The 68,322-nt window shown below is 42.3% G+C and overlaps 1 long non-coding RNA gene across 1 annotated transcript; it reads left to right on the forward strand.

Moving 5' to 3' along the window:
* Positions 1-28,616: 28,616 nt before the first annotated feature.
* On the forward strand, positions 28,617-58,330 carry LOC142715219 (uncharacterized). The gene is made up of 2 exons (XR_012870826.1): positions 28,617-28,700; positions 58,146-58,330. It is a non-coding gene; the product is annotated as an uncharacterized LOC142715219 (long non-coding RNA).
* The last annotated feature ends 9,992 nt before the right edge of the window (positions 58,331-68,322 follow it).

The raw sequence follows: 68,322 nt of genomic DNA on the forward strand, positions 1-68,322 counted from the left end.
CGTCTGGACTAGTTCAGGTCCCGAAGCGTTACTATCTACTATTGACTTTCGTATAGATTGTGACCTGGTCAGCTGCCTCTCTGCTACGGCGGAGTGGCCTAGTGGGTCCACATACCCTGTGACCGTGACAACTAGTACAATACTGTCTCCTATATACAAGAATATAACTACTATAATACTGCCCCCTATGTACAAGAATATAACTACTATAATACTGCCCTTAAATACAAGAATATAACTACTATAATACTGCTCCCTATGTACAAGAATATAGCTACTATTATTCTGTCTCCTATATACAAGAATATACCTACTATAACACTGCCCCCTTTGTACAAAAATATAACTAGGATAATAATGCCCCTGTGTACAAAAATATCATTACTATAATACTGCCCCTATATACAAGAATATAACTATTATAATACTGCCCCCTATATACAAAAATATAACTACTATATTATTGCCCTATATACAAGAATATAACTATTATAATACTGACCCCTATATACAAGAATATAACTACCATAATACTGCCTCCAATATGCAAGAATATAACTACTATACTACTGCCCCTATATACAATAATATAACTACTATAATACAGCCTCCTATATACAAGAATATAAATACTATAATACTGCCGCTATGTACAAGAATATGACTACTCTAATATTAACCCTATATGCAAGAACATAACCACTATAACACTGCCCCTATATACAAGAATATAGCTACTATAATACTGCTCCTATATACAAGAATATATCTACTCTAATACTGTCCCCTATATACAAGAATATAACTAAAATAATACTGCTCCCTATATACAAGAATATAACTACTATAATACTGCCCCTATATACAAGAATATAACTTCTATAATACTGCTGCCTATGTACAAGAAAATAAGTACTATCATACTGCCCCCTATATACAAGAATATATCTACTATAATACTGCCTCCTATATACAAGAATATAACTACTATAATACTCCTCCTATATACAAGAATATAACTACTATAATACTGCTCCTATATACAAGAATATAACTACTATAATACTGTTCCTATATACAAGAATATAACTACTATAATACTGCCCCCTATATACAAGAATATAACTATAATACTGCCCCCTATATACAAGAATATAACTACTATAATATTGCCCCTATATACAAGAATATAACTACTATAATACTGCTCCTATATACAAGAATATAACTACTATAATACTGCTGCCTATATACAAGAATATAGCTACTATAATACTGCCGCTATATACAGGAATAACGAAAATGTAGTCACCAAAATGTTTGTTTCCTGGAGTCCGTAGGTAGCACAACACAAATGGGTTTTAGTCCCCTAGGTACAATCAAGCAGAGACAAGTTAATTAGCAATAAGCATTAAATAATGAAACAATTAAGGACTTCCCCTATAAGATTGTATTGGTGACCGGGCCCCAGCGTGTTTTGATGAATCAAAAGATATAAGTTCTGCCAGGGGGGGAAGCTTGTGCTGCCTACAGACTCCAGGAAATAAAAATTTTGGTGAGTACATTTTAGTTTTCCTGATCGTCCTTAGCAGCACAACGGAAATGGGACTTGCCAAGCAATAGCTATATGGGAGGGATAGCAGACGCCATTTCAAGCACTCTTTTGCCAAATAGAGAACCCTCTGATGCCATTGAGTCGAGCCTATAGTGCTTGATAAAGGTTGATGTGGATGTCCAGGTTGCAGATCTGCAGATTTGAGCCAGGGGAATATGTCCAACTTCTGCCCATGAGGTAGCTATAGAGCGTGTGGAATGTGCCCTGATCTGTAGAGGAGATTGAAGGTCACTGAGATTATAGCATTTTTCAATGGTTGACCTAATCCACCTGGCTAGGGTAGCTTTACTTGCTCTTTGACCCTTATTAGGACCGGCATGCTGGAGGAACAAATTTTCTACTTTTCTAAAAGCCTTTGTTCTTTGAATACAGGTGAGACCGGCACATCTCACATCCAGTGTATGCCAATTCTCCTGATCTTCACCTTGGGGATGAGGGAAAAGGATTGGCAACAATATATATTTATTGATATTTTTGAAAGAAGGAACTTTAGGCAAGAACCCAGGCATGGTACGTAGTAGAAGACAATCTCCAAGATCTCTCAAATAGGGTTCTTTGAAGGAGAGGGCCTGATGCTCACTTATGCACCTGGCCGATGTGTTGCCACCAGAAAGAAAGCCTTGAAGGAGAGAAATCTGATGGACGACTCTTGCATGGGTTCAAACAGAGGCTTTGTTAGAGCCAACACAACCACTGAAAGATCCCAGGAAGGAGAGGGTACTTGAGAGACTCGGTTTCTTAAAGCCTTGAAGAAGGTATTCACCAACTATTGGTTAGAAAAACGGTTTTGCAGTTGGGCATCGATCGCTGTAAACTGCACTTTAAGGCTGGGTTCACACGACCTATTTTCAGACGTATACGAGGCGTTTTTTGCCTCGTTTTACGTCTGGAAATACGTCTCAAATACGTTGTCAAACATCTGTCCATTACTTTCTATGGGTATAACGCTGTATTGTTCCCACGACGCGTAATTTTCCGCGTCGTACGGCAATTACGACGCGTAAAATTACGCCTCGTAAAAAGAAGTGCAGGACACTTCTTTGGACGTTTTTGGAGCTGTTTTCTCATAGACTCCAAAGAAAACAGCTCCAAAAACGGACGTAAAAAACGCCGCGAAAACGGAGCGAAAAAGCCGCGAAAAATGCGAGTTGCTCAAAAAACGACTGAATATCGGGGGCTCTTTTCCCTTGAAAACAGCTCTGTATTTTCAGACGTTTTTGGTCACTACGTGTGCACATACCCTAAGGGTATTTAGTTTTACCCTTTATTGAAGCCCTCCTGAATAAATTGAAGGATTGTGTTCAAATAGGCTGGGTTTGCTGAATTTCTAGAGCACCAGGAGACGAAAAGGGTCCAAACCCTGTTATACACTTTGACAGTTGTGGGACGTCTGGCTGACAGTAAGGTGTTAATGACCTCGGAGGAGAGCCCCAATTCCGTCAGATTCTCTTTGTCAGTTTCCAGGCTGTGAGATGTAGACTGCGAGGGTTCGGGTGATACACCCCTTTCTGGGACAGGAGGTCCGATGATACCGGTAGTTCCAGGAACCTGCCTTTCGAGAGAGACCACGCCAGGGAGAACCAGGCCCTGCAGGGCCAAAATGGCAGGATTGCAATGGCTTCCACTCCTTTATCTCGCACTTTTCTCAATACCCTGGGTATTAAGGGAAGGGGAGGAAAAACAGAAATTAATTTTCCCCTCCAGCTAACAGACAGGCCAGCCAACGCAACCGCATGGCGTGTGTGGTATTGAGAACAGAAGCTGAGGACCTTGTTGTTCTCTTCTGATGCCATCGCATCCAAGTCTGGCCTTCCCCATGTGGTAGTCCAACTGTTGAAGACTTGAGGGTTTAGACACCACTCACCCGGATGGTGGGTGTTGCAGCTGAGGAAATCCGCAGTGTGGTTCATCGAGCCTTTGATGTGAACCGCTGAAATTCCTAAAGAATGTTGTTCTGCCCACCTCATAAGTAGTCTGCATTTGGCCGACATTGAGACGCTCCTCGTTCCTCCTTGCTTGTTTATATAAAAAAAAGTTGCTAGGTTGTCCAACTGGACCAGGATCTGAAGATTCTTTAGATGAGTTTGGAAAAACATTAGCGACAGTTTTACTGCCCTGAGTTCCCTCATGTTGGAGGATAGTAACATTTCCTCCTGACTCTATCTGTTTTGAACCCATAGGTAATCTACATGGCCACCACAACCCCAGGAGGAGGCATCCATTGTAAGGACTTTCTGTGGTGGGGGAACGAGAGACTTGCCAGACCGGAGAGTGTCTGGGATTAACCACTAGCTGAGGTCTTGAAGAGTAAAGTAGGAAACTTTGAAGAGAGCATCCAGGTTTATGAAATTCTTGTCCCACGACCTGAGGATGTCGAGCTATAACGACCTCATATGGGCTTTGGCCCCGGGGACCGCATCTATAGATGAGGTTATTAGACCTAGGACTTTCATAGCCCCTTGAACGGATACCTTCGCATGGTGAATGAGGTGTTCTACTGAACCCCGTATTGCAGCAATCCTGTCTGGAGACAATTTGACCGTTATTGACCGAAAATTCACAATGAACCCTAAAAATTTCAGACTCTGTGAAGGCGAGAGCTGTGACTTCTTGAAGTTCACCAGGAACCCGTGAAAGTTAAGAAATTCCAGAGTTTTCAAAACGTCCGCGTAAAAAAACGTCCGCGGAAAAGAAGTGTATGTCACTTCTTGAGCCATTTTTGGAGCCGTTTTTCATTTACTCTATAGAAAAACAGCTCCAAAAACGGCAGTAAAAAACGCAGCGAAAAACGCGAGTTGCTAAAAACAGTCTGAAAATCAGGAGCTGTTTTCCCTTGATAACAGCTCCCTATTTTCAGACGTTTTTTGTTAACCGTGTGAAAATAGCCTAAAGCTTCATGTTTTTAGTGTCAGTCGTTGCTTCGTTTTACAGCTGGGATAATTTTTTACAGCAAAAATTCTACTTTCAGATCTGCGTGTATCTGCAATTACCGATATACTGGGGGGATGGCTACGCCCACAGTAAGACAAAGTTTAAATTGCTCCTATTTTCTGCAAGAATAACAGAAGAGGATATAAAAATGACATAAAAGGGTATAAGAGAAATACACAGCAATGTGCGCGGTGCTGGGGGAAATCATTCTATGTGTCCGCGAAGTTAAAGAGAAACTCCAGCAGACTCGTGAAATCATTCTCCGTTCCTCTTAACCTAGTTAACATTATAACAGCATCCTTCTTCTACCTCCATGCTTTAACCCCTTTCCGCTTTGGCCACATTTGACCTTCCAGACAGAGCCTTATTTTTCAAATCCGACATGTGTCACTTTATGTGGTAATAACTTTGGAATGCTTTTACCTATCCAAGCGAGAGATGGTTTTCTCGTGACACATTGTACTTTAAGTTAGTGGTAAAATTTGGTCGATACAAAATTAGCATTTTTCTAAATTTCAATGAATGTGCTTGTAAAACAGATAGTAATACCACACAAAATAGTTGCTAATTAACATCCCCCATATGTCTACTTTAGATTGGCATTGTAGAAATTCATAGTTAATCCATTTTTTTGCCTGTAAAATAGAAGCTTTTACCAGAGAAACGCAACTCAATATTTATTGCCTTGATTTCTGCAGTTTTAAGAAATATCCCACATGTGGCCCTAGTGTGATAATGGACTGAAATACAGGCCTCAGAAGCAAAGGAGCACCTAGTGGATTTTGGGGCCTTCTTTTTATTAGATTATATTTTAGGCATCATGTCAGGTTTGAAGAGGTCTTGTGGTGCCAAAACAAAGGAAACACCCCAAAAAAGACCCCATTTTGGAAACTACACCCACAAGGAAATAATCTAGGGGTATAGTTAGCATTTTGACCCCACAGGTGTTTTATAGATTTTATTAGAATTTGGACGTGAAAAAATGAAAAACTTTAATTTTTCCAATAAAATGTTGTTTTATCTAAAAAAAAAAAAAAAAAAGAATGTCCACAAGTAGTACAGAAAAAAAAGCCCACCAACATTTGTAAAGAAACTTCTCCAGAGTACGGAAATACCTCATGTGTGGTCATAAACTTCTGTTTGGGCACACGGCAGGGCTTAGAAGCAAGCGAGCGCCATTTGGCTTTTGGAGCGCAGATTTTGCTGCATTGATTTCTCTTCACCATGTTGCTTTTGCAAGGCCACTGTGGGACCAAAACAATAGAAACTACCCAACAGTGACTCTATTTGGGAAACTACACCCCTTGAGGAATTCATCTAGGGGTGTAGCGAGCATTTTGACCCCACAGGTGTTTCATAAATTTGATTAGAATTGGGCAGTAAAAATAAAAAATTTAATGTTTTTCCAATAAGACGTAGATTTAGCCCAACATGTTTACATTTCTCAACAAATAAAGGACAAAAAGCAAATGCAACATTTGTAAAGCAATTTCTCCCGAGTACGGTAATACCCTATATGTGGTCATAAACTGCTGTTTGGGCACACGGCCGGGCTCAAAAGGGAAGGAGCGCCATTTGGCTTTTGGAGTGCTGATTTTGCTGGATTGGTTTCTGGTCGCTATGTCGCATTTACAAAGTCTCTGTGGGACCAAAACAGTGGAAACACCCCAGAAGTGACCCCAATTTGGAAACTACACCCCTCAAGATATTCACATAGGTGTGTAGTGAGCATGTTAACCCCGCAGGTGTTTTCCAGAACTTAGTGTGCACTTGATGTTGCAGAGTAAAAATGGCAATTTTTACATAGATCAGCCAATATGTGGTGCCCAGCTTGTGCCACTATAAAAAGACAGCTCTCTAATTATTATGCTGTGTTTCCTGGTTTTAGACACACCCTACATGTGGCAAAACTCTTTTACCTGTACGATCGACATGGCTCGGGAGTGAAAGAGTACCATGTAAAATTGAGGCCTAATTTGGCGCAATAATAACAGTTACTTTTTGCAGGCCAGTAATCCCAACACACATGGTCACAAGGGGTGCAATACACTTCTCACACATGAGAGGCACAGTCTCTTTAAACATTACATACATAATGGCAGTAACTTCTTGCACAGGAATGAGAAGTGTGGCTCACCAACTTGGTTTCTTTGGACAGAGCTCGGGCTCCACCCTGATATAGTGGTACACCATCTTTAATTCCAGGCCCACTTTTTCCCTTTAACCTACAACAGTCCTAGCCACTATTGTAAGGAGGCACAGCAAATTCCACCTACCGTCTCAGCAACTCAATCGCGAGGAGGCCCCTAGCAACTTCCACCTATTGTATCAGCAATTCAATCACGAGGAGGCCCCTGGCAACTTCCACCTACCATATCAGCAACTCAATCACGAAGGGGCGCCTGACAACTTCCACCTACTGTATCAGCAATTCAATCACGGGGAGGCCTCTTGCAACTTCCACCTTTCATATCTGCAATTCAGTTTTGAGGAGGCCCCTGGCAACTTCCACCCACCGTCTCAGCAACTCAATCACGAGGAGGTCCCCGGAAACTTCCACCTACTGTATCAGCAATTAAATCACAGGGATGCCCCTAGCAACTTCCACCCACTGCTACTCAATGCTGTCTCTCACACAGAAATCACTTGAGGGGAGGCTCATGCAACTCCACCTGCTTAATCAATCGGCCCTCTCTGGCTCCAGGGCCCACTGACAGTGCAACAGCACTCCTGTTGCTCCACGGGCCACAGCCTTTAAGCGGGAACAGTCAACTTTTATTAACTAACTAAGCACCGTACCCAGCGTAAGACATGCAGCGTATCCATGCTGGTAGCGTCCTCACCGCTGTTTCTCCTGGCGCCTTATTCAAAGCCACTGTGAAACGCCAATGCCTTCAAACACAAGCTACATTGTGCAAAAATAAACCATTTACAATATACACATTAATATTACAGGTGCAATGATTACGTAATGACCCATCTTTAGGGTTCTTCAGTTGTAAAAAAAAAAAAATAAGCATATTTAAAGGAACAGTAACACATTTTTAGAGTAGCATATTCTAATCTAAAAAGTCCACTTGCCTGACCTATTTTGGAGAGGGGCTGCTCCACACTATGACGAAGGGAAGGTAAACCTCTTGCCACATCTTACACAAGCTTCTCCCATGGTGCCTAAGGAGTTAGTACCTCTGATGACCCCCTGTCTTGCTATGGGTCCTCAACCGTTGCCCAAATGTCAGGCCGGATAAATTTGTAGAAACTTTCTTTGGTGAGAACAGATCTGTCTTTTCTCTGGTATCAGAGTGATATCGCTTCTCTAAACCCTTTTATCACGACCCAGATGTCTCTCTTTTCTAGACTCATTAAAATTGCTGAGAGAATGTGAACGTTGCTTGTTTTCCTTCTTTTTGTAAAACCCATTAATCCTTGTGATTGGGGGGATCATTTAGTCATTATTAAGACGTTTCTTTCCACGGCTTTGTGAAACAGGGAAAACATCATTTTAGATTGAATGAGAAATTGCTTCCTGTTAATTCCAGCATCTTCCGTACAAGTTGACAGCTGCACAAAATTATCCTTTTGTATTAAAATTTTGCGTTGTGCACCTGTCAAGTAGAAATTAGTCACATTGAGATGTGTCATTTGTTTTTTCAATGCGGAGGAAATTTCTCACCAAATGGAAGGAGCTGCCTCAATTGTTATTCTATTTCTATTATCTTAACTCCGGGGTAAACTCCCTCAACTTATATGATATCAATTGTTACTAATTTACCTGTAAACGTACCGATTCCCGAGGTAACTTAAAGGAACAGGAGGCTCAAATGGAAGGGTAATTAGAAGCCAGTCCAATTGACTTTTTGGTGTATATCTATGTATAGGTTTGTAGATGTGTATAAGTGTGTGTCAGGGACGGAAAGAGAAATCTGGCCCCATAGCGAGTGCAAAATGTGCCCCCTCCTGGTGGTGTTTCATGTCACCATGCCCGCCACATATCATGACAGGTGCTTGTTGATCCTCTTACCCATTTCTTGCAGAACAAAAGGGATCTTTGGCCCTTAGGATGACTTCTTGACGTCATACTACCCATGGAAAGGAGAAATGGGGCAATCTGATTTGGGCCCTTTTCCTTCATGGGCCATATAGTAGCTGCCCTGGCTGCCATGGTATGTACATGTGTGATTATACCCATGTTTATATCTACATTTATGTAATATGTTCATCCTCAACCCATTTTGTAAAAACCTAGAGATTTTTTATTTTAATTTAAGGGTTGTTTCACAAAGACAACCCCTTCTCGAAAATAGCCCCCCCCCCCTTGATCAGCTGATTGCTACTAGCCCCTCTTCTGGAATTCCTGACAGTCAGCTGATATTGATGAGGAAAAGGGTCATCTGGCCACACATTTCACCCGCTGCAGGGGAAATGTAGTGTTAAATTAAGCCTTATAAAATAAAGTGTGTCACTATGATCTTATGTAGCAGCTCTCCGCTCTGGCTAATACAGAGGGTTTGCTCCTTTTCAGCTGCTTCCGTCTGCACTTGGACCTTAAAGCAGTCACTGAAAGCAAAGGTAGCGAGAGAGCTCAGTATTACCAGTATTATGAGCAAAGGGCATGCAGGGGGCGGGCAGAACAGGAAGTTTGTGTGGTGCAGCTTTATCCAATAGCTGCAGAGCAGGAAGTGATGTAAGAGAAGTGGGCGTCAATATGGTAAATTCTGCTGTACAGCCCAGTAACATGTGTCAGGGATCATTACCATGTATGTTGTTTGAAAAATATTATCCTTACATATATATATATATATATATATATTCAGTATATTACACAAAGAGATTGGATTCATGGAGCACAAAGAGCCTGCATAACACGCCTATGGAAGACACCGCCCCCTGGAATGCAAAGAGGAGTGTGCAGAAGAATGTACAGGAAAACTTACAACAGAGGAGCCAATGGGACTTAAGCAAGTCCCACATCTCGAGGGAGGGGCATGTGTCTCCTCTGTCTGTTTCTTTGTTCTGAATAAAGTTCAGTTCTCCTCTTTTCTGATGAAGGGAAAGTGTGTAGCGAACATTTCTGACTCGTTCACTTCTTTCCAGGCATGCCTTCAGCTTTCAATTTACAGAGGTGGTTATTCGGTGTGAAATGACAGGGAGAAAGGAGCTTCCCTGATATACGGACCTGACACATGCAGCAGTAGTTCTTACCTGTTGTGTCAAGAACATATAGTGTACAGAGCCAGTCGCATAGCTATAGGAGTTGCAGCGGTTGCAATTGCGGCCTGTCCCCGTAGCTAGAGGGTCTATGCTCCCCCGCACCACGTCCATCCACCGTTACTGTAGTAACTGGGGCCTATGTGATAAACTACATGGGCCCCTGTTACTACAGTAACAGTATACTTACTCTCCTCGTTACTGACTTGGGTCCAGGCACAGCGCGGGTCCTAGCGCCTTTCAGCGTCACAACGATATGTGTGCTGCACACAATGTCGTGACACTGAATGGTGTCAGGATCCGCGCTACGTAGCTGAAGAGGACCCGGCTCAGGAGCGAGGAGGGTAAGTATAAGAATACTGTCTGCTGGGCCCTGTATCTAAGTCTACAATATGTGATACTGGCTGCTGGGCCCTGTTTCTTAGCCTATCATGTGTTATACTAATTGCTGGGTCCTGTATCTAAGGCTACCATGTTTGATAATGAATGCTGGGTCCTGTATTTAAGCATATCATGCCTCATCCTGTCTGCTGGATGAGATACAGATTTTTTTGGGGGGGGGCAGAACATACGGTATGTCTTGAGGCTAATGCAACACCCCCGGCTGCTAGTGCTGCATCGATTCGCAACTTAAAAGACCCAGCGATTCAGCTAAAATCTGTGGGCCGTCGGGCATGAAGAGAAGTTGGTGGAGCCCAGTAAGAACTTTTGCACCGATACCCATGAGCCTTTAGCGATGCCCCTGTACAGAGTAAGAGCACATTTGAATCTTGTATTTAAAGGGAAGGTGTCATGAATTTTTTTTTTTTTTATCATATTGCTTTAATTTATTTGTGTTCTTGTGTTGTACTTTTTACTTTTTTCTTACTTTTACTTCTCTATGGGGGCTGCCATTTTTTCTTCATCTCTGTATGTGTCGATTAACGACACATACAGACATGGAATATGACACATACAACCCCATAGAGAATGCGAACGGGAGCCGTTCCATTTTCTGCAGCATACGCGTTCTGAGTGGGAACGGCGCATGCGCCGCTTCCACAGAAACCAAAACGAAGCTCGTTCGCAGAGCAAAATCCGGCGCCATTTTCATGTGGACAGGAAGCCGCCGCCGGACAGTATGATGACGACTTCCGGCCGCAGCTTCCGGCCATATGTTCAAAGAAGCGAAGGCGCAAGGAATAGGAGCGGAGGCGGCAGCGGCGGCAGGAGCAGGTAATTTATGTTCGTGTATGTGATGTGTGTATTATGTTCGTGTATGTTAGTGTTATACTGTCTGCTTCGCACTGTATCTAATCCTCCTACACTGTGCAGTCGCTCTAAAAATGGCGGCACACAGTGTAGGAGATTTGAAGATTCAACCCCCTCCTTCTCCTGCCACTAGCCAGAATAAGGGAGGGGGGATTGTGTGAGGACACGAGAGAGAGTGTGTCTACCCCAAATTTGCAGCATAAAGCAATGAGATTGCTTTGCCACATTGACCATGCTGCAATTTTGGGAACTGCTCCCTCTAATGCCCAGCACATGGAAATATTATAAATTAGAATCTAATTTATAATATTTCCTGACTTGTGAAAAAATAAAAATAAAACAATGTGTAATCACTCAAATAATAATTGTTTAACTAAAAAAAATGAAAAAAAAATTCTAGCGACATATTCCCTTTAAGGGACCAGAGTAAAAGAATTAACAGCCCTGGTATGTTATCTTCCCTAGATGCTCAATATTACTAATAGTGAAGGATATGTCCAAGAGACAATCCAGGACATCTTACACATGTAAGAAATGCCAAAAGTTGGGACCTGCCCATAAACAACAAGTATCCTGGTACTTTTTTTGCTATATGCAAAACCTTCAAACCATGGAGGAACAATGCAGGGAGTGGTAGAAAAAAAGGAAACTCCGAGCAGTATCCTGGGGATTGTATTCACGGTCTTAAGAACTGATCTTTATCATATTAAGGTTCACATCACCTTTATTTTATAGTCAGTCGACAGGCTCAGAGATGATGAGTTGATCTATTGACGGGTTAGAGGTCCACATAGCCCTGTCATGCCTGTAATGTAGATTTCAAGTGGATAATTATCTGTGTTTTCCAGGTTAATGGCGCTGCTCTCTATAGTAAAGAATCCCACGACTTCATGATAGAAATAAAATATACCGTAAAACACTTCACAACACAATGGCGGCAGGGACGTATCCGCTATTTCTTCATTCCGTGGTGTAAAATGCAGCTACAAATTCTTGTATGTTCTCTGCTCTTTTATTTTTTGTTTATTTTGGAGAATTCACCTTTTTTTTAACCCTTTACAGTGAATATTCACCCTGCAACAACATTTTGTGCCGATTCATTTCTTTATATTTCCTTCTATTGTTCTGGGTATTGTTTTTTTGAGCTCCAAACCCATTGCATAGACATAGATTACTCTATAGCTTTACCAGGGATTTTGTGTCAAAAGGTGGACATACACCTTGATGATTATATAAGAAAAAATATTGATGGCCCTTAGGACCGGGTCTACTTTTTGTTTATTTTTTTTCAATTTCTCATCATTCGATAACTTTTCTAAGTTTCGCTCTACAAAACTGCATGACACCTTGATTTTTAGTGGCACTTGAAAACAATATCCGTTGTTAAATTATCTATAAATTGAGTAAAATAGTAAAAATCTGTGGAAAAAGAACAATTCTGACAATGTTTTTAGCAATATTTTTTTCATATGGTTCACCAACTAACAAAAGTAATTTATTGATCAGGTTATTACCGTTAAAATCATATTTTTTTGTTGCCTTATGAGCTGGGTTATTTTGGTCCTGACCAGCAGGCATTTTTTTTTTCCATTTTTTTTGTCCCTAATAATTTCAACACTCCAACAAAGTTTTTGCAAGTTTTTTTTATGAGCTCATATACTGTAGACCAGGGGTAGGCAAACTTTTTTGTATGGCGTGCAGAAAAAGCAAAAGAAAAAATCAATGATCAAACCTGTTACCTTGTATGTGACATAATCATTTAATTAAACTTGTATTTCAGTGTAAGCCTTGTCCCTGACTTTTTTTTGAGAAGATGATGCATCTATGGCGCGTACAAGACTACTGAACACCAGCTGGGGGGAAGGGGGTGCACATAGGAGAGACCGCGACTACTACAGACCAGCTAGGGGGAACTGCACAGGAGGGACCACAGCTACTGAATACCAGCTTGGGGGCGTGTACCAAGGAGAGACCACGGCTACTAAACACCAGATTTGGGTGGTGCACATAAGGAAGACAGCAGCTACTGAACACAAGTTTGGGGGGCTGCACATAGGAGAAGTCGTGGCTACTGAACACCAGCTGGGGGGAAGATCACAGCTACTGAACACCAGCTTGGGAAAGATCACGGCTACTGAACACCAGTTTGGGAAAGATCACGGCTACTGAACACCAGCTTGGGAAAGATCACGGCTACTGAACACCAGTTTGGGAAAGATCACGGCTACTGAACACCAGCTTGGGAAAGATCACGGCTACTGAACACCAGTTTGGGAAAGATCACGGCTACTGAACACCAGCTTGGGAAAGATCACGGCTACTGAACACCAGTTTGGGAAAGATCACGGCTACTGAACACCAGCTTGGGAAAGATCACAGCTACTGAACACCAGCTTGGGAAAGATCATGGCTACTGAACACCAGCTTGGGAAAGATCACAGCTACTGAACACCAGCTTGGGAAAGATCATGGCTACTGAACACCAGCTTGGGAAAGATCACGGCTACTGAACACCAGCTTGGTGGGGTGCACATAGGAGAGAGAGCTGACAACTTTTGCTAACTTTTTCTTTTATAGAGTGTTTATTAAACTCCATCCTTGTGGCGCTGATCGCCGGGAGAAAGCAACGCTTTATTATGTGCTTGGGGGGTGCTGAACACCAGGAGGGAGAGCAGTGCTGGATTGAGTGCTTGCCAAGTATTCAGCAACGAAAAACACAATGAAGCGCTGTTCCCTCTCCTGGTGATCAGTACCACCAAGGGCATATTGATGTGCCGCCGAGCACACAACGGCGCTGGACACTAGGAGAGGGAAGTGTGCCAGCAAATCATGTGCCATGTGCCTGCTGTGGAGGTAGACCATAAATAATTTAGGAAATGTATTGTACAAAATATATGTATAGTATAGGTTGCTATAAGGGGAGTAACTTGAAGTTCCTGGGCCTCAATGCAAAATCTATAACAGTGCCATTTATAATACTGAAGTTTTCTCATGTGGCAAAGGGTATTGGGACCCATCAGGGACCTGGTCTAGTCGACTGCTAGCTCTGGACACACTGTAGTTACACCCCTGTTTGCTATATGTTTATATATACCCTATAAATGGGGGTTTCCTGTTAAATTGGTTATTTCGTACAAAGAATTCAAGCATGTAGCGGATACTCCGGCTAAAGCCGCGACGCTCATTACCAAGTGGAACTTGGAGACTGGGGGACTATCAAAAGCGGGATCCTCTCCACGGCTCCGAGCTGTCTCCCCATCTAAGAAAGTTCACCGCCTTGATGAGGAATGGCGCGAAGTTCGCCACCGTCGATCTTCATTATCTTAACCTCCGGCGGGGGTCTCTATTCAAATTTTCTGTTATTACGTACACTGCTGGAATGCATTGAACATGTATAAGTAGCCTCCATGGAGGCAGTTATTCTGTGCCAGTATTGGATGAGCTTTTTGCTTTATGCTTCTTGTTTTGATGGGATGAGCACTCATTGATATGGCCTAGGGAAGGGTCATGTCTGCTATTGTTGATGCAGATTTCCCTCCCTTCTGGGTTTGTACTGTCTGCTTGTCAGATAGGACCTGGATCGATATGTTTAGTTTTTTGTATATGGATCCGCAGGTTGGATCCGGTGGTTCAGTTACTCACACTCACAGGTCATATTGTACTAGATCCCATGGATGTATTGAGAATAAAGGTGGTGTTGTTACACCGCGAGATCGGCTCCTTCACGCAATTATATTTTAACCGTCAATATGGTACTTAAATTTTCTTCCCTGAACACTAAAGGGTTAAATAGTCCTTTCAAACGCTCTATGTTATGGGCTGAAGCTAAGAAGCTGCAGACATCTGTGTTGTGTTTACAAGAGACGCACTTAAATCAGGCGGACACATTTCGTCTAAAGCACAAGCATTTCCCCCACATATATACAGCCCCGGCAGTTGCAAAGAAAGGAGGTGTGTCTATTATAATAAATCACTCGGTTGCATTTATACAGGACCATATACATATTGACCCCGGAGGCCGATATATCATTCTAGTGTGCCATTTGAATAATGTACAGTATACTATTGTCAATATATATGCGCCAAACACTCATCAGATCCGATTCCTTAATAGACTCTTCAGAAAGATTCATCAGATTCAAAAAGGGCATCTTATAATAGTAGGAGACTACAATAAAGTTATGTGGCCCTCTTTAGATACTACAATCGCCTGGAGCGGTGCATTCTCCCTCGGAGCTATTCAAAATTATGTCAGGGGAGGGTCTGATGGATGTTTGGCGCTTGCAACATTTAAATGAGAAGGATTTTACATTTTTTTCACACACTCATGGTACATACTCGAGAATCGATATGTTTTTTGTGGATAGGTATCTATTTGATAAGGTCTCTTCCTCTCAAATTGGACCCATTACGTGGTCTGATCACGCCCCTATCTCTATTTCAATTTCTGAAAACTTTAATAAAACCCCCTCATTCCCCTGGCGGATCAACCACTTCATCTTAAACTCCCCTAAATACCAAGAAGCTTATGTAACCAACTTGGAAGAGTTCTTTAAATTTAATGTATCCCCGGAGGTATCCCCCACAATGGTTTGGTGTGCTCATAAGGCCTATATGAGAGGTCACTTCCTTAGTTTAGCAGCTAGGGACAAAAAGATTAGGGAAGCTAAAAGAATTCAACTATTAGAAGACATTATCCGACTCACGCAGGTGAATAAAGTGACATTTGATGCAGGTAGGGCCCGCGAGATTGGTCATCTCCATACACAACTGCACCAACTCGACTTATACAAATACGATAAAGCTTTGAGGCGACTGAAAGTCAAATATTACAGACATAGTAATAGAGCGGGAGCTCTTTTAGCGCAATTAAAACGTCAGGACCTTAAAGATAGAATTCCCTTCCTTTACAACCAGCAAAATGAAACTTTATTTAATCCACAGGATATTGCAAACTCTATCGCACAATACTATTCCTCTCTTTATAATTTAAAACAAGACCCAGCTGTTCCCCAACCTTCCCCGTCGGGCATAGCAGGTTTTTTGGACTCTGTCACTCTTCCGTGTGTCACGCCAGCCCAGTTGGAGGCCTTATCCCAGCCTTTCCAACTGACAGAAATTGGAAATGCTATAAGTTCCCTGAAGTCCCAAAAATCTCCAGGTCCTGATGGGCTTACTAACGATTATTTTAAAAAAATTCGCACTATTCTAGGCCCCCAACTTTTATCTTTATTCACGCATATTCACACAACGGGCCAAATGCCTCCAGAAATGCTCCGAGCTACAGTTATAACGCTACCTAAACCGTGTAAACCTGCTGATAGACCACAGAACTTCCGACCCATTAGCTTACTTAATACAGACTTAAAACTGTACTCCAAAATCTTAGCCACGAGATTAGCTTTGATACTTCCTCAATTGATACATCAAGATCAGGTTGGATTTATTAAGCAGAGATCTTCGGCAGATGGGACAAGAAGGTTTGTAGACCTCATTGATTGGGTAGGGAGGAGCCGGACGCCTTCTCTGCTTCTATGTTTGGATGCGGAGAAGGCGTTTGATCGGGTGCACTGGGGTTACCTGGATGCTGTTCTTACCAAATTTGGCATCGTGGGGAAGGCTCGAGACATCATTATGGCCTTATACACTCATCCTTCTGCTACAGTCCTGGCCTCGGGGTATCAATCTTCCCCATTTCTCATCACTAATGGCACACGTCAGGGGTGTCCGCTTTCCCCATTAATTTTCACTCTGGTGATGGAGCCATTGGCGGAGGTCAGAAGATCAACCACAGAAATTAGAGGGGTAAAAGTTGGGCGAACTGAACACAAAATAGGTCTATTTGCCGATGATGTTCTTATGATTCTGACTGATCCCTGCACCTCCCTTCCGCACATTCTGACTATCCTGAACACATTTAGTGCTATTTCTTATTACAAACTAAATGAAAATAAGTCACAAATTATGAGCATGGGCCTATCAGATTCTGTAGTTCAGAACTTGCAATCTTTGTACTCCTTTCAATGGTCGACTCGAGGGCTGACCTATTTAGGGATTAAACTAGCTTTCCCAGCCTCTCAGATGTATGCTTTAAACTATCCCCCGTTACTGGGCCGGATATCCAAAGAACTGGATGAACACCTTAAATTTGAGGTTTCATGGGTAGGGCGTATTGCAGCACTTAAAATGCTGATTTTGCCTAAAATTCTTTACCTGTTTAGGAATTTGCCTATCTGGACCCCTGCCTCATATTTACATAAACGCCAAAATTTACTGGTGAAGTATGTATGGAAAAAACAAAGGGCCAGAGTCGCGGCTCAGGTTCTTTATTTACCTGTTGCTCAAGGCGGTCTAGGCTTCCCTCATATTACAGCGTACTATCATGCCTGCATTTTGGATCAGGTTAGACAGTGGTTGTACCCTACACAGTCGTTGCATTGGGTTCTCATAGAAAGAGCACGGGAAAATGTTAACTCCCTGGATTCATACTTATGGGCTATGGCACTTAAACAGTCCATTCCCACCCCAACTATGTTAACCACCAGGGCTGCTCTATCTTCATGGAAAATGATGGTGGTTAAACGAGGCCTGTTTCCACTAAGGTTAGCGGATTTACCCATTAAGAATCTCTCATACCTGTTACCTGACATGAACTTGTCTATGTGGGAATCGGGAGGAATTGAGAATGTTGGGGACGTGTGGAGTGAAGGTCTTCTTCTTACCTTTGCGGAGCTATCAACTAAGTTTCATCTGCCAATTACAGAATTTTACAAATATGTCAGAGTCCGTCATTTTTTGTTGGGAATGAGTAATACTTCATCTCCTCCTAAATCTCCTTACGAAATATACTTCCACCAGCCGGCTAAAATGGCAAAAGGGGTGTCCAAAGCATATCAGGCTATCTTGGAAATGTTGAACAACTCTAACCTTTTATTCGTTGATAAATGGGAAACGGATCTTTCGTTGCCTAAGGGTAGTGTAGACTGGGAAGCCACTTTCTCCCTGGCCTCTCAGCTATCCAACTCCACTCACCATTTAGAAGCCTCTAGGAAAGTCCTATACAGGTGGTACTTGACACCTCACCGCCTATCTCTTATCTACCCTAACTCCTCTAATATGTGCTGGAGATGCTGTAAGGAAGTTGGTACTCTTAAACATATTTTTTGGTTTTAGGACATTTTGGAAGAAAATAGATAAATTATTAACCAATGTCCTACAATTTCCACTAGAATGCACCCCGGAGTTGGCCTTACTTAATGTGGGATTAGGCGATTTTCATTCACATGATAAGACCGTAATCTTCCATGTGTTGTGCTCCGCAAGAATACTAATTGCTAAGTATTGGAAGAAGACCTCCACTCTTACGTTAAATGAGGTGATCCAAAGTGTTAATCTAAATTGTATCATGGAACGTACGATCCATCAGCAGAGAACCCTAGCAACTCAGTGTCTCCATTGGGATAAATGGACCGATTCTCGCTATTTTGTTGACTCTCTCCACACATAAGACATTTCTCCTTACCAATGTATGATTCTGTGAGTAAGGTTTAGTTTTGTTTTTAGTTCTGTTTTTATTTCATTTTGTTTGGTTTGGTTTGTAATGTTGTCTGGATTTTTTATCAAAAACTTAGTAAAACAACTATATTACTAAGGGAGTACATATGTTTTTAGTCTTTTATAACCCATTGACTGTTCATAATACAACTTTATATGGGCCTAAGCTTTATAATTCTATATGCTCTGAACATCTTTGACTTTTATAAAGTATGGTCTTCATGTATGATTGTCAGTGGAGGATGTCCCGCTATACATTTGTAAATTATAATCTATGTACACCAGTTTTTTTTTCTCAATAAAAAACCTTATGTTTCGAAATATGGAGACACAAAAACAAATAATTTTGAAAAAAAAGTGTTTTCACTGTGTAAAAGTAGTAAAACATACAAAAACGATACAAATTTGGTATTGTTGCAATCACAACAACCCGCTGAATAAAGTTATTATGTTATTTGTACAACACGGTAAACGGCGTAAATTTAAGACGCAAAAAAGTGTGGTGAAATTGCAGGTTTTTTCCTATTCTCCCCCCCAAAAAAAAGTTTATAAAAGTTAATCAATAAATTCTATGTACCCCAAAATGGTGCTATTAAAAAATACCACTTGTCCCGCAAAAAACAAGACCTTATACAGCTATGTCGACGCAAAAATAAAAAAGGTTATAGCTCTTTTAATGAGACGATGGAAAAACGTAAAAAATGGCTTGGTCATTAAGGTCTAAAATAGGCTGGTCATTAAGGGGTTAAAGCGTACCTAACCTTGCAGGTGGCTTTTCAGAATAAGTAGTCGCATGTGTGTACATGATAAATAAATGTATGACTTGTATGCCATTATATGAATTGTATTCTGCATTTTTTTTTATAGCTTTCCCCTCTTCAGGCTCTATCTCTAATTTAAAGTTTTCTCTGAGCTAATAGGTGGAACCTAACTGCTCTTGTGTCTCTTATACATTGCACACGGAAAAGAGAACATCCTGATCTTCTCCATCTATATATCTATCTATCTATTTCTCTATCTATCATCTAGCTATCTCATGCTGAATATATGAAAGCTGCCGCATAGAGGACATCATACAGCAGTGATGAGTATTGTAGCTGTGAATCCAGCACTGGGGTGAGATAGAACACTTAGGGTATGTGCACATGCTAACTACATTTACGTCTGAAATTACGGAGCTCTGTCATTGACGCCCGTAATTTAGAGCTGTTCTTCATTGGAATCAATGAAAAACGGCTCAAATTACGTCCAAAGAAGTGCCCTGCACTTCTTTGACGAGGCTGATACTTTACGCGTCGTCATTTGACAGCTGTCAAACGACGACGCGTAAATTACAGGTCGTCGGCACAGTACGTCGGCAAACCCATTCAAATGAATGGGCAGATGCTTGCCGACGTATTGGAGCCATATTTTAAGGCGTAAATCGAGGCATAATACGCCTCGTTTACGCCTGAAAATAGGTCGTGTGAACCCAGTCTTACTAGATGCTGCAGCAGCATAACTGTGTGTCTCTCTGCCTCTCTCTCACTCTGCTCCTGCTCCCTCCTCCCCTTCCCTATATACTTCTATGGGCAGCTGTAATCTGATTCCTCAGCAAGCTGATGGTCCGTCTTTTGTTGAATTCAGAGTGAGTGAACAATTACAAGTGGGGTGGGGATAGGAGTGTAATAACCAGCGGGTTATGGACCCACTGGCCCAAAAGAAGCTGGCCGAATGGACCAGGAAACAGGCAGATGATACTGTAGGAGGCAGGTATAGGTCAGATGTCGCAGTTCCTAGTGGGTCACAGGCTTGCAGCAAGAGACAGCTTGGCAACAGGTAGTAGACCACGGACTAATAGCAAGTAGCTGGATACAGACTGGCAGTTGATAGCTGAATACGGACTGGTAGCAGGTAACTGGACATGGACTGGTAACAGGTAACAGAACGCGGACAAGAACCTTTGCAACAGCGAACTAAGTTGCACCAATGTTGCTCAGGTGTCAGGTGAAACATAAGGCTGCTTTAAATATGTTCTGGTCATATAAGATTGGTTGGGAAATAATTTGAGTGTGTGCGCTGGCCCTTGAAGAATTAGCAAGGGAGCGTTCGCGCGCCTTATGAGAGACAATATCAGACACAGCTGAGAAAGGAGGAGGAGCGCGACAGTGGAGAAGGGACACAGCACATTGACGGGGAGCGGAGGTACCTTAGCTTCCGTGCCCTCCGGTAGAGGCAATACAGACATTACAGAAACACCAGGGCATCGGCAGCAGGGATAAGAAACCTGCCGGGTGGGACCGCCAAATGAAGCGGCACTCGCCGCCAGCATTACAAAAAACTTGATGAGTGGAGACAGAGACATTTTTCTTTAATAAGATATATTACAAAGTTTCTTATATTCACTTGTAGTAATGATTTTTGAAATGTTTGTTGAAAAGTTATTGACCATTTTACTAGTTAATGTGTCTCACAAGAATAGTCATTACTCAATGTATTGAACGTGCAGTACATTTCATAAGATAGCTGCATTATGCCATGGCTCTTTATGTTTTTAACCTTGCAGGATAGTCAGGGTTAATAATTAGTTCTGCTAATGGAAAAATAGTGAGAGATTGAATGTCTTCTGCGGAGTAAAAAAATATTTACTATAATATTGTTTCCCATAGTACTGACTATCTTATGGCATATAGACCCCAGAGTTCTGCAGACGAGGAAAAGGTAGGAAACTGCTTGTCAACACAATTCAATTAAATGAGGCGCAGAACTGCCTAATTGTAATGCAAAATGACTCAGAGCTTGATGAAGATTGGACTTTCATTAATTTCCCTCCTTGCTGTTGTCCGCGTCAATTAAGATTTGTTCTAAGTATATATCCACTAAGTGGCTGGAGATTTGTGAAAAAATTAGGCAAAAATCCTTGTTTAACTGATTAGAAAAATAGGAATAAATTAATAAAGAGTTGATGATAGTGAAGTATATATTTCCCATATGATATACTGTACAGATCAGACCCCAAATGTCCCTGTTCACATGGCAGAATTTTTGCAACAGAAACCACCGCGGATTCCGCAGCAAAACTTCACCCCCCCATTCAATTCAATTTTTTTCAGAAACGGGAAAAAGAAGCATCGTGCCAGATCTTCGGGCGGATTCTGCTCGAAGCCCCCATTGAAGTCAATGGGAGGAGGAATTTTCCTGCCGACCCACCACGCAAAATCCACCGTGTGAACTGACCCTAATGAAAATTATCTTCCTACTGTTTTCCTATTGATTATATGGAGATGACACAGTGGCCAGGGCAACAACTGCATTGAGTTTGCAGGTTCACGTGGGTTTCTTTTAGTTTTCTTATATGTTTCAGTTAGTTGGCTTCCAATGATATTGAACAAAATGTCTATGTGTGAAACGCGTTGTTAAGTAAATCATCTTCAAGAAGGCTCTTCACCATGACTCCTGACACCCAGCAGCTCCATCATGACTGGGATCCAACAAACCCAAAGTGTATATATATATATATGACTTACATATGACGTTACCATAAGTATAGCCATATATAGAGAGCCCAATAGTATCGATGTACTAAAATATATCACATGGAAACATTTCGACTGGAGAGTATGTCTCATGTTCTTCTCATGTTCTTCACTTTTGAGTGTGTGTCTGGTCACAAGTTATTGGATAAACAGGGTTTTGGAAACCTGATTGCTGACACATTTCAAACTTCTATGTAGTACGAACAACTACTTTTGAGGAGCAGCTGTGAAACCATCAGGAGGGTTTATTTAACCAACCTTCTAATTGTCATTTATTGAGTGTTCATGTACTGTCTGATAACGCCAGACACAAGAAAGTTTTGGTACATTGACCCACATTTATTAATAATAGCACTACACCAAGGAAATTGGAGAGGGTAGTTGGAGAAAATTGCACCCGTATATTTGTGCCACTAATTAGCAACCTATTAACATTTGTTTGATAAACACACAGTTTTCTTGTCTGTTTTCCTTTTTTGGAGTGAGAAGAAAAAATGTTGGTGCAATTTTAGTTTTGCCCATTTAACCAGTGCATCTTTATGCCAAAATCCTGCTTGAACTGAATAATAAATGTGGATATTCGTTTCTAAATAGGGTTAACCCAGGCTGATCGCCACTGGAAAAAGATCATGGCAGAAATTCATCTAAGTCTATGCCAGTTTTCTGGCATGGAAAAGTCACAAATTACACAAAAGTCACAATTTGTGGTGCTTAGCGGAAGGAAGGGACAGGGCCACCCACGGGCTGGCAAATTGACTATAATGGCGTACATTATAGCACAGATCTACACCAGCTCATAGCTGATGTACATTCGACTTTCTGCTCCACAGACAGCCAGAGATGCATCTAATTTATTAAGAGTCGTGCGTCCCTTAAATATTTACGTGCATCTTACCCCACCTCTCTATAGGTTTAGACTGGTAAATGACACACCAGTCTTAATAAATTCCCCCCACAGACTTTCTTGATTAACAAACTCCTTATTTTCAACTGAAGAGCATGTACAAGTCTTAAGTGAGGTACCAAGTTGATAAAGGAGTAAATCTTGGCAGCAGTCAAGGCAGGTAGGGTCCATACACTTTAATACACAGACTACAGTAAAGCTGAATGAGTTTCCATGAATTGGTACACAGGCAGAGGTTAAAGCAGGTGTAGAACGAAGTCAGAAGACGGACACCACTGGAAAGTAGAGAATACACCCTGAAGAACCTTGTTAAATTAACTTTTAAAGACCGGCTTAATGAGGAGGTTTGAATTTGTGCCACCATCCTTGAGATCGATTGAGATCTCAGCATGAATGCCTAAACACAGATGAGACATACAGTGCCAGAAGATAGGAGGGCCATTAGCTAGTTAATTATGCAGAAACACTATTCATATGGTCCCCAGGAGTCTAAGGAGTCCAAGAAGTGCTTCTTATTACTGTTCTTCATAATAAGAGCAAAATAAATTTTCGTAGGTCACAGGATCCTGAAGAACCTCGTTGAATGAGCTTTAGGGAGGTGTTTGGAATTTGTGTCACAATCCTTATGAGATTTATCAGATGTGCATGAATGCCTAAACACAGATGAGACATACAGTGCCAGAAGACAGAAGGAGGGCCATTAGCTAGGTAATTCTGGAGAAACACTATTCATATGGTCCCCAGGAGTCCAATAAGTGTTTCTTATTACTGTTCTTAATAATAAGAGAATAATACTTTTTCGTAGGTATCAGGATCCTGAAGAACCTCGTTGCATGAAGTAGTGAAAACCGGCTGGGTGATCTGGTTGGAATTTGGGACACAATTTTTTTGAGATCTATCCGATGAGCATGAATGCCTAACCACAGATGAGACCTACGGTGATAGGGTAGAAGATGGAAGGAGGGCCAGTAGCCAGGTCATTCTGGAGAAACAATATTCATATGGTCCCCAGGAGTTCAAGAAGATGTGCCTCTTATTACTGTTCTTCATATAAGATAAAAATATATTTTTGTAAATCACAGGAACCTAAAGAACCTCGTTGAATAAAGTTTAAAGACCGGTTCGTGAGATGGTTGGAACTGCTCTTTAGGATTTTGTGCCACAATCCTTTCAAGAGCTATCAAATGTGCATGAATGCCTAAACACAGATGAGACATACAGTGCCAGAAGATAGAAGGAGGGCCATTAGCTAGGTAATTTTGGAGAAACACTATTCATATGGTTCCCCTGGAGTCCAAGAAGTGTTTCTTATTACTGTTCTTCATAATAAGAGAAGACTACTCTTTTGTAGGTCACAGGATCCGGAAGAACCTCATTGAATGAACTAGTAAAGACCGGCTTGGTGATGTGGTTGGAATTTGCACCACAATCCTTTTGAGATCTATCAGATGAGCATGAATACGGTGATAGGGTAGAAGATGGAAGGAGGGCCTGTAGCCAGGTTATTCTGGAGAAACAATATTCATATGGTCCCCAGGAGTTCAAGAAGATGTGCCTGTTATTACTGTTCTCCAGAATAAGATAAGAATATATTTTCATAGGTCACAGGAACCTGAAGAACCTCGTTGAATAAACTTTAAAGACCGGTTGGTGAGATGGTTGGAACTTCTCCTTAGGATTTTGTGCCACGATCCTTACGAGAGCTATAAGATGAGCATGAAAGCCTAAACAGATAAGACCTACGGTGCCGGGGTGGAAGATGGAAGATCAGGTCATTCTAGGGATACAGTATTCATATGGTCACCAGGAGTCTTATGAGTCCAAGATGTGCTTCTTATTACTGTTCTTCATAATAATACTCCACACTCCTTCGGGACAATCAGAATAATTGTTTTTATTTGTTTAATTGCTGTAATGAATTGAACTGATGCATAGTGTTCAGAAAGAAATAACAACATGATGGTAATTACTTTCATCACCATTTCCCTGGCACACACTGGTTTCAGAGAACTGTTACGCTGAGAACATCTCTAGAACAAGGACGTCCTGCATTGACCTTTATGGCTCATTAAGGTGTTTTCAAAGGCTCGGTGTACTCGGGAGGCAGCAGAATGAATTAATTAACATCATAGACTCAACTGCACTGAGAGGAATAGGGAACTTATTTACAGTTTGACTTTATGGTTCATTTGGTTCAGTTCCCAGGTTTATTCCATTTTTATTCTTGTTAATTTTCTATATTGGCGTATAAGGTAACTTGATATTGACTTCTTGAGATTGGCGATTCGGTAGTGAAGATTATGTGATATAACTTTAGCTTGGAACAATATTGAAGACTTCACAAAAGGAGAAACCAAAATGTTTTGACTAATTATTATTTTAAGATGGAATTTACTGTTTTATGTTTCTTTAATCCGTGTATGTGAAGCTCCACCTTAAAACTTCATTCAAGGGCAACCATGTCAAATATGATATTAACGAGGCCCTGGCCGCTGGGCATACTTGTGCATCCAACGTTCTTGTCCTTATCTCACGACCTCCTCCAAGGCGAGCGCAAGCTCTGCTACATCTTAAAGGGACTGGATTATGTCAACTTTTCTGTGCTGAACCTGTGGCTGATCAACCATGATTCTTTAAACCTACTTACACTGTGAGCACAATTATTAAGCAAGTGAGTATTTCGACCATATCATCATTTTTATGCATATTTTCCAACTCCAAGCTGAAGAAACGTAACTGCTTATTGGATGAAGCATATCAGATGATGTGTATTTGTGTAACGAGTGAGGGGGTGGCCTAAGGAGATCAAGACCCTATATCAAGGTGTGCAAAATTATTAGGCAGCTGGATTTCCTCTGGCAAAATAGGACAAAAAAGAGATTTAGCGGACTGAAAGTCAACATTTTATAAAAGTCTTTCAGCAGGACGCAGCACTCTTGTAATTGCTCAGATATTGGGCGTGATCATAGAACCAGCAAATGTTTTGTTGCAGATAGTCAATAGAGTCGCAAGAAACGTGTTGAGAAAAAAACCAGCAAATTAACTGCCAAAGATTTGAGAAGAATCAAAACGTGAAGGGATCAGGAACCCATTATCCTCCAGTGCTGTCATATTCCAGAACTGCAACCTCTCTGGAGTGGCCAGAAGTACAAGGTGTTCACGGCTCATAGACTGGGCCAATAAATATGTTAAGACAGGTTTTTCAAAGTTTTTGTTGGACTAATGAGATGAGAGTGACTCTTGATGGTCTAGATCAGGGGTCGGGAACCTATGGCTCGCGAGCCAGATATGGCTCTTTTGATGGCCGTATCTGGCTCGCAGACAGGGCTCCTACCCAGTGGCGGATTATCATTAGGGCGTTTTGGGCGGTCGCCCGGGGCCCAAGACTGCCAGGGGGCCCAAGGAGCCTATGACCGCCCGAACCCCCTCATGCCCAGTGGCGTCGCTAGCACCGGAGGGAGCCCCGGTGCCAGGACCGCACCTGTCAGGCGAGGGGAGCTTTGCTTCTACTTAGCAGCCGTGGTCTGTGCTGCTTTAGAAGCTCCCCCTCCAGCCCCCCTTCCCTGCTCTAAACATCTCTGCTGCTAGCTGTCGGGACATGGGGGAGGGGAGACTGTCGGCGGGCTCTGTGCTGTGAGCAGGAGAAGAGCTGCAGTGAAGACATAAAAGGTAAGTGCATGTGTGTTTAATATCCATATTCATGTGTGTTTAATGTCCATATTCATGTGTGTTTAATGTCCATATTCATGTATGTTTAATGTCCATATTCATGTATGTTTAATGTCCATATTCATGTATGTTTAATGTCCATATTCATGTATGTTTAATGTCCATATTCATGTGTTTACAAGGTGTACTTTGTGTATAATGTGCATACTCGTGTATAATGTGCCTACTTAGTGTATAATGTGCATACTCGTGTGTACTTTGTGTACTATGCATACTTTGTGTATAATGTGCCTACTTTGTGTACTTTGTGCATAATGTGTGTACTTTGTGTACTGTGCGTACTTTGTGCATAATGTGCGTACTTTGTACTGTGCGTACTTTGTGCATAATGTGCGTACTTTGTGCGTACTTTGTGCATAATGTGCGTACTTTGTGCGTACTTTGTGCATAATGTGCGTACTTTGTGCATAATGTGCGTACTTTGTGCATAATGTGGTACTTTGTGTACTGTGCGTACTTTGTGCATAATGTGCCTACTTTGTGCATAATGTGCGTAAATTGTGCATAATGTGGTACTTTGTGTACTGTGCATACTTTGTGCATAATGTGCATACTTTGTGCATAATGTGCGTACTTTGTGCATAATGTGCGTACTTTGTGCATAATGTGCCTACTTTGTGCATAGTGTGCGTACTTTGTGTACTTTGTGCATAATGTGGGTACTTTGTGCATAATGTGCGTACTTTGTGTACTTTGTGCATAATGTGTGTACTTTGTGCATAATGTGCGTACTTTGTGCATAATGTGGTACTTTGTGTACTGTGCATACTTTGTGCATAATGTGCGTACTTTGTGTACTTTGTGCATAATGTGCGTACTTTGTGCATAATGTGCCTACTTTGTGCATAATGTGCGTACTTTGTGTACTTTGTGCATAATGTGGTACTTTGTGTACTGTGCGTACTTTGTGCATAATGTGCATAATGTGCGTACTTTGTGCATAATGTGCCTACTTTGTGTACTGTGTGTACTTTGTGCATAATGTGCGTACTTTGTGCATAATGTGCGTACTTTGTGCATAATGTGCGTACTGTGTGTACTTTGTGCATAATGTGCCTACTTTGTGTACTAGTGTTTAGGTAGTGTTAGCAATAGTTACGGCGCGGCAGGGTGGTGGTGGAGAAGGGGGGCCCAAGTTTGGGTAACAGCCCAGGGCCCATGGTCTTCTTAATCCGCCACTGCTCCTACCTGTCTATGGGAAGGATGCATGCACCGCGCTCCATCAGGCCGCGGTGCACGCTGATATTGGTAGTTCTTTGATGGCCTGATAAGCATTGGCGGCAGTGGTGAGCGGCAGGGAGCATGGACTACATTTCCCATAACTCCCTGCATAGCCGCGCCGTCTGCAAGCACGCACCTGCGTCCCCTAGTGAAGCGGCATCTGCCTCCTCCCTTGTGTCTCCCTTGGACGTTAACGGTAGGAAGTATTCTATTCGTCGTTGGTTAGCAACAGCATTAAAACGTTATTATGTTATAAAAAAAAGAGTTCGGAGATTTGTTGTTCTTTAAAATTAAATACAAGTCAATGTGTGCACTTTATGTACAGTGAGACTATTTAATAAAGTTCAATTATTTATTACGCTGGGTGTGCCTGCTTGTATGTACCACTTTAAGTAGTAAATGCTTTAGTTCCCTATGGGTCTGAGCCTCTCTTTTTTGTTCATTTTCTGTAAGACCAACACTTTTAAAAGGGCCACTGACAGATACAATTGCTCCAGCGGTCACTTAGTACACAAAGGAGTGTTCCTCTCTGCTGCACTAAGCCACCGCTGGACCTAAACAATAATTCGCTGTAAAATAATAAAATAGATAATTGACATAACTGACAATGCGTTGTGTGACATGTCCAACATTCCAGCTTCTTTCTTCTGCGAATGCCTCAAAGCTGGCATTCTCTCAACATCAGGTGGGAAGAATGCCAGCTTCCAGTCATGCGCAGGAAAAAGAAGAAGCCAGACTGCTGGACTGATGTCATGCATCGCAAGCTCACAATGTAAGTTATTTATTTAATTTTTTTACTGCTAATTACCATTGTTTCAGTCCAGTTGTGGCTTTATACAGCAGGGAGGAGCATTCCTTGCTGTACTAAGTGAACATTGGAGCGATTGATCTGTCAATGGCCCTTTAAACATATTGTACGGCTCTCGCGGAATTATATTTCAAAATATGTGGCGTTTACGGCTCTCTTAGCCAAAAAGGTTCCTGACCCCTGGTCTAGATGGATGGGCCCGTGGCTGGGCACAGAGCTCCACTTGGAATCAGACGCCAGCAAGGTGTGGGTTTGGGTGCTGCTATGGGCTGGTATTATTAAAGATGAGCTTGTTGGACCTTTTCGTGTTGAAGATGGACTAAAAATTAACTTCCAAACCTAACGCCAGTTTTTAGAAGACACTTTCATCAAGCAGTAGTACAGGAAAGAGTCTGCATCTTTCAGGAAAACCATGATTCTTATTCAGGATAATTCTCCATCGCATGCATCGAAGTTCACTCCATGGCATGCCAGTGAAGGCCTTAAAGATGAAAAAATAAATGACAGCCCCCTTCCTCACCTGACCTAAACCCTATAGAGAACTTGTGGGCCCTTTTTAATCGGCAGATTTACGGTGAAGGAAAACAGTCCACCCCTCTAAACAGTGTCTGAGAGGCTGTGGTTCCTGCTGCACAAAAAGTTGATCGTCGACAGATTAAGAAACTGACAGACTCCATGGATGGACGGCTAATGACTGTTATTGAAAATATACAAAAATATAACTACAGTACTATAGTACTGCCGCTATATACAGGAATATAACTATTATAATATTACCCGCTATGTACAAGAATATAACTACTATAATACTGCCCCCTATATACAAGAATATAACTACTATAATACTGCCCCCTATATACAAGAATATAACTACTATAATACTGCCCCTATATACAAGAATATAACTACTATAATACTGCCCCTATATACAAGAATATAACTACTATAATACTGCTTCTATATACAAGAATATAACTACTATAATACTGCCCCCTATATACAAGAATATAACTACTATAATACTGCCCCTATATACAAGAATATAACTACTATAATACTGCTCCTACATACAAGAATATAACTACTATAATACTGCCCCCTATATACAAGAATATAACTACTATAATACTGCCCCCTATATACAAGAATATAATTACTATAATACTGCACCTTATATATAAGAACATAACTACTATAATACTGCCCCTATATACAAGAATATAACTACTATAATACTGCTCCCTATATACAAGAATACAAGTACTATAATACTGCTCCCTATATACAAGAATATAACTACTATAATACTGCCCCCTATATACAAGACTATAACTACTATAATACTTCTCCTATACACAAAAATATAACTACTATAATACTTCCCCTATATACAAGAATATAACTACTATAATACTGCCCCCTATATACAAGAATATAACTACTATAATACTGCCCCCTATATACAAGAATATAACTACTATAATACTGCTCCTATAGACAAGAATATAACTACTATAATACTTCCCCTATATACAAGAATATAACTACTATAATACTGCTCCTATATACAAGAATATAAATACTATAATACTGCTCCCTAAATACAAGAATATAACTATTATAATACTGCGACATATATACAAGAATATAACGACTATAATACTGACCCATATATACAAGAATATAACTACTATAAAACAGCTCCTATATACAAGAATATAACTACTATAATACTGCCCCCTATATACAAGAATATAACTACTATAATAATGCTCCTATATACAAGAATATAACTACTGTAATACTGCACCCTATGTACAAGAATCTAAATACTATAATACTGCGTCCTGTGTACAAGAATATAACCATAACCACTATAATATTGCTCCTATATACAAGAATATAACTACTATAATACTGTCTCCTATATACGAGAATATACCTACTATAGAACTGCCCCTATATACAAGAATATAACTACTATAATACTGCCCCTATATACAAGAATATAATTACTATAATACTGCCTCCTATATACAAGAATATATTTACTATAATACTGCCCCCTATATACAAGAATATAACTACTATAATACTGCTCCCTAAATACAACAATATAACTATTATAATACTGCCTCATATATACAAGAATATAACAACTATAATACTGCTCACTAAATACAATATAACTATTATAATACTGCCTCATATATACAAGAATATAACTACTATAATACTGCTCCTATATACAAGAATATAACTACTATAATACTGCCCCCTATATACAAGAATATAACTACTATAATACTGCTCCTACATACAAGAATATAACTACTATGATGCTGCCCCTATATAAAAGAATATAACTAATATAATACTGCCCCTATATACAAGAATATAACTACAGTAATACTGCCCCCTATGTACAAGAATCTAAATACTATAATACTGCGTCCTGTGTAAAAGAATATAACTATAACGACTATAATATTGCTCCTATATATAAGAATATAACTACTATAATACTGTCTCCTATATACGAGAATATACCTACTATAGAACTGCCACTATATACAAGAATATAACTACTATAATACTGCCCCTATATACAAGAATATAACTACTATAATACTGCTCCCTATGTACAAGAATATAACTACTATAATACTGCCTCCTATATACAAGAATATATCTACTATAATACTGCTCCTATATACAAGAATATAACTACTATAATACTGCCCCTATATACAAGATGATAACTACTATAATACTGCTCCTATATACAAGAATATAACTACTATAATAATGCCCCTATATACAAGAATATAACTACTAGAATACTGCCCCTATATACAAGAATATAACTACAATAATACTGCCCCCTGTATACAAGAATATAACTACTATAATACTGCCCCTATATGCAAGAATATAACTACTATAATACTGCCCCCTATGTACAATAATATAACTACTATAATAATGCTCCTATATACAAGAATATAACTGCTATAATACTGTCCCTATATACAATAATATAACTGTTATAATACTACCCCTATATACAAGAATATAACTACTATAATACTGCTCCTATATACAACAATATAACTGCTATAATACTGCTCTGATATACAGGAATATAACTACTATAATTATGTTTTTTATTTGAAAACTTGTAACAAAATATTACAATACCTTTGCAATACACTCATAACAGATAAAGAAAATAAACGTATGTCTCTTAATAACATCACAATCATTAAACAAACCATAATATATGAATATTGCACCAGTATAGATTGTTTCAACTATTTTTCATGATATTATTCTAGACAGTATTACAGGAGAGTTCTTCTTTATTGGTGACCGGGCAGCATCGCGCACACCACAGAGGGTACACGGTCACCACATTTATGACATATAGTGAACCTCTATGATATAAACGGAGTTCGGCGTAGAAGTCTCCATACAGCAGCTGAGAGTTTCACTGTCCCACTAGATGTGGTGACTGCAGGGACAGGGACACAGCAGGGACATTAATTACTCTGTAGATAAGTCTCTTGTATAAAGAGGGCATTGGTTTTGTCATCAGACAGACGCTGGAATATCGCCTGCCGCCTGCTCCTATTCTTCACACTGTTCACATTGATGGAGGTGATTTTCAGCCTCATCCTGGTTACATGTCTTTCCTACTTTTTTTCCTTCTTCCACTGCTATGTCCTGTAACACCCCATCTTTTGGTGGACATTGGGGGATCAGCATCTTCATCCTGAGGTTCGTCATCTGGGTTGTGTGAGGAGACTTGTTCCATCTCTGCTTCTTCTTCCTGGTCATCTTCTCCCAGCGCACAGTAATGTCCCCCAGTTATCGCCAGCACTGGAGACTCCGGTGATTTCTTTGCAGTAGTGATTTTTTTCCTAGAAGAATTATCTGTTTTACTTCTCCTTTTAACCGTCTGAAATCCCTCCTCATCGATACTGGTCACTGCGGCTGGATCAGCTGGTTTTTTACTGGTCACTGCGGCTGGCCCAGCTGGTTCTTTACTGGTCACTGCGGCTGGATCAGCTGTTTTTTTACTGGCCGCTGCGGCCGGATCAGCTGGTTCCTTACTGTTCGCTGCGGCCGGATCAGCTGTTTTTTTACTGGTCGCTGCGGCTAGATCTGCTGGGTTTTTACTGGCCGCTGCGGCTGGATCAGCTGGTTCCTTACTGGTCGCTGCGGCTAGATCTGCTGGTTTTTTACTGGCCGCTGCGGCTGGATCAGCTGGTTCCTTACTGGTCGCTGCGGCTGGTTCAACTGGTTCTTTACTGGTGTTCGGCAGATGTTTAGATGTTTTGTTGACAGAGTGACTGGATATTTTACTTTTAGCATGACCTCTATTTTCAGTGGCTGGTGAAACTTGTGCAGCATCCACAGATGGGACATTCGTCTCTGGAGCACGATCTCTGGTACTTTGGCTCACATCATTGTTGGGACTTCCAGGTTCTGGGGTTGTATCTACACATATAGAGACATCCTCCTGCTCTTCCTCCATGGCTTCTTTAAAGGTCTCCTCCTTATTATGTTCTGCATGCGGACACTCCCGGAATGTATGTCCAGGTCCTAAGCACAGGTTACAGATGACAGGTCCTGTACAATCGTCCTTCACATGCCCAAACTGACCACATAGTGAGCACATAATACGGGAATAGTGGAATGCCAGGTGTCTGCCCCCACATCTATGGCACAGTCGCGGTTGACCAGGGTAGTAACATACGCCTCTCTCCGAGCCCAGGTAGAAGGAGTGCGGCAGATGTCTTGTCACTCCATTCTCCTGAACCAGCTGGATCTTGACAGAATATCCTCCATTCCAGATCTCCTCCTCATCATAGATCTTTGTTGGCAGTCTCTTCACCTCACAATATCTGCTCAACCAGTGCTGCAAATCTGCCAGAGCCACCACCTCAGACTGGAACAGGATGGTGGCGGTGACTACCTGGGGTTTAGTCAGCTGGATGACATGTAGATGCTCCCACATCGCGTGCTCCTTTGTATCGTTATAAATACTCCAGAATAAGTCTAGACTATATTGCAGCTTGAAACTGATGTCATAATTCCTGCTGGAGGGAACGTGGATCAGAGCGAACACCTCAGAAGCTTTAAACTTCATAAACTCCTTCAACAAAACTTTCCCAATGTAGAGTCTGGAAGGGATGTTTTCCTCTAGTCCTGAGTACCTGATTCTGACCGCGTTCCTCCTCTGAGGTGTGGGGTTAGTCGGTCTTGTGATGCTGGAGAACAGTCTCCTGTACTGAGGTCTGTCAGCAGGTGGGTCAGGACTGGACCTCTCCTCAGCTGATTGTTCTGCAGATCCTCCTGTGTCTGCTCCTGATCGCTGTGTAACCTGTACACCATTCACTGACACTGCGGACGGCTCAGCCTGTGCCGCTGGTTCATCCGATATCAGACTGTCAATCACCGCGCTGAGCGAGGTCTCACAATGTCAGTATATGCGCCACTTTCTTGCTCACTCCCAGGAGTGCCACTCGCATTCATTTCATCAGTACTGCACATAGAGTCTACTGCAGTTAACCCCTCGTCAGCTGGCACACATTTCTCTGCAGCTTTAGCAGCATTTGTGTTGGCTGATTGCACAGACCCCACACATGATAAGAGTTGTGATCCTCCAGCCACCGCACACTCATATCTTCCAGGGTTTCCCTGCGCCACAATATTATACACAGTCTTATAGTCAGTGTCTTTTTTTGCAATGATATTTTTTCTCTTCACAGTTTGGGCTCTGGTCTCCCTTTTGTTCTCAATTGCCCAGTTCTTTATTTTGGGTACTGTGCATGATTCTTTCTGCAATCTCTCCTTCAATATCACCAGCTCACGTGTGCAAACATCTAGACACTCACATTTCATCAGCTTTGCCTTTGGATCAGTCTCTTGGTTAATTTCAGTTCTCAATTTTCGAATCTGCATTTCCATTTTAAAGATATTTTTCTTTGTCATTTTTGTGCACAATTCACCAACATCATGAGATTCAGTTGACTCACCAGCCACCATTTCCAGATCATCACCTCCACCATCTCCATGCTGCAGGCCAAACTCCAGACTCTGGGCTTTCCCGGGATCATCAGCCCAGGACCCCTCCCCTCCACCTGGGTCAGAAGCCATGCATAGTCCTAACAGGGAGCTCACAAGCACACGTCTATCCTCTCCTATGGACAAGAATATAACTACTATAATACTGCCCCCTATGTACAAGAATATAACTACTATAATACTGCACCTATATACTAGAATATAACTACTATAATACTGTCCTCTATATACAAGAATATAACTACTATAATACTGCCCCCTATATATAAGAATATAACTACTATAATACTGTCCCCTAGATACAAGAATATAACTATTATAATACTGCCCCCTATATACAAGAATATAACTACTGTAATACTGCCCCCTATGTACAATAATCGAAATACTATAATACTGTTCCTATATACAAGAATATAACTACTATAATACTGCCCCTAATTACAAAAATATATCTACTATAATACTGTCTCCTATATACAAGAATATAACTACTATAATACTGCCCCCTATATACGAGAATATAACTACTATAATACTGCCCCTATATACTAGAATATAACTACTATAATACTGCCTCCTATATACAAAAATATAACTACTGTAATACTGCCCCCTATGTACAAGAATCTAAATACTATAATACTGTTCCTATATACAAGAATATAACTACTATAATACTGTCTCCTATATACAAGAATATACCTACTATAATACTGCCCCTAAATACAAAAATATATCTACTATAATACTGCTCCTATATACAAGAATATACTGCTCCCTATATACAAGAATATAATTATTATAATACTGCGTCATATATACAAGAATATAACTACTATAATACTGCCCCTATATACAAGAATATAACTACTATAATACTGCCCCTATATACAAGAATATAACTACTATAATACTGCCCCCTCTATACAAGAATATAAATACTATAATAATGCTCCTATATACAAGAATATAACTACTATAATACTGCCCCTATATACAAGAATATAACTACTATAATACTGCCCCTATATACAAGAATATAACTACTATAATACTGCCCCCTCTATACAAGAATATAAATACTATAATACTGCTCCTATATACAAGAATATAACTACTATAATACTGCTCCTATATACAAGAATATAACTACTATAATACTGCTCCTATATACAAGAATATAACTACTATAATACTGCTCCTATATACAAGAATATAACTACTATAATACTGCCCCCTATATACAAGAATATAACTATTATAATACTGCCCCCTCTATACAAGAATATAACTACTATATTGCTGCCCCTATATAAAAGAATATAACTACTATAATACTGCTCCCTACATGCAAGAATATAACTAATATAATACTGCCCCCTATATACAAGAATATAACTACTATAAGGGCAGGCCCCCAGGTGGCGGATTTCCTCCGCAACTGTCCGCATCAATGCCGCACAGAATCTGCGTTGCAGATTCTGCGGCGGATCTGCCCAAAATGTGCAGTAAATTGATGCGGACTAGCTGCTGCGGACTGCGGCAAAAGTGCTTCCCTTCTCTGTATCAGTGCAGGATAGAGAGAAGGGCCAGCACTTTCCCTAGTGAAAGTAAACTAATTTCATACTTACCGGCCGTTGTCTTGGTGACGCGTCCCTCTTTCGGCATCCAGCCCGACCTCCCTGGATGACGCGGCAGTCCATGTGACTGCTGCAGCCTGTGATTGGCTGCAGCCGTCACTTAGACTGAAACGTCATCCTGGGAAGCCGAACTGGAGACAGAAGCAGGGAGTTCTCGGTAAGTATGAACTTCTATTTTTTTGACAGGTTGCTGTATATTGGGATCGGTAGTCACTGTCCAGGGTGCAGAAACAGTTACTGCCGATCGCTTAACTCTTTCAGCACCCTGGACAGTGACTATTTACTGACGTCTCCTAGCAACGCTACCGTAATTACTGGAGCCCCATTGACTTCCTCAGTCTGGCTGTAGACCTAGAAATACATAGGTCCAGCCAGAATGAAGAAATGTCATGTCAAAAAAGCAAGACGCATCCGCAGCACACATAACATGTGCATGACAGCTGCGGACTTCATTGCGGAATTTAAAATCTCCATTGAAGTCAAAGGAGAAATTCCGCCATGAGTCCGCAACCAGTCCGCCACTGGTCCGCAACAGACAGAGCATGCTGCGGACACCAAATTCCGCTCCGCAGCCTATGCTCCGCAGCGGAATTTTACGCCTCGTCTAAACGAACACTTCTAAATAGAACTGGAAGTCAATGGAGAAACGGCTCCGCTGCGGATTAACGCTGCGGAGTGTCCGCAGCGGAATTCAAGTGAAATTCCGGCACGTGTGAACCCAGCCTTATACTGCCCCTATATACAAAAATATAACTACTGTAATACTGCCCCCTATGTACAAGAATATAACTACTATAATACTGTTCCTATATACAAGAATATAACTACTATAATACTGCTCCTATATACAAGAATATAACTATTATAATACTGCGTCATATATACAAGAATATAACTACTATAATACTGCCCCCTATGTACAAGAATATAACTACTATAATACTGCCCCTATATACAAGAATATAACTACTATAATACTGCCCCCATATACAAGAATATAACTACTGTAATACTGCCCCCTCTATACAAGAATATAAATACTATAATACTGCCCCTATATACAAGAATATAACTACTATAATACTGCCCCCTATATACAAGAATATAACTACTATAATACTGCTCCTATATACAAGAATATAACTACTATAATACTACCCCCTCTATACAAGAATATAAATACTATAATACTGCTCCCTAAATACAAGAATATAACTATTATAATACTGCGACATATATACAAGAATATAACTACTATAATACTGCTCCTATATACAAGAATATAACGACTATAATACTGACCCCTATATACAAGAATATAACTACTATAAAACAGCTCCTATATACAAGAATATAGCTACTATAATGCTGCCCCTATATAAAAGAATATAACTAATATAATACTGCCCCTATATACAAGAATATAACTACTGTAATACTGCCCCTTATGTACAAGAATCTAAATACTATAATACTGCGTCCTGTGTACAAGAATATAACCATAACCACTATAATATTGCTCCTATATACAAGAATATATCTACTATAATACTGCTCCTATATACAAGAATATAACTACTATAATACTGCTCCCTATATACAAGAATATAACTACTATAATACTGCTCCTATATACAAGAAAATATCTACTAAAATATTGCTCCTATATTTAAGAATATAACTACTATAATACTGCACCTATATATAAGAATATAACTACTATAATACTGCTCCTAAATACAAGAATATAACTACTATAATACTGCTTCTATATACAAGAATATAACTACTATAATACTGCCCCCTATATACAAGAATATAACTACTATAATACTGCTCCTATATACAAGAATATAACTACTATAATACTGCCCCTATATACAAGAATATAACTACTATAATACTGCCCCTATATACAAGAATATAACTACAATAATACGGCCCCTCTATACAAGAATATAACTACTCTAATACTGCCCCTATATACAAGAATATAACTACTATAATACTGCCCCTATATACAAGAATATAACTACTATAATACTGCCCCCTATGTACAATAATATAACTACTATAATACTGCTCCTATATACAAGAATATAACGGCTATAATACTGTCCCTATATACAAGAATATAACTGTTATAATACTACCCCTATATATAAGAATATAACTACTATAATACTGCTCCTATATACAACAATATAACTGCTATAATACTGCTCTGATATACAGGAATATAATTACTATAATACTGCCCCCTATATATAAGAATATAACTACTATAATACTGCTTCTATGTACAAGAATATAACTACTATAATACTGCTCTTATATACAAGAATATAACTACTATAATACTGCTCCTATATACAAGAATATAACTACTATAATACTGCCCCTATATACAAGAATATAACTACTACAATACTGCTCCTATATACAAGAATATAACTACTATAATACTGCCCCTTTATACAAGAATATAACTCCTATAATACTGCCCGCTATATACAAGATTATAACTACTATAATACTGCTCCTATATTCAAGAATATAAATACTATAATACTGCCCCTATATACAAGAATATAACTACTATAATACTGCCCCCTATATACAAGAATATAACTACTATAATACTGCCTCCTATGTACAAGAATATAACTACTATAATACTGCCCCTATATACAAGAATATAACTACTATAATACTGCCCTCTATATACAAGAATATAACTACTATAATACTGCTCCCTATATACAAGAATATAACTACTATAATACTGACCCCTATATACAAGAATATAACTACTATAATACTGCCTCCTATGTACAAGAATATAACTACTATAATACTGCCCCTATATACAAGAATATAACTACTATAATACTGCCCCTATATATATAAGAATATAACTACTATAATACTGCCCCTATATACAAGAATATAACTACTATATTACTGCCCCTATATACAAGAATATAACTACTATAATACTTTTCCTATATACATGACTATAACTATGATTTTACTTCAAGATATGGTTGTAAAGTTGTCAGAGTATTTTCATATCTTTCTTGAATATACTGTTTCCATACTGTAAAAAAACAAAAATGGTGCTATCATCCCTTTAGAGGCCTCCGAGTTCCTCTCCCTCCTATTATCCATAGGAGCCACTGGCAGAGGGATATACAATTGTATGTATTGATTGCTGGCACCAAGTGATCTAGGGGCATTAGGCAAAAGACTAAGGGCATGTGCCACTGGTGACATTGATTCATTTAAAGCTTTTTCATTTCTTTCAAACATCCCTTTTGCTCCCCGACTGCTACAACAAATCTCCAGAGTAGCTGAGGTGCCATCTTTGTGCTTCCATCAAAGTGATAAAGAAACACATTGAAGCCTTGAAACAAATAACTGCCTTGAGATGTTCTTAAGTGTTTTGCCTATTAAAAATCGAAAAGTAAAAAAACAAGAATTTATCAATGTCCCGGAGGCTAAGAAGCGGCTTCTGCTTTCTTTAACCCTTTTTTAATTACGGTATCATTTGCTTTTACTGTCACCAGGAAAACACGTTTCGTTCCTGTTTTTCTGTCTTTCCAAAACAAATGAGTGATTCATTTTAAATCTTGGATAATTTTAGCCGATCCACTTGCATCGGAACCTCGGGCAAAGCAGTAGAAGGAGGCAAGAGGGGTTGCTGGATGTTAGGCGACAGTCTAGGAGGCCATCTCTCCTGAAGAACCTCATGAGATCTCTCCCTCAGCGTTATGTCCACCCGAGAGGCAAGCAGAATCAGGTCGTCCAAGGCAGGTGGCAGATCTCGAGCAGCAAGTTCGTCCTTGATCTCGGGCGATAGACCATGCCTAAAGGATGCCACAAAGGCCTCAGTTTTCCAGGATAGTTCTCCTGTCAGTTTCCGGAACTGGATGCTGTACTCGCCCACGGAGGTGTCCTCCTTGCGAAGGTTAAAGTAGTGGTTGCCGACGAGACTCGTGCCGGCTCCTTCAAAACAGTCCGGAATAACCACATGAACCCCTGGAAGTCTTGGGTCTCGGGTCCCTGACGCTTCCAGATAGTATTTGCCCATATCAGGGCCTTGCCGACAAGTAGAGACACGATGAAGGCGATCTTGGTTCCGTCCGACGGAAGTGCTCAGGCGTGCAGGGTAAAATTGATATAGCATTGGTTCAAAAACCCCCGACACAAACTTGCGTCTTCATAGAACCGAGAAGGTAATGGCAGCGAGAATATAACTACTATAATACTGCTCCCTATATACAAGAATATAACTACTATAATACTGCCTCCTATTGTAAAGGATCTGCCAGGCACAACTTCTGTGTATACGCCCATGGGTAATCAGTCTGCTCCTGGTTCTATGTCTCTGAGACTGACTCCATCTTCCACCACTCAGGATGGCAGGCTTAGGAGTGGGAGAGCCTATCGCAGCCTGGCCAGACGGAGCTAGCTCCCGCCCTCTGTCTATTTATACCTGCCTTTCCTGTTCCTCCTTTGCTTGTGATTCTTCTCGTGTGGTTTCCTGGCCTTGCTGCAGCTCCTAGCTATTTGACCTTGCTTCATATTGACCCCGGCTTACTGACTACTCTCCTGCTCTACGTTTGGTACCTCGTACATTCCTGGTTTGACTCGGCTCGTTCACCTCTCTTGTTGCTCACGGTGTTGCCGTGGGAAACTGCCCCATTTCCCTTTGCTTGTGTCCTCTTGTCTGTTTGTCTGTCGTGCACCTACTGAGCGTAGGGACCGTCGCCTAGTTGTACCCCGTCGCCTAGGGCGGGTCGTTGCAAGTAGGCAGGGACCGAGTGGGGGGTAGTTTAGGGCTCACTGTCTGTTTCCCTACTCCCCTGCCATTACATAATCACAAGCCCATATACCTAGGCTACCCTGGTCCCTCACTCTATTATGGACCCCCTTGAGACCCTGGCTCAGAGAATACAGGGTCTCTCCCTACAAGTCCAGGCCCTGGCTCAGAGGGTCAACCAGCCTGACGCTGCCATGGTAGTACCCCTCACCTCACCTCTTGAACCCCACCTCAAGTTGCCTGACCGGTTCTCAGGGGACCAGAGGACTTTTCTCTCCTTTCGGGAGAGTTGTAAACTCTACTTTCGCTTAAAGCCCCACTCCTCAGGTTCTGAGAGCCAGCGGGTGGGTATAATTATATCCCGGCTCCAGGAAGCGCCCCAAGAATGGGCCTTCTCCCTGGCTCCTGACGCCCCTGAACTTTCCTCCGTTGACCGTTTCTTTTCTGCTCTCCGACTCATTTATGACGAGACTGACAGGACTGCCTTTGCCGAGAGTCAGCTGGTGACCTTACGTCAGGGTAAGAGACCTGTGGAGGAGTATTGCTCTGACTTTAGGAAGTGGTGCGTAGCTTCTCGGTGGAATGACCCTGCCTTAAGGTGCCAGTTTAGGTTGGGTCTGTCGAACGCCCTGAAAGACCTGCTGGTTAGCTATCCCTGTTCTGACTCCTTAGACCAGGTTATGGCTTTAGCGGTACAACTTGACCGACGTCTCAGGGAACGACAACTTGAACGGTTTTGTGTTTTCCCCTCTGACTCCCCCATGATGCCTCCTGAGGTCCCGTTGCTTCGCTCTTCCACGGAAGACTCAGAGGTACCTATGCAACTCGGGGCCTCCGTGTCCCCCCGACAACGTAGAGAGTTCCGCAGGAAGAATGGTCTCTGCTTCTATTGTGGGGATGACAGACATCAAGTGAACACCTGTCCTAGGCGTAAGAATAAGCAGCCGGAAAACTTCCGCGCCTAAGTGATCATCGGGGAGGTCACTTGGGCGCACAGGTATTTCCCGTAAATATGAAACGTAATAAAATCTTGCTTCCCTTTCAGGTCTCTTTTGGTGGTAGGTCTGCTACCGGCAGTGCCTTCGTGGATTCAGAGTCTTCTGCTAATATCATGTCTGTGGAATTTGCTATGTCTCTAGCTATGCCTTTGATTGATTTGCTTAAACGTGTCCCGGTAGTGGGTATCGACTCCACTCCTCTTGCTAATGGTTATTTTACACAGCATACCCCTGTTTTTGAACTCCTTGTTGGCTCCATGCATTTGGAGCAGTGCTCTGTACTGTTGATGCAGGGATTATCGTCCGATTTGGTTTAAGGCCTTCCCTGGTTGCAGTTGCATAATCCCACGTTTGACTGGAATACTGGGGAGCTTACCAAATGGGGTAATGAATGCTTGACGTCATGTTTTTCTGTTAATTCTATTTCTCCCCCTGAGGAGGTGAACACGCTACCTGAGTTTGTTCAGCACTTCGCCGATGTTTTCTCTAAGGGGGCCTCCGAAGTGTTACCTCCTCATAGAGAATACGATTGCGCTATCGATTTGGTACCAGGAGCTAAGCTCCCTAAGGGTAGGATATTTAACCATTCTTGTCCCGAACGTGAAGCCATGAGAGAGTATATCCAGGAATGCCTGGCCAAGGGTTACATTCGCCCCTCTACTTCTCCGGTAGGTGCTGGCTTCTTCTTCGTAGGGAAGAAGGATGGTGGTCTTAGGCCATGCATTGACTACCGTAACTTGAATAAGGTCACTGTAAGGAACCAGTATCCCCTTCCTTTGATTCCTGATCTCTTTAATCAAGTCCAGGGGGCCCAATGGTTCTCTAAGTTTGATCTACAGGGGGCTTATAACCTTATCCGCATCAAAGAGGGGGATGAGTGGAAGACTGCGTTTAACACGCCCGAAGGTCATTTTGAATACCTCGTCATGCCCTTTGGGTTGTGTAATGCCCCCGCGGTCTTCCAGAATTTCATAAATGAGATTTTAAGGGATTACCTGGGGGTATTTCTTGTAGTGTACCTTGATGACATACTCGTGTTTTCCAAGGACTTGTCCTCCCACATTGAGCATGTCAGGAAGGTGCTCCAGGTCCTTCGGGAAAACAAACTGTTTGCTAAGACCGAAAAATGTGTGTTTGGGGTGAAAGAGATACCATTTTTGGGTCAAATCCTCACTCCTCATGAATTCCGCATGGACCCCGCCAAGGTCCAGGCTGTGGCGGAATGGGTCCAACCTGCCTCCCTGAAGGCGTTACAGTGTTTCTTGGGGTTCGCTAATTATTACAGGAGATTTATTGCTAACTTCTCGGTCATCGCTAAGCCTCTTACGGACCTCACTCGCAAAGGTGCTGATCTCCTCCACTGGCCTCCTGAGGCTGTCCAGGCTTTTGAGGTCCTTAAGAAGTGCTTTATCTCGGCTCCGGTGCTGGTCCAGCCCAACCAAATGGAGCCATTTATCGTGGAGGTTGACGCATCCGAGGTGGGAGTGGGGGCTGTCTTGTCCCAGGGTACCAGGTCCCTCACCCATCTCCGTCCCTGTGCCTACTTCTCCAGGAAGTTCTCGCCCACTGAGAGTAACTATGATATTGGCAATCGCGAACTCTTAGCCATTAAATGGGCATTTGAAGAGTGGTGCCACTTCCTGGAGGGTGCTAGGCACCAGGTAACGGTCCTTACCGACCACAAGAATCTGGTTTTCCTAGAATCTGCCCGGTTCTAAACCCGAGACAAGCTCGATGGGCGCTATTTTTTACCAGATTCAACTTTTTGGTTACTTATAGGGCTGGGCCTAAAAATATTAAGGCTGATGCACTGTCGCGTAGCTTCATGGCCAGCCCTCCTTCGGAGGAAGATCCTGTATGTATTTTGCCTCCTGGTATATTCGTTTCTTCTATTGATTCTGATTTAGCCTCTGAAATTGCGGCGGATTAAGGTTCAGCTCCTGGGAACCTTCCTGAGAACAAGTTGTTTGTTCCCCTGCAACTCCGGCTAAGGGTGCTTAGGGAAAATCATGACTCCGCACTATCTGGTCATCCAGGCATCCTGGGTACCAAACACCTCATTGCCAGAAACTATTGGTGGCCTGGGTTGCCTAAAGACGTTAAGGCCTATGTCGCCGCTTGTGAGGTTTGTGCCAGGTCCAAGACTCCCAGGTCCCAACCAGCGGGCTTACTACATTTTTTGCCCATTCCCCAGAGACCCTGGACCCATATCTCCATGGATTTTATCACCGATTTGCCTCCATCTCAAGGCAAGTCGGTGGTGTGGGTGGTAGTAGACCGCTTCAGTAAGATGTGCCACTTTGTGCCCCTCAAGAAACTACCCAATGCTAAGACGTTAGCTAACTTGTTTGTCAAACACATCCTGCGTCTCCATGGGGTTCCTGTCAATATTGTTTCGGACAGAGGGGTACAATTTGTTTCATTGTTTTGGAGAGCCTTCTGTAAAAAGTTGGAGATTAATCTGTCCTTCTCCTCTGCCTTCCATCCTGAAACTAATGGCCAAACTGAGAGGACTAATCAGTCTCTAGAACAATATTTAAGGTGATTTATCTCTGACTGTCAATTTGATTGGGTCTCATTCATTCCCCTCGCCGAATTTTCCCTTAATAACCGGGTCAGTAACTCGTCTGGGGTCTCCCCCTTTTTCTGTAATTTTGGGTTTAATCCACGGTTTTCCTCCGTTTCACCTGGTAGTTCCAACAATCCCGAGGTAGAGGTCGTTCATCGGGAACTGTGCACAGTCTGGGCCCAGGTTCAGAAGAACCTAGAGGCGTCCCAGAGTATACAAAAAACTCAGGCTGATAGAAGACGTTCTGCTAACCCCTTGTTTATGGTCGGGGATCTGGTGTGGTTATCGTCTAAGAACTTGCGCCTTAAGGTCCCGTCTAAGAAGTTTGCTCCCCAGTTTATAGGGCCATATAAGGTCATTGAAGTCCTCAATCCTGTCTCCTTCCGACTGGAGTTGCCCCCATCTTTTCGTATACACGACGTGTTTCATGCTTCCCTCCTTAAACGCTGCTCCCCGTCCTGCGCACCCTCGAGGAAACCTCCTGTTCCCGTTCTCACCCCTGAGGGGGTGGAATTCTTGGTGGCCAAGATTGTGGACAGCAAGATGGTCCAAGGCTCCCTCCAGTACCTGGTACATTGGAGAAGATACGGGCCTGAGGAGAGGACTTGGGTACCCGCCCGGGATGTTCACGCTGGGGTATTGGTCAGGAAGTTCCACCTTCGTTTCCCCAATAAACCAGGTCCACTTAGAAAGGGTCCGGTGGCCCCTCATAAGAGGGGGGGGTACTGTAAAGGATCTGCCAGGCACAACTTCTGTGTATACGCCCATGGGTAATCAGTCTGCACCTGGTTCTATGTCTCTGAGACTGACTCCATCTTCCACCACTCAGGATGGCAGGCTTAGGAGTGGGAGAGCCTATCGCAGCCTGGCCAGACGGAGCTAGCTCCCGCCCTCTGTCTATTTATACCTGCCTTTCCTGTTCCTCCTTTGCTTGTGATTCTTCTTGTGTGGTTTCCTGGCCTTGCTGCAGCTCCTAGCTATTTGACCTTGCTTCATACTGACCCCGGCTTACTGACTACTCTCCTGCTCTGCGTTTGGTACCTCGTACATTCCTGGTTTGACTCGGCTCGTTCACCTCTCTTGTTGCTCACGGTGTTGCCGTGGGCAACTGCCCCATTTTCCTTTGCTTGTGTCCCCTTGTCTGTTTGTCTGTCGTGCACCTACTGAGCGTTGGGACCGTCGCCCAGTTGTACCCCGTCGCCTAGGGCGGGTCGTTGCAAGTAGGCAGGGACCGAGTGGGGGGTAGTTTAGGGCTCACTGTCTGTTTCCCTACTCCCCTGCCTTTACACCTATGTACAAGAATATAACTACTATATTACTGCCCCTATATACAAGAATATAACTACTATAATACTGCCTCTATATACAAGAATATAACTACTATAATACTGCTCCTATATACAAGAATATAACTACTATAATACTGCTCCTATATACAAGAATATAACTACTATAATACTGCCACCTATATACAAGAATATAACTACTATAATACTGCCCCCTATATACAAGAATATAACTACTATAATACTGCATCTATATACAAGAATATAACTACTATAATACTGCCCCCTATATACAAGAATATAACTACTATAATACTGCCCCTATATACAAGAATATAACTACTATAATACTGCCCCCTATATACAAGAATATAACTACTATAATACTGCTCCTATATACAAGAATATAACTACTATAATACTGCCCCCTATATACAAGAATATAACTACTATAATACTGCATCTATATACAAGAATATAACTACTATAATACTGCTCCCTATATACAAGAATATAACTACTATAATACTGCCCCTATATACAAGAATATAACTACTATAATACTGCCACCTATATACAAGAATATAACTACTATAATACTGTAACAATATACAAGAATATAACTACTATAATACTGCCCCCTATATACAAGAATATAACTACTATAATACTGTAACAATATACAAGAATATAACTACTATAATACTGCCCCCTATATACAAGAATATAACTACTATAATACTGCTCCTATATACAAGAATATAACTACTATAATACTGCCCCCTATATACAAGAATATAACTACTATAATCCTGCCCCTATATACAAGAATATAACTACTATAATACTGCCCGCTATATACAACAATATAACTACTATAATACTGCTCCTATATACAAGAATATAACTACTATATACTGCCCCCTATATACAAGAATATAACTACTATAATACTGCCCCCTATATACAAGAATATAACTACTATATTACTGCCCCTATATCCAAGAATATAGCTACTATAATACTTTTCCTATATACATGACTATAACTATGATCTTACTGCAAGATATGGTTGTAAAGTAGTCAGAGTATTTTCATATCTTTCTTGAATATACTGTTTCCATATTGTAAAAAAACAAAAATGGTGCTATCATCCCTTTAGAGGCCTCCGAGTTCCTCTCCCTCCTATTATCCATAGGAGCCACTGGCAGAGGGATATACAATTGTATGTATTGATTGCTGGCACCAAGTGATCTAGGGGCATTAGGCAAAAGACTAAGGGCATGTGCCACTGGTGACATTGATTCATTTAAAGCTTTTTAATTTCTTTCAAACATCCATTTTGCTCCCCGACTGCTACAACAACTCTCCAGAGTAGCTGAGGTGCCATCTTTGTGCTTCCATCAAAGTAATAAAGAAACACATTGAAGCCTTGACACAAATAACTGCCTTGAGATGTTCTTAAGTGTTTTGCCTATTAAAAGCGAAAAGTAAAAAAACAAGAATTTATCAATGCCCCGGAGGCTAAGAAGCGGCTTCTGCTTTCTTTAACCCTTTTTTAATTACGGTATCATTTGCTTTTACTGTCACCAGGAAAACACGTTTCTTTCCTGTTTTTCTGTCCTTCCAAAACAAATGAGTGATTCATTTTGATTCTTGGAAATCATTAGAAGCCGAGCCTGACACGGGAACCATCACCAGCCATTACTGCAGATCCTACTACATCTCAGTAAATTGTCATCTTGAAGATATTCCATCGTACAGCCATGTATTTATATACAGTGACTAATTACACTCATACACTAATTACAATTTTACAAAAAGAAAACAACAAAAATCTCCAAAAATTCTATAAAAATAAACAAAAAAAAAATCTATAAAAATATTTAAGAAAAAATTACACCCGGTCTTCAAGATTTCAGTATTGTCTTGGTGTCCATGACTAATGGTCTCTAATATTTTTTTTTATAGACAGACAATGTCATTCATAGAAGACAAGTGATCTTAGAACAAAGATAAAAATGTGGCTACTTTCAGGAGCTGCTTGACACCATCACATTAAGGCTGGGTTCACACAACCTATTTTCAGACGTAAACGAGGCGTATTATGCCTCGATTTACACCTGAAAATAGGGCTACAATACGTCGGCAAACATCTGCCCATTCATCTGAATGGGTTTGCCGACGTACTGTGCTGACGACCTGTCATTTATGCGTCGTCGTTTGACAGCTGTCAAATGACGACGCATAAAAATACAGCCTCCTCAAAAGAAGTTCCATGATGTAAAGGATCTGCCAGACACAACTTCTGTGTCGACGCCCATAGGTAATCAGTCTGCACCTGCTTCTATGTCTGTGAGACTGACTCCATCTTCCACCACCCAGGATGTCAGGTTTAGGAGTGGGAGAGCCTATCACAGCCTGGCTGGACGGAGCTAGCTCCCGCCCTCTGTCTATTTATACCTGCCTTTCCTGTTCCTCCTTTGCTTGTGATTCTTCTCTGCTGGTTTCCTGGCCCTGCTGCAGCTTCTTGAACTACTGTTCCTCTGCTTGTCATTGACATTGGCTTTACTGACCACTCTTCTGCTCTGTGTTTTTGTACCTCGCTCATCTCCTGGTTTGACTCGGCTAGTTCACTTCGCTTGCTGCTCACGCTGTCCGAGAAGCCTCGCAAAATGCGAGGAGGAGCATTTACATCTGAAACGAGGCAGCTGTTTTCTCCTGAAAACAGTCTGTCTTTTCAGACGTAAAAGCCTGCTACCGTGTGCACATACCCTAACAAGAGATCCTGGTGCCCTGATCCCATCTTCATGAGTACTTTTTGACTTTTGAGTTTGCTTACATTGCAGAACTAGTGGAGACCACATCTTCAGGGCTATCACCTCCCATTAACCCCTTATGGACCGAGCAATTTTTAATTTCTTCGCTTTGGTTTTTCACTCCACGTGTTCCAAACCACAACTTTTTTATAATAGAGCGATGTGAGGGCTTAGTTTTTTGCAGGAGGAGTTGTAGTTTCTTTTGGTACCATTTATAGTTCCATGTAATGTACTGGGAAACTGAAAAAAAATTCTTTGCAGGCTGAAATTGGAAAAAAAACAGCAATTCCTACATTGTTTTTTGGTTTTCGTTTTTACGGCTTCCACCATGCAGTAAAAATGACAACTTCAGTTTATTCTGTGACTCAATATAATTACGATAATACCAAATTTATATTGTTTTTTTAATATTTTATTACTTTTAAAAAAACAAAAAACTTGGTGCCATGTTTTTGGAATGTAAAACTTTTTGATCACTTTCTATTACATGTTTTTGTGAGCTAAGGTGACAAAAAAACAGCAAATTTGGCGTTTCAAATGTTCATTTTTTTACGTCGTTCACCATGCGATTTACATGGTATATTGTAATAGTTCAGACTTTTACGGGCGCAACAATACCAATTTTGTTTATTTTTTTATTTTTTTACATTACTTTAGAGGAAAAATGGGGAAAGTTTTTTTTTTCAAACTTTTAATATTTATTTATTTTTTACTACTAATAACTTTATTAAACTTTTTTTTACACAGTTTATTAGCCATCCTAGGGGACTTGAACCAGCGATCGTTAGATCGTTGGTACAATATGCTGCAATAGTAATGTATTGCAGTATATCGTCATTTTTCGCAGGCTTCTGCTAAGCCCTGCCAGGGACAGGGCTTAACAGAGGCAGACAAAAGGCAGCCCTGGGGGCCTTTATTAGGCCCCTGGACTGCCATGACAAGCCCCGATCGCTGTGTGGGGGCGTCAATGAGATGTAGGAGGGGGCCGCCCCCTCTTTTCAATGCTTTAGATGCTGCGGTCGCGATTGACTACAGCTTCTGAGGGGTTAAATGGCCAGGAACATTGTGATTGCTGTTCACGGCCCTTCGTCCCAGGTGTCAGTTGTAAAACACAGCTGACACCCACAGCATAGGGAGCGCGCTCAGCCCATGAGCGCGCTCCATACTTCCTTATGATGCTTATCACGTACATGTATGTAATAATGCGTCAAGCGGTATTAAAATATTAAAAACCCCAACAAACAGTGATCCCCCTTCGTCCACAGGTACCCTAGTAGCATTTTCTTATGGTAAGTACTGCACATTCTTAAAACCAGTTAAAATGAGATAGTATGAGATGAGAGTGCTGGGATTCAGACTCAAGGATGATTTTACTGTCCCTCAAAAATGTTCAACAATTTATAGCAATTATATTTTGGTATTTAACTGGACTGTGTGTGAATATCCTTCTTCTGGTGAAATCTGTATATCCAAACTTTTTCCATTGGGTGCTCCTACATATTGTATGAATCGTAACCTCTCAATTTAAGGCTATGTACATCTTTGTAAGTAATTTTTTTTTAAATTAAATTAATATATATATTTTTATGCATCTTTCAAATTGACTTTTATTAACATTTTGTTTTACTTTTTACAATACAGCTGTATTGTTCTGTCTCAGCCGAGTCTGTCAGTATAGCTGAGCTGACGGCTCGGCTGAGATTGGGTCCTGCATGTCCCTGACACAAAGGATCCAGCTAACAACAATCACATCCTTGTTCATAACTTAGATTTGCTAAATATTAGCTGTTTTTTTCGTGTCAGGCTGGGTTCACACGACCTATTTTCAGGCGTAAACAAGGCGTATTATGCCTCGATTTACGCCTGAAAATACGGCTCCAATACGTCGGCAAACATCTGCCCATTCATTTGAATGGGTTTGCCGACGTACTGTGCACCGACGACCTGTCATTTACGCGTCGTCGTTTGACAGCTGTCAAACGACGACGCGTAAATTGACTGCCTCGTCAAAGAAGTGCAGGACACTTCTTTGGACGTAATTTGAGCCGTTTTTCATTGAATTCAATGAAGAGCAGCTCAAGATTACGGGCGTCAATGACGCCTCGCAAAATGCGAGGACGAGCAATTACGTCTGAAATTACGGAGCTGTTTTCTCCTGAAAACAGCTCCGTAATTTCAGACGTAAATGCAGTTTACGTGTGCACATACCCTCAGAGATACGCAGGACCCGATCTCAGCCGAGCCGTCAGTTCAGCTGAACTGACTAAATCGGCTAAAAGAGAACGACACAGCTTCTATCTACCCAGGATACATAGAAACTTTATCTTAAAAACATTTTTGATTAAAAGTCATTTTCAAAGTTGCATGAAAACACATAAAACATGAATTGATATAAATATATATATATATATATATATATATATATATATACATATATATATATTTACGGAGCTGTTTTCAAGGGAAAACAGCTCCTGATTTTCAGACGTTTTTTGAGCAACTTGCGTTTATCGCGGGTATTTGCTGCGTTTTTTACGGCCGTTTTTTGGAGCTGTTTTCAATAGAGTCTATGGAAAAACGCCTCCAAAAACGTCCTAAGAAGTGTCCTGCACTTCTTTTGACGAGATGTCTTTTGACAGCGACGCGTAAAATTACACCTCGTCTGATCAGAACATCGGAAAACCCATTGCAAGTAATGGGCAGATGTTTGTAGGCATAATGGAGCCGGTTTTTCAGGCGTTATTCGAGGCGTAAAACACCTCCATTACGTCTGAAAAGAAATCATGTGCACATAGCCTTATTCTTGGTCTAGATAAAATGATTTGTGCGATGCAAAACACAAAAACAAAAAAGCACATGATAAGCAAGTATATAAAAATACTAAAAATCCTATGACGTATCGGGGCTTTCCTCCAGGAGTATGAAGAAAGCCCATGTGTATCGCCTCTCCAGTTTGCAGCTGCGTTGTCCAGCAGAAATAAGGATTCATCGGACCAAACAATGATTTTAATAAACCTAAAGGGGCGATCAAAGACTAGAAAAACATGGCTGCTTTCTTCCAGAAATAGCGCAACCACCTGTTCATGGGTTGTGTCTGGTATTGAAGCTCAATTCCATTGAAGTAAATAGTGCTGAGCAGCAATACCACACACAACCTCTGGACAAGGGTGGCGCTGTTTCTGGAAGAAATCAGCCATTTAATTCTAATCCTGACAGCCCCTTTAAGGTGTCCACTTTTAGTGGCCTGTTCTCAAAATACACTTAGCGGACATGAGTATATTCCAATGGTCTTCTGTTGTTGAAACTGCCAGCCGACGATATGTTAAAGAGGACCTGTCACTAGGTCATATAAGTTGTACCGACCTGAATAGCGCTGTCTCCCTGATTCCAGTGCTTCTTTTCTTTTTTTTCCTGGACGCCTCCGTTCCAGAGATATGGCCCACTGTTGTGTTGGCTCCCTCTATGCTAATTTGCTGTAGTTAGCCAACAGGATGTGAACCCTCAAAATGCCTTACTCTGATTGGTCAGCATCAGAGGTAGGGAAGCTAGCTCCGCCCTGTTGGCTAACTACAGAAAATTTTCATATAGGGAGCCAACACAACAGTGGGCCATATCTCTGGAACGGGGGGGTCCAGGAAAAAAATAGTGCTGGAATCATGGAGACATGGCTATTCAGTTTAGTTAAACAGTTCAACTTATATGACCTAATGATAGGTCCTCTTTAAAGGTGTTGTCCAGTTTAAGCAAATTAATGTTATTTTTTGTATATTTAAAAGTTATACAATTTTCCAATATACTTTCCTTACTTATTCCTCACGATTTTCAAGATCTCTGCTTGTTGTTAGTCAGTAAGATCCTTCATTGTTTCCTTCTAGTGGATACAATTCTGTCCATTGTCAATGTGTGTGTGTGTGTGTGTGTGTGTGTGTGTGTGTGTGTGTGTGTGTGTGTGTGTGTGTGTGTGTGTGTGTACAATGTATCATGCTACGGCCCTGTTCACACTGAGTTTGTTTTGCAAGCAGAAAAATCTGCCTCAAAATTCCATCTGTGTGACCGTCACCAGAAAGGAAGTAAATAATAAAAGTTCTTATTGAACGTCAGCAAGCAGAGATCTTAAAAACCGCAAGTACTTCATACAGAAAGAATATTGGAAAATTGTATCATTTTTCATTGCTGCCCCCTATAATTTCTGTGGGGAACAATTATGACGCTAGGCTAAACCGAGACGCGGAGTTCGCTACGGGAACGTCTTGAGCTGGTGCAGGAGCGGTGTCAGACAGAAGCCAGGGATTGATAACAGGAGAGCGGACAATAATATTACAAACCAGAAGAGGAGACAGAGACGTTACCAGGAGACAAGCCAGAGGTCAATAACAGGGAGGTCAAACTACAAGTACCAGGTCAGAAAATAGAAGGAGCGAGAAGATGGCGTAATCCAAAGATAAAGCTAGGGTCAGGATCAAGACGAGTACAAACCTGCTACTAGTAAGGAATGTACATTAATAGACAGGCAGTGGTCACAAGCAGAATGTCCCTTCAAATCTGCCGCTGGGTGTGACGTCATCAGAGTGGTACAGTTGTCAAGGAGATCCTAGGTGATCGGCGGCTGTTAGCAGTGGGAGAGCGGTGCTGGATCGGGATGAGATAAATAATAAGAAAGCTCTTAAGCTCCCTCTAGTGGTGACTGCAGAGAGGCAGAATTTTTGCATTTATTTCCATGTATTTGGACCTCTGTTTTTTTTTTGTACAATTTTTTATATATTTTTTTTTATATTTTTCACTTTTTATGATTAGGAAATAACAGATCAATATGTAAAGATGTAATATAATGAAGTGTAGCATTACTGGAGCGGTTGTGACCGTTCTTCATATTGTCCTGGATGAACTGAGCGTTAGTGATCAATATACACAATATACACCCTGGAGTAATGTCTCACATTGTGTGTTGCTGATATATAAGTTAATGCTGCAAAATTTTCACCTGGCATCAAAAAGAGCCAAGACTCAAAAAGCTGCTCAGCAACGAGCGCCTGTGCTTTAAATGAATAGGAAAATGGGCACATTGATTGTGAGTGGGTGGGAGTTCTGAAATGAATGATTCACACGGGAGAAATTGTCATTTTCCATTTCATGTCTCAATCCACCACCAGACCATGAGCCAAGGTGAAGCATTGTTCAGGGGAATATATATAAAATACTCGCTGATGGATTATAAATAATCTCGAGGCTCGATGTGGAGAGGACAATGACACAGTTCTTTTATGAGCTAAAATTGTTTCCAAAAACATATGCACTTTTAGGTTCACACGGGGAGGATACGCTGCGTAAAAGTACATACGCAGCGTATCCGCCCTGTGCGGCGCAGGGAATTCCGGGCAAAAAAACGCACCAAACTGTGGTGCTGTTTTTCACCCGGAGTGTCCGCTGCGGAAAACGGCAGCACTTTGCGTTGCGGAAAATCCACAGTTTTTACGCAACGTGTGAACTGATCTTTAAAAAAGTATTTGCACATATACGGCAAAATCACTCCTGAATATCTCCTATCGGTGGGGGGTTGGGGGATAGAATTGTTCTCCCCTTCCAGAAGCTTGTAGTTCCCTTTTTCCGGCCATCAGGCCCTCTGATAAATATTCACAAACCTTCACAGTCTCCAAGAAATTATTCTAGTGAGTAATATTGGAGGAGGGGGAGGAGGGGGATGCAGCTGCAGTATCTTTGCCTCATTATTGAAACAGCATGATGGGAAAGGAGGAGGAGCATTAGATTGGAGACCTCTGATTGGCTCTGAGCACTCAGTCCTACAAAATGTAATATTAGACAAAGGGAGTTTTTGAGTTAGAAGTCATAGTCCAGTTCACACTTTGCATTTTTGGTGCAATGTTTCACTTTGTGTTCTGTTTACCTATTGTCCCCCCGTCACAGTCAATCCTATATCAAAGGGCCGGACGTCACATTGAGCCAGGGCTTAGTCAAGGCACGCACATATAGCTGATTTACACATAGGAGGGAACACCGACATCAGGTGTATGGTAGAACAGGAGAGGCTAGGCCTGATCTGGAGACAGAAGCTGCATCATATAACTTTGCCTTACCCCCGGACCCCTAGTTTGGCATCACCTTCAGTACATGGGCCCTGCATATAACAGCCTATTTCTGATATATGTGGGTCCGAGTATCGGCACCAACACCGATCAGCTGTCTGACGTGGCCGTGGCGCTCGTGCAAGCTTCTTCCTCTTCATTCCTTTCCCAGCTACAGTCTGAAAAACAGAGACATAGCAACAGTTCACAGCTTTACAGCCTTCTCCTATTCACTTGAATCAAAGCAACCAAAGGTTATATAGAAGAGTCACATATTAGATCTTATATATTTTCTTAGAACTTTGTTCCGTTCCTCTGTTATTCCTCTTACAAATGTATTAATACGTTGACAACCGGGTTTTACCATTCCCCTTGTCAAAGGGGTGTGTCCTCTCTGTCAGCACTGATTGGACTGTGACAGTCTGTGTAGGGACACACCCCCAACTGGCAACACCCAGCTGTCAATTTATTCAAAGAATTCTAGGAGGAATAACAGAGGAATGGAACATTGTTGAGAAACGTCTGAGAAAAGATGTTCCAGAATTATTTCACAGGGAATACAAGTATTTACTAAAATAGATACATAGAGCCCTTTTACAAGGGCCAATTATCAAGCAAATAAGGGTTCACAGAACACTTGTTACTAATCATTGCCGTGTATAAACAGGGATCAGCAGACGCTCGTTAATCAGCTGATCGTATTGTTTATGCAGCAGGAAATATTATCGTTATCGGCAGCACATTTATCTTGTGCTGCCCTCATGATGGAAATGCATGGGGATGAGTGATCGCAGTGATCGAGTGATCTCGTTGATCGGTGCACGCTGTTACGACAAAAATGGGCCAGTGTAAAAGTACCTTTAGGGCATGACCACACATGGCGGAATTCCTCCGCAACTGTCCGCATCAATGCCGCACCTAATCCGGGTTGCGGATTACGGCTGCGGATCTGCACAAAATGTGCAGAAAATTGATGCGGACTAGCTGCTGCGGACTGCAGGAAAAGTGCTTCCCTTCTCCCTATCAGTGCAGGATAGAGAGAAGGGACAGCACTTTCCCTAGTGAAAGTAAAAGAAATTCATACTTACCGCCCGTTGTCTTTATGACGCGTCCCTCCTTCGGCATCCAGCCCGACCTCCCTGGATGACGCGCCAGTCCATGTGACCGCTGCAGCCTGTGCTTGGCCTGTGATTGGCTGCAGCCGTCACTTACACTGAAACGTCATCCTGGGAGGCCGGACTGGAGACAGAAACAGGGAGTTCTCGGTAAGTACGAACTTCATTTTTTTTTACAGATACATGTATATTGGGATCGGTAGTCACTGTCCCGGGTGCAGAAACAGTTACTGCCGATCGCTTAACTCTTTCAGCACCCTGGACAGTGACTATTTACTGACGTCTCCTAGCAACGCTCCCGTCATTACGGGAGCCCCATTGACTTCCTCAGTCTGGCTGTAGACCTAGAAATACATAGGTCCAGCCAGAATGAAGAAATGTCAAGTAAAAAAAGCAAGACGCATCCGCACCACACATGACATGTGCATGACAGCTGCGGACTTCATTGCGGAACTTTGAATCTCCATTGAAGTCAATGGAGAAATTCCGCCATGAGTCCGCCACTGCTCCGCAACAGACAGAGCATGCTGCGGACACCAAATTCCGCTCCGCAGCCTATGCTCCGCAGCGGAATTGTACGCATCGTGTAAACGAACACTGCTAAATTAAAGTGAAAGTCAATGGAGAAACGGCTCCGCTGCGGATTAACGCTGCGGAGTGTCCGCAGCGGAATTTAAGTGCAATTCCGCCATGTGTGAACCCGCCCTAACAATAAAAAATCTGCATGAATGAAGCTCCCCCTGGGGAAGAAGGTATTTTAAGGGGCTGTCAACCACATTAAGATTGGAGCCATCATGGCGATCAACTGATTTTTTCAGAGGATGACCATGGCCGGCCAAACTTTGCAGAATGAGTTGTAGCTTTTCACGACACCAGTTATTGTGATATATAATGTACTGGATAACTGGAAAAAATTGGATTCCTCCATTGCTTTTTAGGTTTAGTTGTTACGGCGTTTACCGTGCAGTAAAAACGACATGTTAAAATTATTCTGCGGGTCAATACAATAACGGCGATATTAAATTTATATCTTTTTTTTTTATGTTTTATTACTTTTACAAGGAAAAAAATTATTGTTAATGATAAAATTTGTTGCCACATTCTGAGAGACGTAACTTTAATATTTTTTCGTCTATTGAGCGGTATGAGGGCTATTTTTTTTGCGGGACGAGCTGTAGTTTCTATTAGTGCCCTTTTGGGCTACATGAGACTTTTTGATCACTTTTTATTCCATTTATTGTGGTAGATGAGGTGACCAAAAAACAGCGATTCTGGCGTTTACATTTTTTACGGCGTTCACCGTGCGGGTTAAATATTAATGAATGTTATATTGTATTACTTTAGACATTTACAGATCAGTTATGTTCAATTATTATTTTTTTTTTTACATCGTTTATTGGAGATAATGGGAAACTTTTTATTTTACTTTTAATAATTAAAGTTTTTTTATATACTATATATTAGAAAAACTTATTAACTGTGTTTAACTTCTTTTTTATTAGTCCCCCTATGGGACTTGAAGCAGCGATCAGTCTAATCGCTTGCACAATATACTGCAATACTAATGTATAGCTGTATATCGTGATTCTGACGGGTTCCTTCCTTTGCGCCGTGGGGGGGGGGGGCAATGAAACATCAGAGGGGGCCTCCCCCGTTTCTAACGGCTTCGATTCCGCAGTCACTATTGAATGCAGTATCCAAGGGGTTAAACAAGCAGGATCCCGCTCGTTACACTGAAGTGTCGACTATAACGTACAGCCGACGTGCTCGTTTTATGGACCATTTTTACCCGGTGGGCCCGCTCCATACACCCCCCCGACCTCAGTCCGCAGTATATACGTTGGAGATCGGAAAGGAATTAAAGACATTTAAAGGGTTAAAAATGAATTGTCATTCTTTAAAAGGCAGTGAATGGCTTGGAGAAATAATATCTGCATTTCTCTGCATTTTTATTTTTTACTTTTTTCTCTTTTTCTTACAGAATATAAATAAGCGCAGAGCGAGAGACGTGACGAAGAAGAAGATTATGAAGAGTCAGGGTCCGCTCTCTTAGCTCTTCATGCCCTCACAAGGCGATTTGGAGATGGAATTTAATGTTATTGGCGTTAATGGCTGAAACAATAAACAATGGCGAACGTTCTCATCCCCGACACATAAATAATAGTATTTCACGAGCTCCGAGAATCTTCTACCATTAGAAATATTTACATCATGTGTTTAGTTTTCTTGGAAGAAATTGATTCGAAAACGGAATTTATTGCCACATTCCATGGGGAAAAAAAAAAAGTGTTTGCTTTGCAAAAGTCTAAATGTCGGGATTGTGAGTTATATGGAAACATGGTCTTAATGGCGATCACTCCTTATGTTCAATACAAATACAGCAAAATTTAAATAATCCAAATGATGTGTTTATCAGCCTTGACTTAACATAAAATTCTGCCTGCAGTTCCTGTGGGATCCATAATCTGCAATTTAAATTTCATTCCAAAAAACTCAGGGACTGATTATTGCGACAAGCTCGGGAATGTTCCAGTATTCTGCAGTCCAAGGTCATCGGACACCAAGGTCATTCTCATGCTGTAGCAAGAGCTTAGAATTTCTTGGGGTTCATTCTCATATGGAAGCAAATGCCTGAATTAATTCTGGCTCATATTCATTCTGTGGCAAGAGTGTAGAATGTTGATGTGACTGTAACGCTCCGTATAAAACTATAAATCCAAGAGCTAATCTGGACACAGGTCACCTGCTAGCGCGCTCAGGACCTGGATGACGTCTTGAAGATGGTGAAGCAGAGTCACACAGTGTCATGCCCATGGCCGCAGGCCGTCAGGCTCACTCACCACCTGACGGCCGCAGCCATGGATCTGTGAGCGCTGGCCCCCATCTTCTCACTTCCGCTTCTCCCGGCCGGATCCCGTAGGGAGCGCGTGCACGCTCATGCCTGCTGTTAAAGCGCCAGTGTGCGCACCTGAGTACAAGTACAAAATTAGCCCATGAGCACCCTGGACTATAAGAGGGGCCCAGGCCCTACCTGCCTTGCCTGAGCATTGTTGTTGTTACCCTAGTTTGTCTCTGCAAATGGTCTCCTAGTGTCATCCAGTTTCCAGTGTTTCCCGTTCCTGCTACCTGTAACCTGTATCCCGTGCTGTCCTGGTCAAGTGCCGTATTGAGTTGAAGTCATGCTGTGCTGTATACCACGCCTGTCCTGTTACACCATGCCTGGTGTCCGCCTGCTGCCTAAGTCCCTTCCGAGCCTGCCTCGCTACTGTCTGAAGCAAACACAGGTACACCTATACAAACTATAGACTTGCCTGTGTTCTGTTGGCCAGCTGCCATACCGTTACGGCTGTACAGCACAGTGGGTCCACGTACCCAACGTCACAGTAAGCTAAGGCCATGGACCCCTCTGGTCAATCCAAAACCATGATGACGTCACAAGAGATGCAGGCGGATATGCTAGACCTCCGTTCTCGACAGGACCAACTCCTCCAGGCATTGAACATTATTGCACGTCGGCTGGAGGTGCAAGTTGCCGTTCCTCCTACTACACCTCCTGGCAGTACAGATCCTCCAACTACACCTCCTGGCAGTGCTCATCCCCGATTTTCTTTGCCGCTTCCTGACCGCTATGATGGAGACGTGAGGGCCTGTCGTGGATTTTTGAACCAGTGCCAGATCCACTTTAGCCTGTATGCAAGGGCATTTTCGTCTGATTGGGCAAGGGTCGCTTTCATCATCTCTGGCAGGGCCCTTGCATGGGTGAACCCAATCTGAGAGAGACAAGGACCAGAGACCCGTGACTTCCAGGGGTTCCTACGGACATTTTGCACGGTGTTTGAGGAGCTTGGACGAGTCTCGTCTGCAGCCACCTCCTTGCTTAACCTACACCAGGAAGACACCTCCGCGGGCAAGTAAGCAATCCACTTCCAAACCCTGGCGGAAGAACTGTTGTGGAACAATTAGGCCCTGGTGGCTACATTCTGGCAGGGACCTCATCCTTCTGGCCGCCCGGATTGATATAAGGATCCGACAACGGCTCCAAGAAGCTCGTCGGGAGGGGGGACTCCCTAGCTCGGTTCCTACTTTGCAGCAACCCCTGCTGTTCTCAGATGCTGATCCTTCAAAAGAGTCTGTGAGGACGGACTACTTTAAGCTGTCTGCCCAGGAGAGACAACGCAGACGCACCACGGGACTCTGTCTATATTGCGGCCTCGGCGGCCATCTTGTGTGTCTGTGTCCCCAAAAACCTCAGAGGCTAGGGTTGGTGGGAGAGACAACCTTGGGTAAAGAAGGACTTTTGTCTAAATTGACCATAATGTCCGGCGAAAAAACGTCTCGGGTCTCTGCTTATCTGGACTCTGGACACGCTGCTGATTTCATTCGTAGAGACCTGGTGGATCTTCTCCAATTGCCCACAACCCCTCTGGCGAGGCAGTTGATGGTTGCATCTGTGTATGGACTACCTCTGCCAGACCCGATTGTAGCTGTAACTAAGCCGCTGAGGCTCCAAGTGTGAGCCCTCCATTCCGAGCTCCTCTCGTTCTTTGTCCTGGCTAAAGCCGTCAATCTTGTGCTGCTGGGCCTGACCCGACTACATGCCCCAGTCCTGAACTGGAATTCAGGAGAGGTTCTCCAGTGGGGCCCGAGTGTCTCAACCGTTTCCTGGTACAGATTCGTTTGGTTCAGCCTCCTCTGCCTCGGTCATTGGCAGGATTGCCTGGCCATTATGCTGCATTTTCGGACGTCTTCAGCAAGAAAGAGGCGGAGACGCTGCCCCCACACCGGGCGTATGACTGTCCTATCGACCTACTTCCTGGTGCATCCCTTCCCTGTGGTAGGGTATATCTTCTCTCCTTGCCAGAGACTCTGTCCATGTCCGCCTATGTTAAGAAGAACTTGGAAAGGAGCTCCATACGGAAGTCTTCCTCCCCGAAAAGGGATGGTTCTCTGCGTCCTTGCAACGACTACCGGGGTCTCAACCAGATCACGGTAAAAAATAGATATCCGTCGCCATTGATTTCTGAACTGTTTGATTGCATACGATGAGCCAAGATTTTTTCGAAGCTAGACCGTCGTGGAGCTTACAACCTAATCCGGATTCGCCGGGGTGACAAGTGGAAGACTGCATTTAACACCCGTGACGGACACTATGAATAACTAGTAATGCCCTTCGGCCTGCGTAATGCTCCCGCAGTCTTCTAAGAGTTCGTTAATGACATCTTCCGTGACCTCCTCTATGTTTGTGTTGTGGTCTATCTTGATTACATCTTGATTTTTTTCTCCAGATTCAATGATATGAGACATGTCCATCAAGTTTTGCTATGGTTAATTGCCTGTACGCCGAGTTGGAGAAGTGTGTGTTTGAGAAAGATTCTCTACCCTTCCTGGGCTACATCGTCTCGAATCAAGATCTCAAGATGGATACTGAAAAGGTAAAGGCCGTCCTGAACGTGACACACAGCGTAGCGGGAACATGTATCAGCCAGCAGGAAGAATGAGTGACCGAGTCTGTTACTCAGTTGGTATAGGCTAACCTGGGATGCATAGTCTAAGGCCTTAACCCTTAACCCCCGCAAGAGGTATGGACTTTTACGGTAAAATTTCCAGTTGCCGATCCCCAGGAAAGTCCCCAAAACGCGGTCAGGCTTCAGATGGCGGGTATAAAGCATCTTGTGGTCAAACAGATCCAGAATGGATCCAGAAATTTGTATCAGGAGTCTAGGTCAAGGTTAGGCTGAGGCCACTACATGGGTGAATCAGATCAAGTGGAGAACAGAAGAAAGCTGGGTCAAACATGGGAAGATCACAGGGAACAACAGGAACAAAGAACAGGAAAACTCACCACCAGGGCTAATAACCAAGCACTAGAAGATTAGAGCAATTTCTCTTAAAGGGCCTAGGAGAGTGCCGTCACACACCGTGCCTGGTCCTGATCCTGAGGCTGGTGCCGTGCTTCACATGTAGAGTCATGACGTCCTGCTGTCATGATGATGCCACATCACCAAGCAGGCCTACATGCTGCCTGTCGGGCAGAAAGGGAGCCGCAACGGCTCGTGTGGGCCGTGGCTGACAGTGATAAAAGTATACCATTTTCTTGGGGGTCATTCTCATGTTGTAGCAAGAGTGTAGCAAGAATTTCTTGGAGGTCATTCTCATGCTGTGGTCAAAATAATAACTTTCTTAAGGGTGATTCTCATGCTGTGGCAAAAGTGTAGAATTGTTAAGGGGCCATGGTGAGGTATCAGTGTAGACTCTCTTGAGAGTCATTCACATACTATTGCTAGAATATATCATTTATTGGGGTCATTATCCCATTATGGCAAAAGTGTACAATTTCCAGAGGAATTCCCCAGTTTCCAATTCCCTATTCCTAGAATAATCTCCAGAAGTAACAGCTGGACGGATGGTAGGATAGAAGAGTATCCTCTGGGAATGGTAAAAAGTCAAGGCGTGACGTACAGGTACATGAATATAAGACAAACACAGATCAGTACAGGATGAATTTGAGAACCATTTGGGAATTCGTTTCAGGTCAGAGATCAATGGAAATTTAATTTGGATAGTATAGAAAGTACATAGGAAAATTAATAAGAGATATTCCAACAGTACATTGACCAACACTTCCAGAAATATTGGTCCTTTTAACCCTATACAAGACATGTGGGCGCCAAGGACAGATTGCAAGTGATGACAAGCATGACCGCCGTTATTGGTGTGGGACCTGTGGCACAATAGCCATTTCTGCTGAAGAGGGGCCTTTAAAGAGGGTGAACCTAGTACCCCCATCTACAGACTATGGACCGTGTACATATCTTTTTATGTAAATAGTTAGCTGGCCCTTTGAGAGACTGTCAGGACAGTTGTGCAGTGATGTTTTATGGATGTGCTGTTTGTCTTGCAGGTCCCTAGAGGAGGTAGGCTGCCATGCTCTGCGGCGCTGCCAATTGTGCAGTGCTCTCATCAGTGAGAGGAGTCTTCAGGGAGCGGAGACAGAGGTGGAGAGCGAGACTGGGAAACCCTGGAATACCCCAGTAGTAGCAAGTAGGGAAGCATGGTGACGCTGATGTGCTGCGTCACCACGATAATAGGAGGAGGGAGGGACTGGTACACCCTGGAAGAGCCTAGTACTGGCAAGTAGCCAAGCATGATGACGCTGATGCGCTGCACCGCCATGCTGATAGGAGGAGGGAAAAGGTGGAGTTCATAAAAGGAAATGAGCCATTGAACCCCGCGAGGTGGAGAGAAGGCTGTTGTGTTGTGCAGTGGCGGAGAGATCTGATGACTAGAGTGGGCTGGTCTTACTGCAGTAGGGCAGGAGAAGGCTGGAGTCTGCTGCTCCTGGTTGAATGACAGATGGTGACACAGGCCTGTAGAGACTATTGTTGTATGGAGGGAAGTAAGAGGCAGGAGTCACAGAGCAGACAGTGAGCATTAAAGACCTATATAGTCTGGAATGGACAGAGGCAGGCTGTGGAGAAAAGCGGCTTGTGGGGTACCGAGCGGGCCATTGCCGAAGCGGTTTAATTAAGGAGAGGGTTGGCTCCAGGGAAGCTGCTGAGGTTGTGGAGATAGTCAGCCCGGATGTGGGAAAGGATGGGTGGAGGAGCTGAATTGTGCTCAAACCTGGGGGAAGTCTGTAGTGCGGCCTAGTGGGAATTACATAGATTTCTGGATTGGTGGGCCCGTGAGGAAAGCTACAGTGACTGTTTGCTCTGCAAGAAAGAAAATGCGGCCTAGTGATTGTAGTCCTGGTAAAAGACTGGATGAATGAAATAGTCGTTGGACTAAGTGCTGATAAACTTTAGGGCCGTAGTGAACGTGTGGGAGAAGATTTGTGTATGGTCTGGAGACCTCCTGGTACAAGTTCTTGTTGGCATGTGTGGGTAGAGTATTGGACAGCAGGTCCTGGAGCTTATAAACCTATAAAGTCTGTAGTCAAAGCTATTAAGAGACATGGGGCCCTAAAGTTTGGGGTCGGAAGATGGAGATGGCTATGGGGCGCGAGAAGGAGGAGAGTGACGTTTGACAAATAGGCCGAAAAGCCCTCCAGGAAGCGTAAGGTCGTGTGAAGTAACACAGTGTGAGGGTAGTCTCGAGGAGAATAGATAGCCTGCAACAAGGGATGGTTTTATTGATAAAGTGTTTATCCATTGGGGTTGCAGCGATTGCAGTTGCCACACGGCCCTTAAGCCAGGGAGCCCACACTTAACTAGGCCGATGGTGCCGCATTGATGAAGGTGAAACTCATGAAATTCAGCCTTGAATATACACTACCGTTCAAAAGTTTAGGGTCACTTAGAAATTTCCTTATTTTTGCAAGAAAAGCACAGTTTTTTTCAATGAAGATAACATTAAATTAATCAGAAATTCACTCTATACATTGTTAATGTGGTAAATGACTATTCTAGCTGCAAACGTCTGGTTTTTAATGCAATATCTACATAGGTGTATAGAGGCCCATTTCCAGCAACCATCACTCCAGTGTTCAAATGGTACATTGTGTTTGCTAACTGTGTTAGAAGGCTAATGGATGATTAGAATACACTTGAAAACCCTTGTGCAATTATGTTAGCACCGCTGTAAACAGTTTTGCTGTTTAGAGGAGCTATAAAACTGGCCTTCCTTTGAGCTAGTTGAGAATCTGGAGCATTATATTTGTGGGTTCGATTAAACTCTCAAAATGGCTAGAAAAAGAGAGCTTTCATGTGAAACTCGACAGTCTATTCTTGTTCTTAGAAATGAAGGCTATTCCATGCGAGAAATTGCCAAGAAACTGAAGATTTCCTACAACGGTGTGTGCTACTCCCTTCAGAGGACAGCACAAACAGGCTCTAACCAGAGTAGAAAGAGAAGTGGGAGGCCCCGCTGCACAACTGAGCAACAAGACAAGTACATTAGAGTCTCTAGTTTGAGAAATAGATGCCTTACAGGTCCTCAACTGGCAGCTTCATTAAATAGTACCCGCAAAATGCCAGTGTCAACGTCTACAGTGAAGAGGCGACTCCGGGATGCTGGCCTTCAGGGCAGAGTGGCAGATGGTCTGGGGTTGCTTTGGTGCTGGTAAAGTGGGAGATTTGTACAAGGTAAAAGCTATTTTGAATATGGAAGGCTATCACTCCATTTTGCAACGCCATGCCATACCCTGTGGACAGCGCTTGATTGGAGCCAATTTCATCCTACAACAGGACAATGACCCAAAGCACACCTCCAAATTATGCAAGAACTATTTAGGGAAGAAGCAGGCAGCTGGTATTCTATCTGTAATGCAGTGGCCAGCGCAGTCACCAGATCTCAACCCCATAGAGCTGTTGTGGGAGCAGCTTGACCGTATGGTACGCAAGAAGTGCCCATCAAGCCAATCCAACTTGTGGGAGGGACTTCTGGAAGCATGGGGTGAAATTTCTCCCGATTACCTCAGCAAATGAACAGCTAGAATGCCAAAGGTCTGCAATGGTGTAATTGCTGCAAATGGAGCATTCTTTGATGAAAGCAAAGTTTGAAGGAGAAAATTATTATTTCAAATAAAAATCATTATTTCTAACCTTGTCAATGTCTTGACTATATTTTCTAGTCATTTTGCAACTCATTTGATAAATATAAGTGTGAGTTTTCATGGAAAACACAAAATTGTCTCGGTGACCCCAAACTTTTGAACGGTAGTGTACATTGCACATGGGGGAGGATAGGGAGAGAACTGGGAATTCTGTGCCAAGTGGTCTGTCCGCCCTGTAAGTACTCACTTCTCCCGCTCCACTTCATCTCCTCCTATATGTGGAGAACGGGGGTCAGGGGTCCACCATCTTCCCAACGTGTGGGATTCCCCTATTCTCTGTAAAACCAGATTAAGGAATTGCTGTGTTTACAATTGCTTCTTACATACGTAGGTTTACCAGATGTGAAGGCGCTTTACATACATTCCTAAACTGTAAGAAATCATTTATTTCACCAAATTACAAATACAAAACCTAGAAGTGCTTAGATAACAATATTTAGCATTTTTTCCCTTCACAAAAGGTGGAGGTGTGAGGATTAGTCAGTCTTCGAGACCCCGCCGAGATTACTGCAGAAAATGAATTTATTGTGGAAAAATTACAGTCAAAATACAATAAGCCGAAGAAAGGACAATCTCAAACATTATATATATAAAAGTTCAGATATGTGTCACGAGACAAGTGCGGCTGATGCTTTATGTTAGGGCATAATTAAAAGTGGGTGAGGGTTTGATCTGAGCGGGGTGGTGAGTGGGAGGTCACAACTCTTTTCAATGGGAGAGGTGGGATGCCAGCCAAAACTAAATTTTTTTTCTATAGGAGATGTTAACCGCAACAACTTTATTTTATATATGGACTCCTGTTTGTAAGGAGTTGCCCCTGAGTTTGAAGTCACTGACTCCCATATGATCAGCACATTCCTCTCCTGAAAAACTCTGTGCTTCTCGGGACGCTGCTCCTTCTGCTATATAATTCTTAGTAGTGGGTCCTTCCTCCTTCAGTGGGCTCTGACCACTGCTCGACCTTGCCAGATGCTGACGCTGGACATTCACACAGGACATCTTCTCATCTATACTGTCTAATAAGTTATTTGTGAATACCCCATAAGTAATAGACCCTAATATCAAGTGATGGGCTCGAAAGTCTGCCCTAAATCGGGTTGTCTTCTGCTGGTCCTTTGTGGCCAACTATTGTGTCAGAGCATGGGCCCACTGGTGGATCCCCTGGTACTCTGGTAGACCAGTCTGACCTTGAATCTTCTAATGATGTCTTTATGTGATATAACATCTTGGGTCAGAAATTGTTGAGTTCATTCAAGTTTGGAGTTTATTGGTCAAAAGCTCAGTTTCATCTTCCCCCAAAAAAGTCCAATGGAGATGAAACCTCGGCATATTATATAGTACAACATTTTAATCTTGTGTAACTCAATCTTGGTCAATCTTGTGTAACTCAATCTTGGTCAATCTTGTGTAACTCAATCTCGGGTCAATGTTATAAAATATTAGTGTAATGACAGGAATAGGGAAACAGACAAGTGAGCCCTAATCTACACGCCGCTCAGTCCCTGCCTACTTGCAACGACCCGCCCTAGGCGACGGGGTACAACTGGGCGACGGTCCCTACACTCAATAAGTGCACGACAAATAACAAGACAAGGAAACACAGAACAAAGGGAAATGGGGCAGTTGCCCACGGCAACACCGTGAGCAACAAGAGTAGTAAACGAGCCGAGTCAAACCAGGAGAGTACGAGGTGCCAAACGTAGAGCAGGAGAGTTGTAAAGGATCTGCCAGGCACAACTTCTGTGTATACTCCCATAGGTAATCAGTCTGCACCTGAGTCTATGTCTCTGAGACTGACTCCATCTTCCACCACTCAGGATGGCAGGCTTAGGAGTGGGAGAGCCTATCGCAGCCTGGCCAGACGGAGCTAGCTCCCGCCCTCTGTCTATTTATACCTGCCTTTCCTGTTCCTCCTTTGCTTGTGATTCTTCTTGTGTGGTTTCCTGGCCCAGCTACAGCTTCTAACTATTTGATCCTGCTCCATACTGACCCTGGCTTACTGACTACTCTCCTGCTCTGCGTTTGGTACCTCGTGCACTCCTGGTTTGACTCGGCTCGTTCACCACTCTTGTTGCTCACGGTGTTGCCGTGGGCAACTGCCCCTTTCCCTTTGCTTTCTGTTCTGCTTTCTGTTCCCTTGTCTGGTTTTCTCGTGCACTTACTGAGCGTAGGGACCGCCGCCCAGTTGTACTCCGTCGCCTAGGGCGGGTCGTTGCAAGTAGGCAGGGACAGAGTGGCGGGTAGATTAGGGCTCACTTGTCCGTTTCCCTACCCCCGTCATTACAAGAGTAGTGAACAAGCCGAGTCAAAACAGGAGTGTACGAGGTACCAAACGCAGAGCAGAAGAGTAGTCAGTAAGCCAGGGTCAATACGAAGCAGGGACAAGTAGTACAAGAAGCTGCAGCGGGGCCAGGAAACCAACAGAGAAGAATCACAAGCAAGGAGGAACAGGAAAGGCAGGTATAAATAGACAGAGGGCGGGAGCTAGCTCCTTCTGGCCAGGCTGTGATAGGCTCTCCCACTCCTAAGCCTGCCATCCTGAGTGGTGGAAGAAGGAGTCAGTCTCACAGACATAGAAGCAGGTGCAGACTAATTACCTATGGGC

Source organism: Rhinoderma darwinii, chromosome 1 (genome assembly GCF_050947455.1).
Source record: "Rhinoderma darwinii isolate aRhiDar2 chromosome 1, aRhiDar2.hap1, whole genome shotgun sequence".
Classification (NCBI taxonomy): Eukaryota; Metazoa; Chordata; class Amphibia; order Anura; family Rhinodermatidae; genus Rhinoderma; species Rhinoderma darwinii.